This window comes from Eschscholzia californica, unplaced genomic scaffold (genome assembly GCF_041429995.1).
Source record: "Eschscholzia californica isolate CP2 unplaced genomic scaffold, dmEscCali1.0.p SCAF_5, whole genome shotgun sequence".
Classification (NCBI taxonomy): Eukaryota; Viridiplantae; Streptophyta; class Magnoliopsida; order Ranunculales; family Papaveraceae; genus Eschscholzia; species Eschscholzia californica.
The window spans coordinates 28,058,031-28,130,119 of NW_028238472.1; the positions used below are offsets into that span (position 1 = coordinate 28,058,031).

Below are 72,089 nucleotides of genomic sequence, written 5' to 3' on the forward strand. Positions count from 1 at the left end.
TTCTCTAAAACCCTCTCTCCCGACTCTCCCGACTTAGCTGTATATTGTGAGATAGAAATTGTTTTCTCTTGAAAAAAATCCAACCCTTTTTTGAACTCTAATGACCCTTATATAGAGAAACCTAAATAGGAGTCTTACTCAAATTAGGTTTCAATAGGAGTCTTAGAAAAGATAAACTCATCAGAACTCTTTCTGACTGGAAATTAGGGTTTCCCCTAGTTTAGTGTGGTCGGCCACTTAAGCCTATTAATGGGCTTGACCTGGCCGGCCCTCTCCCACAATATGGCCGATCTTGATCAATCCCTTACCGGTTTTGGTCAGAACACCCAAGCTCCCACTAGTCAACTCTCTCCGATTAAGTTACCACTCTTGTAGGATCCGGTCTATGTTAGCCGCGGATTATCGAAGTAACCCGACGATCGTAAGCGGCTTCTAGCTAAGCATTACGACCCTCATTATACCGGACTTGATGATCTTCCGGATAAAGTCATCGCTATCCTAACTGAAAGATTGAACGCATTGGCACCTTTGTCGAAGGACACTCCTTCGGAAGGACACCTCCTTCAGATCGAACGGATATATCCTTCAGATCCTTCATAGCAAACTCCACATGTAATTGGGTAATCAAAGAAGACAAAAGAGAAAAAGAAGAACTAGTCAATATAATATCATCCACATAGAGGAGCAAGACCATGGTATCTGTGGCAACAATATACACAAACATGGAATGATCAGTGGAACTCTATTGAAAACCAAAATTCAAGACACACCCAACAAATCTTCGAATCCAAGCTCTTGGAGCCTGCTTAAGCCCATATAAACTCTTGTGTAGCCAACACACATGATCCTTGAGCTGAGAATCAAGAAAACCTGGTGGTTGCTTCATGTAAACCACTTCATCAAGTTGTCCATGCAAGAAAGCATTGGACACATCCAACTGTTTAATTTCTCAAGAGTTAGAAACAGCCACAGTGAGGACTGCTATAATGATTGTGGGTTTAACCACAGAACTAAAGGTTTCATTATAATCCACACCATCAATTTCATTAAACCCCTTAGCCACTAGTCTTGCCTTGTATATCTCTCTATACTCCCATCAGAGTGTAATTTGGTCTTAAAAACTCACTTACACCCGAAAACATTCATAAAAGAGTGGAAAGGAACAAGAAACCAAGTCAAATTTTGATTCAAGGCATCAATTTATTCTTTTATAAGAAGTAGGATCAGGAGAGTGATCCAAAATGGCTACAAAGGCCTGAGGAAGAGGATGACAAACAGTATGATGGGTAACAAAATTAGGTAGCTGCTTTGGCATATGAACTCCTGTTCTAGCTCTAGTAAGCATAAGATGAATAGGTAACACAGTAGAGGATTTAGAACACTCATAAGAGGAACATCAGAGCTAGAAACCTCAAGTGAAGGCATTGAATTTAAAGGAGACATTGGGGGAGAATGCAGCTGAGGTTGCTAAGATGGCATAGGAAGTATAACTTGAGTAGAAGAAGACTCAAGAGAAGTCGAGATCGGTTGAGTATCCGAAAAAGGATAAGATTCCTCGTAAAAAACAAAATGTCTTGAAATATGAAGTTTACCAGAGTTCAAATCAAGACATTTGTAACCCTTATGAAGAGAACTTACACCCAAGAAAACACATCGAGTTGATTTGGGGCTCAACTTATCACATCCAATTCCATCGAATTGAGTATGATTGTATGTGTGATAGCATCTACTATACCAGGAATATCAATGAACCCAATTATTGCAATTGCTCAGGATACCCTTTTTTAGCTTCTAGGGTCTATTTCTTAGTTCAAGATCCCTCTTACTAACTGGAATCAAAGAATTAATAGATTTTTTCCGCCTAAAATGGGAATGGGCTGGGGTTATGAACTTATAATCTGATGATCGAGTCGATTATAAGTTCATTCCATACCGGACCAGACCAGAATAGGGTTATGTACATTCTCATTATGAGAAGGGGTCATTCGAGAGTATGTAAATAGATACTATGTTTACATATGGATCCCTACGTCGTTACATTCCATTTACATTTAGGGTTATATCATCCAAATATCTTCTGAAATCACCTTTAGTCAATTCAGGTGCACCATCACACTAAAAGAAATTCACCTTAGTAGATTAGAGGTTCTCACAGGCAGCTTTGAATCTCTTAAAGTAGCTAAGACTATCACTTCTAAACTTCATAGGATAGATACATAAAAATCTACTATAATTGTCCAAGAAGAGAATATAGTATCCAAAACCAGTAGAAGAAGCAATAGGAGCTGGACCCCAGATGTCACAGTGAACGAGATGAAGTGGTGATGGGGTCAAACTAGAGGATAATTCTAAAGGTTGACATTTGCTCTTACCAAGTAAGCATGGATCACAAACATGTGTTAAATCATCTATCATATGAATCAAATTGTTCTTATGAAGAGATTCAAGAACTCCTCTAGAAGTGTGACCTAGTCTTATATGGAATAAGGAAGAAGCAGTCAAATGTGCAGACAAAGCCTCTAATGGTGCACTAGAGAAATTATCAAACTCAATAGGGTACAAATTATCAATCATTGGTCATTGTGTAAGAATAGCTTGAGACAGTAAGTCTTTAACACTATAGCCCCAAGGATAGAGCTCCACTGAACAATCATTATCCATGGTAAATTTAGAATGCATAGCAAATTCTTACTAAGATTAGGCAAAAGTAAAATATTCTTCAAATCAAACAGATGTGATGAATTCACAACTTCAGAATGACCAGTTTTCTTGATAGGAATAGAATTACCACTTCCAACAATCACATATTTATCTCCAAAATAAGGTTTAGAGATAGAAAGTACCTTTTCATCATGAGTCATCTGACTCGAAGCTCCTGTGTCTGCTATCCAAGAAGATGAAACCTTATTTGTGGTAGCATTGAAGCAGCTTTCCACAATTGCAACGTGACATTCTTCATTAGAAGGTGAATCATCATCTGCAACTTGTTTTCCTTTATCTGAGCTATCAATATGAAGGCTAACGAAATTCTGAGGAGAATCTGTTTCTTTTCAATTCGCATAACGAGAAGGAGCCTGTCGAAATCGACATTTACTGGCTTTGTGACCCCATTATGGCATATACCACAATAAATAGTCGAAAAACGAAGTTGTCTGGCTTTTGATTGTATGTTTGTGGATTATTTTGTGAAGTTTGATTTGTACCTGATTTATAAGGTTCTGATGATGGATAATCTCTCTGTTTTCATTGATTTAAGTAGTATATTGTTGATCTCAACTATGTCTTTTGTTTTGGCTTGATTTTCATTGATTATTTTGCCTCATAATCTGATTGTACTTCTGATTTTTGTACTAATCTCGTTTAAGATAATAAGCTTGATCATCTTTTTTTTATGAGATGATAACCACTGTTCATGGTGAAGAAGACGAGATCTGAGCTTAGAAAGAATGAATCAAATTATCTTCCTACCAAGAATGATATGAATCATTTCCTTATCTGAGATCATATTATTCACAGCAGTTAGAGCGTTTGAAACTGATTTGATCTTCCTCAAATACTAATTAACTGTTGCTGATCCTTACTTCACATTTTGAATTTCTCGTCTGAGCAGATCTTGTTTTGCCTCAAATTCTTCAGCATAAATCATATCGAGATACTTCCAGATCTCGTGAAAAGTCTTTAATCCTACCACATCAGCATAGATTGATCTTGAGAACGTAGCCTTAGACAAGATTGATCATTGGTTGGAAGATACTTTGAACAACATTTGGAGGAATAACACATCCAGAATGAAGCGGAAATACTTTGATGCATACAACAATGGAACTGAGTGTTATGCTAACTGCACAAAAAACGTCATACCAGCTCAATAGCAGAATATGGTTCACCATTGGCAAACTGATGATTTCAAGGTTTGTTTATAAAATGCAAGTACATATGGTTAATGACAATCTAGAACTGTATAAGTATCTTATTTGATTTTCATTACATAGAGTGCAAGTGAAAGGAACAAGAGGAATAAGGCGAAGAGCAAAGACCCACATATTGGTGGTTCAAAATCGAACATAAATTATGGCAAGAAGGTAAACTAACAAAGTTAATTTCACTGAAAATCATTAGTTACAACTAAGCTAACAATAATTTTTTTATTCATTTATTTTTCATTTTTGGTGCTATAGATATAAGATGTAATGAATGTAAAGGTCACTGATGTGACCGAAAATGTCACATTTGGAGGGTCTAACTTGGACTAATTAGTTATTTTCGAGTATTATAAATAATATTTTATGTGTTTTTCATGTTAGGTACTTATTTTGGAGTTAAACATGTAAATCGGAATAAAGGGAACGAATTGTCACTATCATTTCATGTGCCGAAAACGAGAGAAAAAGACTTCAAGCAAATCAAATGACAAGAGGAGTTAATGACGAGTCCGACGGTGAAAACGGAATTCAATTCGGAGTTCGGACGGGGAAGATGCGAAAGATAAAAGCTAAGGTCTTTTCCTGAAGGCATCCCCCTTTGGTCCTTAATTCTAAGCCCAAGTTCAAGAACACCCAAAGAAGAAGGAAGGTGTAGAGATTTTATGAGCACCCACTTTTGGACCCAAGTCAAAGTAGTCTAAAGACTTAGTCAAGTTGACTAAGTCTAGGGTTTAGCTTTAAAAGAGGTTACTATTCATCTTCTTCTCATCAATCATTCAACAACCAAGAAGAGAGAGAGAGAGAAAGGAGGCTAGGAACTTGAGGGTTTTTGGTTTAAGAGCTTGAAGGGTTGAGAGTTAGAAAGAGAGAAGGAAGAAGGAGGAGGGTCGGCAAAGCATAGGCCGGCCAGCACACTAGGCCGGCCTAGCTTGGCCGGCCGAGCAGCAGCCTGAGCTGCAATACGAGCAGCGGCTCGGGACTGCTGCAATCACAAGGGAACGAGAGCTGCAGCACAGCAGCCCGGGAGAGAACGACATCAACAACAACAGCGTGAGTAGCGCACGGGATGGCTGGAAAACGACCGGAACAGCAGCTCCGAGTTTTCTTGCACGCGACCAACAGCTCGGATCTTCATGGAGGGCTCGGGTTTCACGTCATGGAGTACAGGACGGTTGTGGGACGTGCGCGGCAGCTCGGAACAAGCACGGGACGGCTCGGGATAGTGGCTTCTTGGCCGGAACTCGCCATTTTGGCCGGATTTTGACCATCCTTTGGCCGGAATTTTCTAAGGTTCGGGCAACCTTCTTGATCCGGAACCTTAGGGCTTTTATTCCCCATGTCTTGATCTAGCTTCTCATGTGGTTCGATTTCATTTTGGGCTAGAAATTGCTAGAGAGAGAAAGCTAGGGTTTAGCTTCAATGGAGTTTGTGATTAATGGAGAAGATGATGGTTGTCGTTATGGGGAACCCAGAAATTTGCTAAGGGGAGATCGGCTGCAACTAAAAACTCATATTTTCCGACGATCTTAGCCTCGAACCACATTGAAAAAGGGGGATTCTCTTATCATTTTCTTTCCATTTCTTATTCAATCACCATGTCTAGCTAACTTTAGTGTGTCGATTATATGAGATGAAATGTGATGAATTCGTGATTGTGTTTAATATGATTTGAGGTTTTGATTATAAATTGATGTTCATTTATTTCGATTATCATTTTGATCGTATTTTCATGTGTCTTGTCAAGCACTTCACATAGTTAATAGACGAAACGAAGTATTCGATATCGATCGTAGTCTAAGTCATAATTTCATGTGTCTTGTCATGCACTTCACATAGTCAGGCGAGTAGACAACACTTTCGTTAACTCGGGATTAACCGATTATGACGTTTGTTTGACTAAGTATGATCTCCGGATATACGTAGTGCTTATAGACATCACCTTAGGAGTCGAACATCGATTATACTTTGAATCATTAGATCGGACTACACATAGTCGTAGATTATCATTATGGATTCCCGGACTTCGACACCTCTCTCACTTATTTGTCTCCCGAATCTTGTTCCCCGACTCTTGTTCCTCCGAACACTTCTCTCGAATCTCTCTCGCCTATTTACATTAGATTATCTAGTCTTTACTTGTTTTCTTCTCTTATTCCTTATTCATATCAAAACCCCCATTTGTCTTATTTTCTTTCCTTTTTAGCCTAAGTTAGTATTTGAAATCTAAACCGAGGGATAAGACCCTTCGTTATCAAAACTACCAACTTATCCTTGGATCGACTCCGGTTTTACCGGTTACTACTTGATACCTCCGCTTGGGTGTGCAACCTTTTCGGGTGCATCAAGTTTTTGGCGCCGCTGCCGGGGATAGGTTTAGTAGTTTGGACATCGTTTGTTTGTTTTGTTCATTAGTTTAGTGTTGTTTGCTTACTTAGTTATTTTTGTTTTCTTTGTTTTTTTTGTAGTTTCTTAATTTCATTTCGTTTTTCGGTACCGTTTTATAGGAAAAGAGCCAAAAGTGACATATAGGCGAAGGAAGATGAAGAAATCAAGAAGCTAAAGAGGAAAAACGAACGAAATGAGAGGAGCATTTGATAGTATCGCATTCTAACTCTTCCTTTTTACTTGTGCGTGATTGTTTAGTTCCATTAGTGTTAGTCTCCATTTTGTGATTGTGTGTTAGCATCTTTGAAGATTGTGAAATCATGGCAAGTTTGTCGTTTGATGATGATGATGATGACATTATTCTAACTATTTCCAACACTAGTCGACCATCTACAAGTCATCAAGACTACTCAAATTTATATAGGAATGTTACGACCAGTGATAGGAATAGGCGAGTTGAGTCTGACCGACCTAGGATTACCATGGGTGAATATCGACGGATGTATGGAGTCGGTCAGACTCGTCATGAACATGGTTTTAGGAATTATGAGCATGAGGGTAATCAACCCCGTAAGAGTCTTCGAGACTATCGACAAGAATTTGGGATGACCACACCTTCATGTATGAATTTGTCATTTGATGAGTACTGTAATTCTATTAGTATTGATCGACCACGTCGAAGTCTTCGTGACTATCGACAAGCATATTTGAACGGTTCACTTAGTGATGACAATTCCCGACTCGATGATTCCAGTCAAAGAGTCGAGTCTAGGTATCTACATGAAGGTAGTGAAGAAAGGACCATGGAGACCATTAGCCCGGTTTGTGCTATTTGTGCGAGCTTAAACCATTTGACCGACTATTGTGCCATGATCCGTGTTCCGCGAGAGTCTTCGTCTAGTTATACTCATGTGCCTTATTACGAGGAGATGTCTGAAGACACTCTCCAAGCAATTTTAGAGTATCAAACTAGATTCAATCGAGATATAAAAGAGATCACGGAATGGATTCTCAATATTGTTGATAGAATTGAGTCAGAGCCTATCATCGACGAGGAAGAGGTTTGCGCACCCCAAACTCAAGAGGAGACTATGAATGATGGTGAGGGTAATACACCTAACTCTAGTCTTAAGTTAAATGTCGAAGAAGCTCCTGATAGACCCTTAGAGCATGAACTGACCGGTGGCCCTTATTGCTCATTCCCTCGACCATTGTTATCTCACCATGATTCGACTACATTTGATTTTGATGTTGAGGATGATAGCTTTACGAGCAAACTTGGGAATCACACAATGTTGAACTTTCCAATCCTTAGCACTTGTTATTATTTGGATGGGTTATGTAGAATGGAAGGTGTTATGCCTGACTTTGAGGCTCCAGATGCCTTTAAGGGTGTCGATAACATAGTAGTTGAAGAGATAGTGGATAGCTTGTTGGATTATTTACCTAAGGAATGTATGGACCTTGACTTGGTCCCTGAGCCTATTGCCCTACCCTTAGAGTCTAGTTCGACCTTCCACGTGATCTCAGACTCGGTTTTTGACCCCTTTTGGGACACTTCGGACGTCTTCCCTAGCATGTCTAGGGACTTAGTGGATGTTTTATCCACTAAGCTTGAGTTTGACTTTTTGCCTTCGAGTGACCTCTTAGACCTTCACTCATATGTCGATCCTTTTGACGACTTCTTAGTCGTCGCCCCTAGCATTCATGCTAACTTAGTGGATCGTGCATCCACTAAGTTTGGGGATGACCTCTTTTCGGTTTCTGTCTCACTTGCACTTCGTTGGTTTAATATCCTTGTGAGACTTTTACCATTTGTATATAGCTGTCTTTGAGTTGACCCCCAAATCTTCCGTCTTTTGCTATATGATCGTTAGCCGATTAAGATGGTCCTTGATGTTTGTGGGTAACATCTCTGGAAACCCTCCGTGAGACATAACTCGTGCTCTTGTGTGACAACAAGAGAATCAAAAGCTAATTGCATAGCTCAATGCAATCGTGTATACCCACGTTAGTGGTAGACTTTATATGGTCATGTCTTTTATGTGCTTCATTCTCATTATGTTTTGGATATTTTAGGAGCATTTCTTATATGTTTTACTTCTAAGGCGTGGTTTGTTCCAAGTTTGGGGATGGCGTGAGCTTGGCATCAACTTGGAACCTATTTATAGATGAGTCTTGGTAGTATCATCTTTTATCTCCTTCGATTATGGTAATATCTCTCCACTCTTCTCTTTAAATTGATGTGCCTCTTTATCTTTTAGTGAGTGTATGCTTAGAACATTGAGGACAATCTTAGTTTTAAGTTTAGGGATGCGGGATATGACCATAATCAATGCATGACCATGGGTTTCAAAGACAAAAGGGTTCAAATTAGCCAAAATTTGAAAAAATTTGAACATTTTGAGTAGAATTGCATGTGATTGTAGTGATAGTTTTAAGAATATTGATGCATATGTGTCGAGTTTATGAGTTTTGTGATTGCTAATGGTCTTTGCATGAAAGTCGAGTCTTTGAGTGTTTGTGTTATACTATGGGAGTAACATCTTAGTGAAGAAGAAACATCTCTAAGAGACCTAGAGTAGTCATTAGTGGAGACTTAACCCACGTGAGAGCTCAAAGCCTAAATTGTCCTTCGAGTGTACTCTTCCGCGCTAACTCCGAGTAGAATGAAGAGCTACTCAACCTTGTAACTATCAAAAGAGCTCATTTGATCTCGTGTGCTCAACTTTCTTAGCCACTAGGAGTGACATTAGGATAGCGAATTAACCTTGCCCTTGTAGTCCATGAAACCCAATAAGAGTGTCAACTAGAGGAAGGCGGATACTCCATCATCATCCACCATCTTATATCCCGAGAATGAAGACATGAGAAGAAAAGAATGAAGAACGTCAAAGCAAGTATGAAATGGAAAAAGTTGATTGCAAGAATAGAGTTGTGTGTGTTGTATTTTGTTTTGGTTGATTGTATTTGTGTTACGAAAAGAAAAATATGAAAAAAAATGAAAAAAATGAAAGAAAAATGAAAAAAAATGAAAAAAAAGAAAAGAAAGGAAAAAAGAAAACAAGAATGAAATAAAAGTAGTTTATGAGTATGTTTGAGCATGTGTTAGCTCCTTTGTGTGAGTAATGTGTTTGTAAATATGTGTTAGTGAATAAGTATTCGAAGCAAGAAACGAATGTCGAAATGCTTAAGAGGTTCTATCATGAAGAGTTCGACATTCTCGGGAATCTACTATCATCATCCATTTCTAGTATTCGTTAACCTTTAGAAGACATTCTTAGAGGGTAGAATGGGTGAGAAGGGCGAGTGAGCTTCCCCACTCTATTTAGTGGCTAATTCCTTTTCGAAGATCATTCGTTCCAAAATGTTGTCCTCACCCCTTTTTATGTGTTGAGTCCATGTTAGTGATCACACTCACAAATACGAGCGAACCATTCTTGAGTGATTTCATATTTGGAGTGTATGCCCGTGAGGCCGAAGTGGAGGCGAAATGTACTAAACTAGGAATCAAGGCGTTGTGACTTCGGAACATAGATGTTATTCATTATGGTATGACAATTGCATTTTAGGGTAAGATCATTAGTGAAGGGGCCTTTAGCTTTTACAAGAACTTATTTACTTGATTCATTATGTGTTGACATGCTTAAACCCTTTACTATATGAATCATGCTTATCTATGATTTCGATGTTGGACCCTTGTGTCTCATGAGACTCGATGTTTGTAGGTGTCATCTATGGAAACCCTCACGAGACGACACTCGTCCTTTAGGGGTAACCTAGAGGTTTAAAGGCTTGTTGCATACGCTAAATGCAACCGAGATGCCTCTGAAAGTGAGTTACGCTTTTATTTTATTTTGTTTGCTCGAGGACGATCAAAGTTTAAGTTTGGGGATCTTGATGTGACACGAAAATGTCACATTTGGAGGGTCTAACTTAGACTAATTAGTTCTTTTCGAGTATTATAAATAATATTTTATGTGTTTTTTATGTTAGATACCTATTTTGGAGTTAAACATGTAAATCGGAACAAAGGGAACGAATTGCCACTATCATTTCATGTGCCGAAAACAAGAGAAAAAGACTTCAAGCAAATCAAATGACAAGAGGAGTTAATGACGAGTCCGACGGTGAAAACGGAATTTAATTCGGAGTTCGGACGGGGAAGATGCGAAAGATAGAAGCTAAGGTCTTTTCTTGAAGGCACCCCCCCCTTTGGTCCTTAATTCTAAGCCCAAGTTCAAGAATACCCAAAGAAGAAGGAAGGTGTAGAGATTTTATGAGCACCCACTTTTGGACCCAAGTCAAAGTAGTCTAAAGACTTAGTCAAGTTGACTAAGTCTAGGGTTTAGCTTTAATGCAGGTTATTATTCATCTTCTTCTTCATCAATCATTCAACAACCAAGAAGAGAGAGAGAAAGGAGGCTAGGAACTTGAGGGTTTTTGGTTCAAGAGCTTGAAGGGTTGAGAGTTAGAAAGAGAGAAGGAAGAAGGAGGAGGACCGGCCAAGCATAGGCCGGCCAGCACACTAGGCCGGCCGAGCAGCAGCCCGAGCTGCAATACGAGCAGCATTAGACAAGCCGTAAAGAAAGATGAAGAAGTCAAGACCTTCAAGGGTCACGTAGAATCCCACCCAATACCACGTCTAGAAAGAGTTCCTCGAACCATTAGACAAGCCATAAAGAAAGATGGAATTATCCTATTTCATTCAGGTAGTATTTATATGGTTAGGCAGTAGGGAAGCCGGAGCGAATCGACATTGCCCCCGAATGGTCTTAATGAAGCAGTAAACCAAAGTTGAAACCAACGAACCTCTACATAAATAGAAGAAGGGGCCAGAATAGACAAAGCAATCAAGACAGTAATTAAGAACAACTACCACATCTCTTATTCGTTCTCAAGAAAGTCTATTATAGAAGAAATTACAATCAAGGACATCAAAGTATATAGATTGGAGAAGAAATTACAAAAGGGAAGGGATTCGACCATCCCCACATAGATCAACTAAACATAAGAAAAGAAAGAACGACAAGGAAGGGGAGAAAGAAGAACAAAAGAGAGGAAAGGAAGAACCCAAACTGTAGGGAAATGACTCTGAAGGACCGCCTACTTCATCTGGCCTTAAAAAGGCGATCTATCAACTGAACTCCATGAAGAGATCTGTTGATGTCAAAAAATGACTCTCCGTTAATCAGCAAGAAATCGAGACTTGCTGCATGGCAGCGTCTGTTATGAATGGATATTCGGTCAGGTTGATTGATTCCCCTTCTTCTTGCTCCCGCTCCTTGCTCCTAGGTCCTTGGAAACCTGGAAGGAATCCTGCAGAGGGTTCGGAAACCGCTTCGACGCTCAAGACAGTCAGATTACTCTTTTATAGGATGAAGTGGACTAACTGTGACTAAACGGTGTAGATGAGGCGGTTGTGATCCACCGTTAGGGAAGTGTCCTACTCCTCGTAGTTAGGATTTTCCTTTTGGTTTATCTCACATCTAGGATAAATAGAAGTTCCTATGTTCAAGGGCACTTCATAGATATTATGTCGATGTGATAGCCTATTTTGAGACTTTGAAGTCCAAGCATGCTTAAACACTTAGGATCTCCCAGAAGATCTACCACCTCGGAAGGATATCTACGAAGGATCCTTAAACTTAGGAACTTCTATTTATCCTGGATACGAAATAAACCCAAAAGGGAAACCCCTAATTCTGCCTATAAAAGGGCATCACATCACCTTCTTCAAGGTAAGCTGAGTAAGTCTAACACACTCAACCCCCCAAAAGTAGCGATCAATATTCATTCTTTTACTTCAAAGAGCAATCTGAGCGTCGGAGTGGTTTCCGAACTTTTTGCAGGTTTTGCTCCCAGGTTTCTAGGAGCAAGGAGCGGGAATCGAAGGAAAAAGCATCGATCATCTAGACTAAATATCCATCATAACGAAAGATGTCATGCATCAAGTCCTTGTTTCATGCTGATATGACGGAAGGCCATTTTTCGGCATCAACATTTGGCGCTAGAAGGAGGGCAACTCCAGCAATTCTTGAACGATTCGACATCTCGAATTCGATATTCATTGAGGAAAAACATGGTTCGGCTGATTGAAGGGTTTTCTTTTAATGGCTGCAATTATTCCTCCTTCGTTAATGGTAACTTTCATAAACAATCGCATCCATTTTCTATTTGCGGCGGTTCGGTTGATAACATTATCTGGCACTGATTCCAAGTTGGCGAAGCTTCTTGAAAGGAATTTGCCCAATACTCTTTGATGTGCGTCTCGGGAATGCTTTTGGCGTGAAGATGGTATTGATTGCTTGGGATTCACTGGTATAATGGTTGGATTTGATTTATCTTTTCGTTAGTGGTTTCATCTAGTAGTATTTAAACAAGCATGGACTTCAAGAGCCTCAAAGGAGGAAACATCTCCCAGAAGATCTACCACCTCGGAAGGATATCTACGAATGATCCTTAAACTTAGGAACTCCTATTTATCCTGGATACGAGATAAACCCTAAAGGGAAACCCCTAATTCTGCCTATAAAAGGGTATCACATCACCTTCTTCAAGGTAAGCTGTGTAAGTCTAACACACTCAACCCCCCAAGAGGATCGATCAATATTCTTTCTTTTACTTCAAAGAGCAATCTAAGCGTCGGAGCGGTTTCCGAACTTTTTGCAGGTTTTGCTCCCAGGTTTCTAGGAGCAAGGAACGGGAATCGAAGGAAAGAGTATCAATCATCTAGATAGAATATCCATCATATCGAACGATGTCATGCATCAAGTCCTTCTTTCATGCTGATGTGATGGAAGGCCATTTTTCGGCATCAACATTTGGCGTTAGAAGGAGGGCAACTCCAGCAATTCTAGAACGATTCGACATCTCGAATGCGATATTCATTGAGGAAAAACATGGTTCGGCTGATTGAAGGGTTTTCTTTTAATGGATGCAACTATTCCTCCTTCGTTAATGGTAACTTTCATAAACAAAGATTCATCGCATCCACTCCCTTAAACAGACGTTACTGTTTCTTAATCACTTTCTATTTACGGCAGTTCGGTTGATAACATTATCTGACACTGATTCCAAGTTGGCGAAGCTTCTTGAAAGGAATTTGCCCAATACTCTTTGATGTGCGTCTCGGGAATGCTTTTGGCGTGAAGATGGTATTGATTGCTTGGGATTCACTGGTATAATGGTTGGATTTGATTTATCTTTTGGTTAGTGGTTTCATCTAGTAGTATTTAAACAAGCATGGACTTCAAGAGCCTCAAAGGAGGAAACATCTCCCAGAAGATCTACCACTTCGGAAGGATATCTACGAATGATCCTTAAACTTAGGAACTCCTATTTATCCTCGATACGAGATAAACCCTAAAGGGAAACCCCTAATTCGGCCTATAAAAGGGCATCACATCACCTTCTTCAAGGTAAGCTGAGTAAGTCTAACACACTCAACCACCCAAACGGATTGATCAATATTCATTCTTTTACTTCAAAGAGCAATCTGAGCGTCATAGCGGTTTCTGAATTTATTGCAGGTTTTCCCCTAGGTTTCTAGGAGCAAGGAGCAAGACTCGAATGAAGGAGTATCGATCATCTAGACAAATTATCCATCATAACGGACGATGTCATGCATCAAGTCCTTGTTTAATGCTGATATGACGGAAGACCATTTTTCGACATCAACATTTGGCGCTAGAAGGAGGGTAACTCCAGCAATTCTCGAACGATTCGACATCTCGAATTCGAAATTCTTTGAGGAGAAACTTGGTTCGGCTGATTGAAGGGTTTTCTTTTAATGGCTGCAACTATTCCTCCTTCGTTGATGGTAACTTTCATAAACAAAGGTTTATGGCATCCACTCCCTTAAACAGGCGTAACTATTTCTTAATCACTTTCTATTTACGGCAGTTCGGTTGATAAGATTATCTGGCACTGATTCCCAGTTGGCGAAGCTTGAAAGGAATTGGCCCACTCCTCTTTGTTGTACATCTCAGGAGTGTTGTTGGCATGAAGATGGTATTGATTGCTTGGGATTCACTAGTATAATGGTTGGATTTGATTTGTCTTTTGGTTAGTGGTTTGATCTAGTAGTATTGCGAATGAAAGTGGTGTTGCATGTTGGATTTGGGCATTTTCTGGTGGTATTGGGAGGTGTAGGGCGATTAGGGTTCCGGTTTCCGGTTTAGCTGATTTGGGGAGGGAGAAGATCGCCACGTTGCGCAAGTGTTTCTCTCTCCTCCAAAACCCTTTTCATCTTCCCATTCATATGCTTTAGCTTTATCAATTGATGTCAACTTTATTTTTTTGCAACAATTAATGGTCTCAAATATAGAGCTATATTGTATATCTAGATGCATAATATATGCATTAGTGTACTGTTGTACTCTATTCACTATCAACTTTTTTTTGCAACAATTGATGGTCTCAAATATAGAGCGATATTGTATATCTAGATGCATAATATATGCATTGGTGTACTGTTGTACTCTATTCACTATACACCTAATCTCAAATACGTTATGATATTGTGTATCTACATCCTTCATATATATAGATTAGAATATTTTTTCTAACATGTGAAGAGACAAAATCTAGAATATGTGGTCATGATATTAGAAGCCAAATATCCTCTCAGTACTTTTTTGTAAGTACTTCTTTGTAATCACATGATAAATCATGCAATCCTATCTAATATCATCTTTGAGCACAAAGGAGCGATTTGGTGCATCAACTATAGTCACCATAAAATCGTATCGGATGTCGTTGTTAAAATTGTATGCAAGAATAATCTGACATCATTAAAAGATACTAAAAAAAAGTGTACACTAAAACATTCTAATGATGCATTCATTAGTCTCCAAATGTCATCACTACCGCTACCAACATGCGACTTTTCATTTTTCAGGTGGTGCTTCGGATTCAAGATATTTAGTTTCTTGTTTTGAATCATTTTCTTTCTCCGTATCATCTTAGCATGAAGGAGTGATCACATTCTTCTACTTCCTCTTACATTACACTTTGTTTAACAAGAATATTTTGAAATTATTTAAAGATACTAAACATAATAAAATGTACATAGTTACATTTTGATGATGCTCATATCTCTTCATATGTCATCGCGTCCATCATGTACACCCAAACTCACTTATTTCATCGTCCTGCAGATGAATATATACGGTTTTTCATTTCTCAGGTTGTGTTTCAACATAAAAATATTTAGTTTCATGATGTATTCATCTTGCTCCACATGTCGTTAAGGCCGTCATCATCCTGCAGATTAACACACAATATTTTTCATTTTCTGTTTTCAATCTTTTTTATTCAGCATATTTGTTGTCGAATATTATCGTCCATCATTTTCAAATTTCAGAATTATTCCTCATTTCTTTTCAGTGAAAATTACCATGACTGCATGACACAATTGGGAGCTTGCACCGTTCATGTGAAGGGAATTTTTTAAAGCATTTTATGTATTAGCAACCATGTAGGCCAGGGGTTGTTGGCCTCCTTAATAAGACCTCCTCCAAGTCATTAGAAGAATTCTTAAATGCTTTTAAAGGTATAGCCCCTTCACTACCATAAAAGCCTTGCATGTATGGTTCGACTAGTGGATCAGAATTAGAAAATGGAAGACCAAAATGAGTAATATCTCATCTTAGAGACCTCAAGATCATGTTGAAACTTTAAGTTATCTTTCACCTTCTTCATTTGAGTCTAATAACCTAATCTCTTCCCCCACATTATTCAACAAAAAAAAAAAAAGAATCTCTTCCCCCACATTATCTCAAAATTGGCGGCATGAAACATTAAAACTCAAAACAAAAACAAATAGGTTGTTAAGTGATGTGGCGTGGAAATGCCACATTTAGGTCACTTAACTTTGATGAGTTAGTTCTTTTCGAGTCTTATTTCTAATTATTTATGTGTTTTTATTGCTAGGTAGTTTATTTGTGGTTTGGCGTGTAATTCGGAATAAAGAGAGCGAATGATCACATTTTCATCTTATGCGGCAAAAGGAAAGAAAAGAGCACCAGGGGTATTTTGGTCATTTTGGTCAAAATCAGAAGTCAAACAACAAGTGAAGTCAATGACGAGTCCGACGGTGAAAACGGAAGTTGATTCGGAGTTCGGACGGGGAAGTTGTGGAAGAAAGAAGTCGAGGTTCGGTCTTAAAACAAAGATTCTATGAAGGCACCCCCCTTGATTTCCAAGTGAAGATTAAAGCCCAAGTCTAAAACCCAAGAGCCTAGATATGAAGGAACAAAACCCAAGCCCAAAGAAGATGAAAGAAGGAAGAGATTTTGGAGGCACCCTCTTTATGGACTCAAGTTTGAGTCAAAGTCAAGTCTTGACTAAGTCTAGGGTTTGAGTAAAAAGAGAGGGTCAAGACACTATTCATCTTCTTCATGAATTGAAGAACCAAGCTAACAAGGGGAGGGAGGAAGAGGAGGCTAGGTTTTGTTTGTTCTTGAGGGCTTTCTAGGGTTTGGATTTGAAGAGAGAGGAAGAGAAGAAGGAGAGGTTGGCCAAGCTAGGCCGGCCAACACATGAGGCCGGCCTAGTCTTGGCCGGAAGAGCAAGGTCGCGGCTGTTAGAGAACAGCCGCCCGAGCTCCATTGGAGCAGCTCGGGCAGGAGCACTCAAGCACAGACGAGCACGGGACAAGCACGGGACTAGCACGGCAACAGCACACACCAACAAGAACAGCACGGGCTGTTCTTCACGGGACAGTGAGCTGCTCCGAGCAACAACTTCTTCACGGGACGAGCTGTACTTCGCACGGGATGGCTGCTCCATAGCTCGGGACAGCACAGACCTTGCACGGGACGCGGCTACTAGCTGGAGGATGCTCGGGTTTGCTACATTTGGCCGGATTTTGAGTTGGCCGGATTTTGAGTTGGCCGGATTTCTCCTTTCTTTGGCCGGATTTTTCATGGTGTTCCGGCCACTTTTTTGGCCGGAAACCATAGGGCTTTTACTCCACATGTCATGGCCTTGCTACCCCTTGTGTTCGATTTGATTTTTGGTTGAAATTGCTTAGAGAGAGAAAGCTTGGTGAAGCTTTAATGGAGGTTGTGTTCTAAATGGAGAAGATGATGGTGGTCGCTATGGAGAACCCAAAATTTGCTAAGGGGAGATCGGCTGAACCTTATCTACTCATATTTTCCGACGAACCTAGCCTCGAACTACATCGAAAAAGGGGGATTTCTCATCATCTTCTTTTCATTTATTACTTATCACCATGTTTAGCTAAATCAAGTGTGTCGATTATATGGATGAAATGTGATGAATTTGTGATTATGTTTGATATGATTTAATGTTTTGATAATAAATTGATGTTCTCTTATTTTGATTACTTGTTTCAATCGTTTTTCATGTGTCCTATCAAGTACTTCGCATAGTTAATCGATTAGGCAAAGTGATCGATATCGATCGTAGTCTAGATTCAAATTTCATGTGTCTTGTCATGCACTTCACATAGTTAGGCGACTAGACGACACATTCGATGATTCGGTTTTAATCGTTTAGGAAGTTTGTTTGACTAAGTATTATCTCCGGACATACGTAGTGCTTATGAACGTCCACCTTAGGAATCGAGACTAGATTTACATCAATCCATTCGATTGGACCGTACATAGTTATAGGTTTATTATCATGGATTCCCGGACTTCGACACCTCGCTCACTTATTTGTCTTTCGACTTTTGTTGCTTCCCGACTCTTGTTTCTCCGAACTCTTCTCTCAAATCTCTCTCGCCCTCTTACATTGATATTTTAGTTTGTTTTACTTGCTTTCTTCTTTGTTGCTTATTCGATTATAAACCTCACATTACTTTCTTTTATTTCCGCTTTTGTTTAAGTAAGCCTTTAATATCTAGACCGAGGGATAAGACCCTTCGATATCCAAACTACCTTCCTATCCTTGGATCGATCCCGGCTTTGCCGGATTACTACTTGATACCTCCGCTTGGGTGTGTAACCTTTTCGGGTGCATCAAGTTTTTGGCGCCGCTGCCGGGGATAGGTTTAGTAGTTTAGATATCGTTTACGTGTTTTGTTCATTAGTTTAGTGTTGTTTGCTTACTTGGACGTTTATTTTCTTTGTTTCTTTTAGTTTCTTTTTAATTCTTGTTTTCTTTGAGGTACTTATCCAAGGAGCTTTAAAGGACGAAAGCAAACAAGTTTGGGGATAAAAAGGTAGAGATAAGAAAAGGGAAGAGGATCCAGTTGTGGTAACAAACGCCACCTCTAGTATCGTTCCCTAACCTTTACCTATTTGAGCGGCTTAAGTGCATTTGCATCTTGTCTATTATTGATAGTTGTAGTCGAATTGAACACTTGTGATTGCTTGCATTTTTTTTTAATTGTGCTTCAATGGATGTTAATGGGAATGATAGTTGGAATGATGGGTATGAGGTTCATCGACCGCTTAGAAGTCTTAGGGACTACCTTGAACCTAATATGGCTAGCATACCTTCATGCATCATATTTCCGAGTAATGTGTGTAATTTAGACATAGACCCTGAGATTATTCAATTACTTCCTATATTTCGAGGCTTAGAGAATGAAGATCCATATTTTCATTTGAGAGAGTTCGATGAGATTTGCTCGATACTCCCAATCAATGGAGAACTTGAGGGAATCGCTAAGCTCAAATTATTTCCGTTTTCATTAAAAGAAAAGTCGAAGATATGGTTTCATTCTTTAAGGCCTAGGACTATAAGAAGTTGGGATGAGATGACTAGGGCGTTTTTGAAAAAGTTTTTCCCAATCCATCGAACCAACACCTTAAGAAGAGAAATTATGAATTTTGAGCAACACAAAGAGGAGACCTTCTTTGGGTGTTGGGAGAGATTTAAAGACCTCCTTCTCGCATGTCCCCATCATAACTATGAAATATGGAGGGTCATCGGGTTCTTTTACGATGGCTTGACCTCCAAAATGAAACACTTCGTGGAAGTGATGTGCAACGGAGGGTTTATGAGTAAAAATCCTAATGAGGCTTGGGAGTATCTCGACCTCTTAGCGGAGAAAGTCCAAGATTGGGACACACCCGTTAAGAGTGACGGAGATATAGCCGAAGGAAACCATTACTCAAAAGGAGGCATATGCTTTTTAAAGAAGAACGGGGAAGTAGAAGATAAAATTGCCTACATGGCTCGGGAAGAATTTATAGATATGCATGATGGTGATTTGGTGATTGATAGTGTCTGTAGCATTTGTGCAAGTCGAGAACACTTATCGGGTGAATGCCCTACTAGTTCTCCTTGTCGAGATTTCTCACTAGGATGCACAAATGTCGTAGACACTCATATGAAGCACGTAGGTTCGAGGAGTGATGTCTTTACAAATGATTATGAGAATCTTCAAGAGCCCTTAGTCGGTTTCACTTATGTGTCTCATCATGAGAGGAATCTTGAAGATGTTTCAAAATCATTTTATGAGGCAGAAACTCAGATTAGCCAAAACACCTTGCACGCCCTTAAAGAGATGGAGGAAAAATTAAAAGACATCGAGAAAAGGGTTTCACAACTCCAAACTCCAACAGATCTCAAGGGTATAGGTGAGGGTAATACACCTAGTGCTAATGTTAAGTCCAACTTCATTCTTGGAAATGATGAAATGATTAGATTGGATACTCCTATGAAGGTAGACATACCCGAGGATCTTACAAATTCCGAGAGAGGAGATGGACATAACGAGGTTTTAAAGTCGAAATCTGAGTCTGAACTAGTTGATGAACCTCATTCCATTTTTCATAAACAATTGTTCCCTACTCGTGATATGAATATGCTTGCATTGATAGTTAAGAGGGACAATACTACTAGTGCTCAGAAGAACCATAACGACATGACTAGTTTGTTACCTGAGACCTGTGTAGCTAATAAAGATGGACTAAATGTGGATGCCCTCTTGAGCGGAGCTATAGATTTCTCTAAGGACACGTATGATATCGAGACGAGAATAATGTTTAAACGATTGGTTGAACCTTTACTTAAGGAAACTTCTGACTTAGTCCCGAGCCTTATGGACAAATCCTTAAGTTGTAGTTCGACATCTAAACCAATATCTCATACATACGTAGATCCTTTTAGTGAAATGCATGTCCTCCCTGTTATTATGTCAAACTTTGTTGCCTTGTCGTCATCCAAGTTTGGGGATTACCTCTTATGTTTTGCCGTCTCACGTATAAACCCATACCATTACATTGTTGTGAGACGGTTCTTACCAGTTAAAACTTTCGTATGGGTAGACCCCCAAATATTTCGTCTTTTGTTATATGATTGGTTGGTCTATTGAGATGGGTTTGATGTTTGTGGGTATCATCTCTGGAAACCCTCCACGAGGCCTAACTCGTGCTCTTGTGAAAGCAAGAGAATCAATGACTAATTGCATGGTTCGATGCAATCGAGTGATCCTGCGTGAGTGGTTATTTTTATATGGTCATGCTTATGCTTCATTCTTATTCTATTTATTGATGTTTTAGGAGTGTTTCTCACTTTATATACCTTTGGGACGTGGTTCGTTCCAAGTTTGGGGATGGCAATGGGCTTATCATCAACTTGGAACTCGAATACACAAGTCTTGGTAGTATAAATTTTTATCTCTACCGGCTATGGTAATATCCTTCCACTCTTCTCTTTAACTTATTGTACCTCTTATCTTTTGGTGAGTATATGCTTAGAACATTGAGGACAATGTAGTTTTAAGTTTGGGGATGGGGATACGACTTTTTGGTCGCATGACATCATGACCTTAGATTTCAAAAGACAAGAGAGTTCAACAAATTCGACCAAATTTGAAATTTTTTGGGTAGATTTGGTATGATTCTAGTGATTTTCTTAAGTATGTTGATGCATGTGTGTCTTTCTCGATAAATCTTATGCATGCTCTTAGTCTTTTCATGAATGTTGAGTCCTTTGGTGTTGGTGTTTTATCATGTGAGTATCATCTTAAGGAAGAAGGAACACTTCTAAGTGACCTAAAATAGTCATTAGTGGAGACTTAAACCCATGTGAGATATCTGAGCCTTTTTATTGCCTTTGAGTGTACTCTTCCGCGCTAACTCCGAGTAGAATGAAGAGCTACTCAACTTCGCAAGTTTCAATAGAGCTTAGACGATCTCATGAGCTCAACTTCCTTAGCCACTAGGAGTGACATCAGGATAGCGAATAAACCTTACTCTTGTAGTCCATGAAACCCGATAATGGTGTAAACTTTAGGGAAACGGATACTCCACCATCCATTCATCATACTACTCACGAGAATGAAGACATGAAAAGTAAAGAAGAAAGAATGCGAAAGCAAAATGTGAAAGTAAAGGTGATCTGTTGAGAATACTAGTTGTATTTTTACTTTGGTGTTTGGATATGTGTGAAAAAAAAAAAAAAAGTGAAAAAGTGAAAAAGAAAGAAAAAAAAAAAGAAAAAGGGAAAAGAAAGGAGAAAAAGAAAAAAGAAAAGAAAAGAAAAAAAGTTTGGTTATATGTGTTATTTTGTGTTTGTGTAAGTGTTATGAAAATAAAGTATTCAAGGCAAAAAGTCAAGTTTAAAGGTTGTTTGAGTATTCTTTTATCATTGAAGGCGTCGACATTCTCGGGATTCCATCATCTTCCATTCCATCACTTGTATCCGTTTACCTTTAGGAGACACTATTAGAGGGTAGAGTGGGTGAGAAGGGTGAGTGAGCTTCCCCATTCCGTTAGTGGTTGTTTCCATTCCTAAGAGATCATTTCGTTTTATAACCTGTTATCCTCATTTAATTTTGTATGTGTTGAGTTTACTTCATTCCATACTCACACATGAGAGTAAACCATCATGATTCGTTTTTGAGTGATTTCATGTTTAAGAGCGTATGACCGTGAGGCCAAAGTCGAGGCGAAATGTGCTATGATAGGAAACAAGGTTTTGTTACTTTAACCTTGGATGATACTCATGATGATGGGATACTTACATTGGAGTATAAAACTATTAGTGAGGAGATTCTTAGCATGCTTTTGTGTTTATTGGTTTGATTCATATGTTTGACATACTTTAGTCTCTCACTTGTTGATCATCACCTTATTTGCATCGATAGTTAAACTCTTTTGTCCCTTGGAATCTAGAACTTTGTGGGTGTATTCACTGGAAACCCTCACGAGACAAAACTCGTCCTTTAGGGGTAACCTAAGGGTTTAAAGGCTTGTTGCATACGCTAAATGCAACCGGGAGTCCTCCGAAAGTGAGCTAGGTTTACTTTATTGTCTTGTTTTGTTTGTTTGCTCGAGGACTAGCAAATTCTAAGTTTGGGGATGTTGATGTGGCGTGGAAATGCCACATTTAGGTCACTTAACTTTGATGAGTTAGTTCTTTTCGAGTCTTATTTCTAATTATTTATGTGTTTTTATTGCTAGGTAGTTTATTTGTGGTTTGGCGTGTAATTCGGAATAAAGAGAGTGAATGATCACATTTTCATCTTATGCGGCAAAAGGAAAGAAAAGAGCACCAGGGGTATTTTGGTCATTTTGGTCAAAATCAGAAGTCAAACAACAAGTGAAGTCAATGACGAGTCCGACGGTGAAAACGGAAGTTGATTCGGAGTTCGGACGGGGAAGTTGTGGAAGAAAGAAGTCGAGGTTCGGTCTTAAAACAAAGATTCTATGAAGGCACCCCCCTTGATTTCCAAGTGAAGATTAAAGCCCAAGTCTAAAACCCAAGAGCCTAGATATGAAGGAACAAAACCCAAGCCCAAAGAAGATGAAAGAAGGAAGAGATTTTGGAGGCACCCTCTTTATGGACTCAAGTTTGAGTCAAAGTCAAGTCTTGACTAAGTCTAGGGTTTGAGTAAAAAGAGAGGGTCAAGACACTATTCATCTTCTTCATGAATTGAAGAACCAAGCTAACAAGGGGAGGGAGGAAGAGGAGGCTAGGTTTTGTTTGTTCTTGAGGGCTTTCTAGGGTTTGGATTTGAAGAGAGAGGAAGAGAAGAAGGAGAGGTCGGCCAAGCTAGGCCGGCCAACACATGAGGCCGGCCTAGTCTTGGCCGGAAGAGCAAGGTCGCGGCTGTTAGAGAACAGCCGCCCGAGCTCCATTGGAGCAGCTCGGGCAGGAGCACTCAAGCACAGACGAGCACGGGACTAGCACGGCAACAGCACACACCAACAAGAACAGCACAGGCTGTTCTTCACGGGACAGTGAGCTGCTCCCAGCAACAACTTCTTCACGGGACGAGCTGTACTTCGCACGGGATGGCTGCTCCATAGCTCGGGACAGCACGGACCTTGCACGGGACGCGGCTACTAGCTGGAGGATGCTCGGGTTTGCTACATTTGGCCGGATTTTGAGTTGGCCGGAATTCTCCTTTCTTTGGCCGGATTTTTCATGGTGTTCCGGCCACTTTTTTGGCCGGAAACCATAGGGCTTTTACTCCACATGTCATGGCCTTGCTACCCCTTGTGTTCGATTTGATTTTTGGTTGAAATTGCTTAGAGAGAAAAAGCTTGGTGAAGCTTTAATGGAGGTTGTGTTCTAAATGGAGAAGATGATGGTGGTCGCTATGGGGAACCCAAAATTTGCTAAGGGGAGATCGGCTGAACCTTATCTACTCATATTTTCCGACGAACCTAGCCTCGAACTACATCGAAAAAGGGGGATTTCTCATCATCTTCTTTTCATTTATTACTTATCACCATGTTTAGCTAAATCAAGTGTGTCGATTATATGGATGAAATGTGATGAATTTGTGATTATGTTTGATATGATTTAATGTTTTGATAATAAATTGATGTTCTCTTATTTTGATTACTTGTTTCAATCGTTTTTCATGTGTCTTATCAAGTACTTCGCATAGTTAATCGATTAGGCAAAGTGATCGATATCGATCGTAGTCTAGATTCAAATTTCATGTGTCTTGTCATGCACTTCACATAGTTAGGCGACTAGACGACACATTCGATGATTCGGTTTTAATCGTTTAGGAAGTTTGTTTGACTAAGTATTATCTCCGGACATACGTAGTGCTTATGAACGTCCACCTTAGGAATCGAGACTAGATTTACATCAATCCATTCGATTGGACCGTACATAGTTATAGGTTTATTATCATGGATTCCCGGACTTCGACACCTCGCTCACTTATTTGTCTTTCGACTTTTGTTGCTTCCCGACTCTTGTTTCTCCGAACTCTTCTCTCAAATCTCTCTCGCCCTCTTACATTGATATTTTAGTTTGTTTTACTTGCTTTCTTCTTTGTTGCTTATTCGATTATAAACCTCACATTACTTTCTTTTATTTCCGCTTTTGTTTAAGTAAGCCTTTAATATCTAGACCGAGGGATAAGACCCTTCGATATCCAAACTACCTTCCTATCCTTGGATCGATCCCGGCTTTGCCGGATTACTACTTGATACCTCCGCTTGGGTGTGTAACCTTTTCGGGTGCATCATTAAGCACCATGACAACATACCTCAGATGTAGAATCTCATTGAGAGATCGAGAGGTTAAATCATTATGGTCGACATTTTACTGTATAAAAACAAAAAAGTATTTAATACATTTTAGATGTATAAAAACACTAGACAATTAGGTGTATGAGATACACTAGGTTATTCCCCTTCAGAAAGTACTCAGCAAAACTATCCGGGGAGGATCAAAGCAACCAACCGATTAACTTAGATTTGCTGTTCACTAAGGATTTCAACAAGGGAATCAGGAGCAAGACGATAGCAAAAATCCTTACAATCAAGTCCTCCTTATAGCTTTTCAGGGCAGTAAACCTCTCACTCTTCATGTTGGTTTTAGTGATATTAAAGATTATTATCTTATTTCAGTTCTAACATTTTGTTTTCACTTGTCTGTCGATCTCTAATCATATCACTCATCGACATAGACCATAACCACTTCATGTTTCTATTGGATCTAGGATTTATTCTATTCATGTATACTCTTCATGGATATGTTGTTTCTTTTTCGTTAAATTATCTATCTCACTATCGACGAACAGCCGAGTTGACCTGCAATATAACCTTCCTCCATCAAAATCAATTGTTGATCGACAGCAGGCCGGTGGCTGGCTGCTTTGGTCTATATGCAGACCAATCGTCTTCTAAAAACATTAATATGAATATTAACGTACCTTTCGGTCCTGGAGGATACTATATTTCGAATAGTAATTTCCACCTTTGTCTATTTGCTGGCCACTTTTGCCTCTCGATCAGACCAGTAATAAATAGCATCCATCTCAACTTTCCCTTCGACCCTGGACGACACTATAATTTGAATATTAATCTCCACCTTCGTCGTGCAATTTTTGTTGCTTATCTGCCAGCTCACCTATTGTTGATTACATTTGTCTTTGGTTTTCACATAGATTTAACTCATTATCCAAGTTTCGTAACATGTTCACTTCCACCTCTTTTCGCAATTTTATTGCGATCGTTTGTCGGATTAGCCGGGTATTTATACTCGGGCTATGACGGCGATCCCATTTACCAGGTGTCTGACCTGTTTCTACTTTGTAGAATTCAACCGGATATGGTCTCTTTATATGGAGAATACTGGCGGGATAACCCGGAATCATCATTTGATTCCATCCTGCAGACATCCTTGTTTCCTCTTGAAACTTTGTGTGTATGTTTAATCCATCTTATGTGTTACTTGAAGTTAGGTACAAGTTTCATCTTGAAATCAACCAGACGGACTCAAGATCAAATATCACATCATTTTCATGAAGAGCTGCCAGACTCGCGAGCTACAGAATGAAGACGGCTATGCAAATCGAAGATATATTATGCACTTCTTCAGTTCTGTTATTTTGTTTTGCTTCTTTGTTAATGTATTGCATTTCAACAAAAAAAAAACATATTATTATGTCTCTCATAGAACAATAAAACTCGCCATGACTATGAAATTTTACAAAGAATACACAAATTAATAAATTTCTTGATATTTCTTTCTGTCTCAACTAATGAATTACAACAAAACAATGAAACAAAGATATGGATGAAACAATCTCACATAGTGAATTACAATAAAACAATCTCACTTAAAATGGACAATAACAAATAAAATCATTACACATATTCCTCTTCATTTCCTCAATCTTTTGTCGTTTTTCATTCTCTATAAATGAAAAGAAATAAGAACATTACAAAGTTCATATAAACAAATCAAGAATAACAAATGATCCTCTGAGTTTTCTTTCTCCCTATTTTCTTTATCTACTATTTTGGTATCCAATTGATTGTGTCATTCTCCTGTGCATAAAGAAATTAAGCATTCTCCTGTAGATAAATTATAAATTTACTTCAAAGAAAATGGAGAAGGCTACCATCAAACTTAATACACATTTTATTTTGGAGAGTATTTCTGTAAGAGAGGTGAATTAGAGAAATACAAAAGAAAATTAGTGAACCAAAACAATTTTTTGACGATTAGAGTAAGTATATAAAGTGGGTAATTTTTTTTTGTTAATGAGAGAAAAGAAAATGACTTCAAATTTCACACAGTTAACGCTATATTAATGCAGTAATACTGAGAGAAAAATTGCCTTAAATACTTGACATGAAATGCAGTTATTTTTTTTCGAAGCAAGAAACGAATGTGAAAATGCTTAAGAGGTTCTATCATTAGGAGGTCGACAATCTCGGGGATCCACCATCATTAATCCATCACTCGGATAATGTCAAAGCAAAATATTTTTTGTTGTGGCAAAAACAAATAATGACCAAGCAAAATATGTTTTTTTATGGCAAAACAAATATTGTCCTTCAATTTGAGGACTTTTTGGGTCTCCTATATGTAAAAAAGTTCATATTTCTACTTGAACAAAATACGGAATGAGAAACGGAAAACCAAATTCAACTACAACAAATTACTTTTTACCCAAACCAAATATTATTTCGTACAAGTTGCAATTGTATGTGCTTACAAAATTAATTATATTCCAAATAAAACACATATTGCCACGAAAAGACCCAACTTATGACAACCCATAAAAATGAATGGTCGTTACAAAATCTATATTTTGCTCCAAATAAATAAATTATCAGTTGAAAGTAACTTATTTTATCACTATAGTTGTATGTTTTGACTTCTTTTTCGGAGTGAGTTTCTTCAAGGTGTTCTTCGTTTACCATGGGTTGAATCTAGTAGGAGTTGCGTCCATCTTCTTTCGTTTTATGTGTGAGGAACCAAATTCAACTACAAGAAAATCTATTATAATAAAACAGCTCAGTTAGTTATTTAGGGTATAAGTCTGGCCGTCAATTCTTTCTGCGGGTTTTGCATCTGATGGATGAAAATATCCTAAAATCTATACGTTTTAAATGTTTGAGTAATTAGGGACCCCTGCAAAGGTTATTTTAGTCATTTATCAAACAAATCATTTTTTATCTCCCACTTTTTCTCCTTCTAACCGTATAGGTTTCTCCAAATCTCCTCAAATATACGTGATATCTTGAGTTGCCTAATCTAATGGTTAAGATACGTTCCACTTTTTTAGATAAACTGTAAAAAACAACCCATTAAAATCTTTAACTTCCCACGTATTTGTTTTGTTTCAGTTTTCTTTTGTATTTCTCTCTCCTAGCTTCTAAGTGGGAGTAATCAAGTTTGATTTTTATCCACGTATGTGAGACATACTGAAATTCAAAAAACCATGTTAGGAATGTTGAAACATTTGAAACTGACTCAATAAGAGGACACAGACAAAGGTAAAATAATTTGGGCATCGAAGTCCTTATATAATAGATAAAGAAGATGATAGGAAATCACTCAAGAATGGTTCGCTCGTATGTGTGAGTGTGATCACTAACATGGACTCAACACATAAAAAGGGGTGAGGAAAACATTTTACAAACTAATCATATTTTGACATATTGTTCTCTGTATCAAGAAAGTCTGATAAGTATGAGGTATCAGATGAGATATGTAAAGACATGGGAATCGAGCATTGCACTTATTCTAAGTAAAATTGGGAGACTGAAGGATATGCCCTTTCTGTCTGAAGGAATTTCCTTCCGAAGGAGTGTCCTTCGACCAAGACTAAAACCCTGGAGTCCCTTGACTTAGTCAATTCATTTAGACTTTGTTGACTCTAATCCATAAAAAAAGGGTGCTCATATAATTCTTCATTGTCATTCTTCTTTGGCTTGTGTGGGCATTGTGACTTCGGAACATAGATGTTTCTCATTATGGTATGACACTTGCATTTTAGGGTAAGATCATTAGTGAAGGGGCCTTTAGCTTTTACAAGAACTTATTTACTTGATTCATTATGTGTTGACATGCTTAAACCCTTTACTGTAGGCCTCTTCTATAGGCCTACCCGCAATGTCCCAAGCTAGAGGAGGTACTCTGCGAAGGCCGACCCACCTTCCTCGAACAAGGGCACAAGGAGTGTCTTAATTTGGATAGGCACTATACTCAAAATTACTTTTAGGGACTTTTACGCTAGTCTGGCGTTCGTTTTAGTGAACTAATTAGCCTAACCAACATCCACGACAAAAAGCGTAAAAAAAAGTAAGTAAATGCGCGCGAGAAAGTAAATCAAGCACATATGGATCCTAGTATGGCCCCCAACCTAGAAGATCTAATCTCCTTTGGTTTGCTTCTTGTTTTAGTTCGTCTAGATCTCCATCTTCGAACCTCCACTGATTTCTCCCACTCGCCTTTGGATTTCCTCCTTGAGTTTCTTCAATGGACTCATAAACCCTAAACTCTAATTACAAGACTCAAACGATTCGCAGATCGTGTAAACTTGAAATTAAAATTATTACAAAACATGCACCCATCTGTGCTTAAAACAAGAATAAGAAATAAATTCTATGGCCATACTAGTTTCCGCATTCACATCACATGCAATCATATAATATATTTCAAGGCTATCAATTATATATGCATGTATGTCTGGGAGATACTTTTGTCGACATCCATATGTCATGTACAGACCTTAAGTCTACATCAAAGGATTAGACTAATGGTGTGTCTTGGTTTGATTTTAAAATCTGATTTTAAAGAGAAATTCCGTTTGGGCCTTGAATGGTCCGGGTTAATTTCGGAAATATTTAGATTGGAATCGGGAGAAAATTTGGATAAAACTCCCACTCGAATAATGGTCCCTTTTCGTGGTCCGAAAAGCCTTGAAAAAGCCCGGGACAAGTCCTAGACAAGTTCCGGCCCAAGCCCACAAAAGAGCTCGGACAAGGTCTGGACATGGCACGGCCCATAGGGCCGACATGTCCGGGCCGAGGCCAATAGGCCTGATCTCGTCCTGGCCGGAGCCAGGACGCTAGTCCAAGCACCAGACGCGTCCTAGACGCATCTGGTGCTGGACCGGACCAGCACTAGGTGTCTCGGACCTAGTCCGAGACACCCAGGACCCCAGACGCGTCTGGTGGTAGCTACTGGACGCGTCTGGTCACGTCTCATGGACGCGTCCCAGACGCGTCCACCAGCAGTCTGGGACGCGTCCTACTGGTCCGACCAGGAAGCTTCCTGGCCGGACCTATTGAGTTTCTAAAACTCAATAGTTTTCGTTTTTTTTTTGTTTTTTGTGTTGCAATTCTAAATTGCTATTTCCAAAATTTGAAACACTTCTAAAATATCTCAAATTCTTTTTAGAACAATTCTAAAATATCCAAATTTTGTCTTTCACAAGTTTCCAAAAACTTAAAAAACAACTCTTTTAATCAAACCAATTTGGATCAAAATTTTAGGTTTTGAAACTCTTTTCAAGAACAAATTTTGAAATCTTTTGACAAATACTTGAATCTTATTCAAAATTAATCAAAATTTTGTGTTCAAAACACTTTTAAACACAATAATCTATCTAGAAAAGCATGCAATTGGTCCAAAACTTAGAGAAGATAGGCTAATTGCAAGAGGCTCTGACGCCACTGTTGGGATTTACACCCTTCTACTAGTGTTTATAGCGGAAATAAGACATCTAATGTCTACACTAGTATTCCCAGAATCACATGCATAAGCCTATGATAATCATTAATTAATACTAGAAAGATAAATACCTTATTCGCTAGTTTTCCCTCGAGCAATCAATTTGATCTCCCACCTTGTTGTATAGCTAGCACACCAATGGTGGTTGGAAGAAGAACTCCTTTCTTATTGACTAGATAGATAGTTAATGGGAATTAGCTCACTTTCTCCTTTCTACTTGATGTGGTAGAGTAAGAAAACTTAGAGAGAAATTCCACACCTTATTCTCTGCCCTCAGAGTGTTTATATAGAACCCTAATAAGAATCCACCTCCTTTTAGGTTTCCTAAAACACCCTTTAGAATAAGATTTAGGGAAATTATCGAAAATAGCAACTAGTTGATATTTTCTCAATTCCCTAAGGAGATGACGTCCAAACCCAGCCAAAATTGTCAGATTTAATGTTCATAACATAACGAAACGTCCCTCCAAAAATCAGCCCAATCCGAGCCCTAAAAGTGCCCGAATCGGCCTAGGCCCAAAACCCCGCCGTTTTTGGGCCTTTTGTACTATCTTTGCCTAATTCCTTTTTAGGCCTATGAGATATGTTTATGGGACACTCCCATGATTATATCTCACTCCCACTAGTCATATCCTAGATCTATTTGTCACTCTTATGTGTAACCCGTTGTAGGATCCGATCGAAGTTAGTCGCGAATTACTTCGTAATTCGACGATTGTAGTTGGTCTCTAGCAACAACTCTACGATCCCTAAATCAATCGGACTTGATGATCTTCCACATCAATTGTCCTATCCGACAAATTGTTCGCATTGTCACCTTGGTCGAAGGACATCTCCTTCAACTCCTTCATAATTATCTAACTAATGTTGTAAGAGGAATCTCAATCATCATATGATTAACACTTGTTTACCAGGATCATGTGCATGAACTAATAATGAACTAGAAACTGAAAGAAGGATACCTGGACTCGCTTTCCCGAATAAGATTCCAATAACTTTATCCCGAAGAAGATGAGAGCTCCAATTGTCGCTCCTCTACTTGAGACACCCGAGTAGATAACTTGACCTCCCTTCTTTGTTGTCTGCTAGAACTAAATTGAAGGTTGAGAAGAAGAATCATTCTTCTTTTGACTAATTAGTTAGATTGGGAGCATTTTCTCTAAAACCCTCTCTCTCCACTTAGCTGTATATTGAGAGAAGCTATTTTTTCTTGAGAAAAATCCAACCCTTTTTCTGAATTCTAATGACCCTTATATTGATAACCCCTAATAGGAGTCTCACTCAAATTAGATTTCAATAAAAGTCCCAGAAAAGGTAAACTGTCAGAACCCTTCTGACCCGAATTAGGGTTTCAACCCTAATATGGTGTGGTCGGCCACTTAAGCCCATTATGGGCTTACCCTGGCCGACCCACCCACATTTATATGGCCGGTCCAGATCAATGTGCCTTTGGGCCTGATCAGGACACTCTATAAGTGGGTTTTACCACTTTCTGGGCTTCTCTTTCCAGCTTGATTCTTTCTATCTTTTTGGCACTTGATGGGCCTAAAAAGTTACCCTAAATAGGTCACCACCCGCAAGTATACGGGCATCAAGTGATAATCCGGTAAGACCGGGTCGATCCGCAGAGACTAAGTGAACCCTATTCTAAGACTTAGGTTGTGTTTGATAGAAATTTAGGGAAAGGAAAAAAATAGAGAAAAATTTACTCCGAGAATTTTTTTCACCAAGAAACATTTTCCATAGTTTGGTTCGTCAAAAGAAAAAAAAAATGTTCGTTTCTCCATTTTCTTGCTCGTGAATTCTTTTTTGTTTTATTCATGTTTCACTATTTGTCTCGCATAAACGTCGGGAAAAACAACTTGTTTAATTCGAAATTGTTTGTGACAGTAACGATCACAAATAAATTTGTTGATTATAAATTTGAGTAAACATATACCCTTCAACAAGATATCATGACTTCACAAATAAAACATATTCAGATTACGTGCTTTCTCCCCAAAAGTAAGACTAGCTTATGAAGTCACAAAAAGATTACAAGTTTTTAGGGTTCATGGTCGACATACTTACTCAGTATTATTTTAGAGAGAGTGAGAACATTAATCCCCCAACAGGGGTCTTTGATTAGGGGGTCATGAACCAAACAAATCAATGATTATCATTGATTGAACAATAACAATAACAATATCATTACGATTAGTTAATAAATCGATCAACCAAATGACTTCCAACCAATTCAACACCATCAGTAACAACAATTCTTAATCCTTTTATTTTAAAACCTACATGGAATTTTTCCACTTGAATATAAAACCACCATATCCAGTTATCCACCATTATAAGGTAATCCAGTTGATTCAGAATTAAACAGATAGTTATTAAGAATCCAATAGTAATTAACAAAACATGAAGAACTAAAGGAGGAAGAAGAAGGAGGTAAGAGATGGAAAAAGAAAGTAGCTATGGCGATTCCGACCATGATGAATAGAAATAGTTGTTCGCGAAGAAGGTAATGAATTGGGCGAGCTAAAGAGAGTCAAGGTTTGCTAGGTTTTGGTGAATAAGAATCTGAGATTGTTTGCAAGTCCTCTGTAAAACAATTTTGAAACCATTTCTAGTGAGAGAAAGTTTAGAGAGAGAGAGAGAGCGGATGTGAAAAGAATTTGGAGGATAGCCTGTATAACGGGGGAGAGAAACTTTTTCTCCCATAAAAGGTGGGTCCTGAGATTCTCTATTTTTGAGGAAAATACAGAAAAATGAGTCACGTGACTCTTAATTTTTCTTTCCCTCCAATGGCTACCAAACACTGGGAAAATTCTGTTGTAGAGAAAAATTTTTAAATCAAACGATTAGGCACCTCAAAGATAATCATGTGATAAAGAAGTCATTTTTCATGCATATCAAAGTATCATCCGAACCCTAGATTAAGGAAAATTAGCTACTTATACTGAAAGAGATAAACATTTAAACATATATAAGTAAGAGAGTGAAGAGAATTAACTTTCTTGCTGAGTTTCAACCAAACGGACCCTAAGGGAAGTGTCTTCCTTCTGTTTTTACGATTTCCCAGGAAAAAAACAGACCCTAAGGGAAGTCGATTTTCTCGTCTTCTTGGAATCGATTTCTCTGTTGGAAAATGAATTTCCCACTGAGTTTCTCGTCTTCTCCAACTTTTTTTCTCTCCTTCTAAACTGTTCCTTTCTCTCTCTATAACTCTCTCTTTCTTGATTTCTCTCACAAAAATCAGAAACACAGTAGAAGATGAAGAAGAAAAGATGATTAAAACTCTGAATTATAATTTTCTTTATCAATCTCTTTACAATTCTTCTCTCTCTCTCTCTAACTCTCTGTTTTTACTGAATATTTCCAATCATCTCTCTACAATCACTCTTTCTCTCTCTAGTTATCTCCCTTTTCTCTCACAAAAAAAAGGATAGAAAAGAAGTAGAAAGTGAAGAATAGATGATAATGGAGCTTCTCTGTATTTTTCTGTTCGAAGCCGAGAGATAATCCCTCCCCATCCTCTGTTTTCTGTTATATAGAAGAAGAGAAAAGAAATCAAATCAACAATCTTTCTCTCTCTAAAAATCTCCTATTTCCATTCCAGTCAAATCCCACTCCATTCTTACCTTCTCTGTTCAAATCCTTCTAAAAATTCCTTCTCAAATCTCTTCTTGCTATTTTTACTTTTAATCCAACCAAGTACCAGCTCCATTTTAACACAAATCTCGCCTAATCTCTTTCTATGATGATCCCCTTTCCTTCTTTGTTTAATTCCATCCTCTGTATCCCTTCATAAAAAAGAAAGAAATCTTTCTAAATAGATATGAGGTAGGGGATATAGACGGAGGCACCAATCAACAACTCCCCTCATAAGTGGTAACCAATCACGTGTTGGCATTGGTGATAAATATGGAGTGGTTGCTAGCTGTAGAGAGGGACTGATTTGTTGTGTCACGGACTAGGAAACATGATGAACAAAGCGTAGAAGATGACGACACGTGTCTCTTGACGAGAAAAAGGACCGCTAGATCCTTTAGGAAGCACCAAAGTCTCGTCATATGCAATTACCGGATCAGCCCCTTATCTCCCATTTCCTTTAAAAAAAATCCAGCAAATAAGAAAAGAAAATTACGTGAAGAGGTCAGAGCTGTCAAGAGAATCTGCTACGGTGTATCGTGGACAGGTGAAGAATGGTGTGACGCAGAGCCCAAGTACACGGGATCCAGGAGAGCTGTTTGAAGCCGTCGGATTCAGCTTGGGCGGTGAAGGGCTAACCAACATATCGTTCATACGAAGACACCTGATCTGAATCATCACCAATCCCGCAGCTCGTCCCGCCAAATCCCACATATAACCTAAAATTCAAGTGTCGTCGGATTACACCACATCCTCCTGCTAGATCAGTGCCACGTGTCCTCTGGAGATTTAGTCAACTATTTTGAACCCACTTCCGCTTTCACCGTCGTGTTCGTCTTCGACTCCTTTTCTCATCTGAGCACCAAAGTTGGTCAAAATTACCAGACTCAACAAATGACCAAAATGCCCCTAAGTGTGCCTTTCTCCTGTTTTAACCGTTTTTCGCGCCAACCTCCTAAGAAGACACCTGTGATCTTCCGGATAAAGTCATCGTTATCCTAACTGACATATTGTACGTAATGCCATCTTGGTCGAAGGTGAACGATATATCCGTTCGGTCTGAAGGAGTGTCCTTCGACCAAGGTAACAATGCAATCAATTTGCCAACTAGGATAACGATGAACTAATCATGAAAATCATCTAGTCCGGTCCAATTAGGGGTCGTAATGCTTTGCTAGAACCCGCTTACGATCGTCCGATTACTTCGGTAATTCGCAGCTAAAATAGACTGGATCGTACACCGGGTTACACATAAGAGGGGTAACTTGATCGGAGAGATTAGACTAGTGGGAGCTGAGCTAAAGATGGATTGGATCCAACTAAATAGTCCAAAAGGGTTCGAATGGAGATTCGGAACAAAGATAAATGAACCGGGCTTAAAGAGAAGCCCAGATGAAGGCTCATGTTAGCCGGCCATAGCATGCCGAGCAACATAAATGGGCCGGCCAGGACAAGCCCATAAGGGGTTGTTATGGCCATCCACACTAAGGGGAAACCCTAATTAGGGTTTAGTCCTAATTAGGGAATCCAAGATAGATTAAACTCTATCTAATGCTTATCTTTTCCGAGGGACTTTTAGAATCCCTTATTTGAGTAGAACTCTACTAAGGTATTGCCTATATTAGGACCAACTTAGAGTTAAGAAAAGGTGTGGAATTTTCTCAGAAGAAAATCACTCTCTTCAGACAACTAAAGGAGAGAGAGGGTTTTAGAGAAAAGACTCCCATTCTATCTATCTAGTCAAGAAGAAAGGTTCTTCTCAACCTTCCATTAAATTCTAGCAGAAATTAAGGAAGGGAGATCAAGTTAACCTAGTCGGTGTCTCAAGTAGAGGAGCAACAATTCGAGCTCTAGATCTTCACACGCGATTGGAAAGGTTCGAGGGAAAAATTGCGTTTAACGTTGGTTTTTCCCGATTCTAGTTCTTATTAGTTCTTGCATATGATCCTGGATAACTAGTGTTAAACATTAGATGTTTGAGATTCCGCTTACAGCATTAGTTAATATATTAGATACACACAAAACCCAACAGTGGCATCATGAGACGATTGCATGAACTAACTTTGACTAGACGAATTAGATTCGAACTTGACTGATTAGATGTTTATGATTAGTTTAAATTAGATTTGAACCTAATCGGATAGAAACTGAAAGGGTTTCAATGCGTAAAACTCCAAAATTTCGAGAATTTTGAAAATGTTTTCGAAAAGAAAGTTTAGAAGTTCTTGGTTTTTCAAAAAGAGTTTGAAAACCTGCCGGTTTTTATGGTTTTTCCATAAAAAACAGCAGCTAAAGTCAGAGAAGAAAGAAGAAGACAGGAGTTTAGAAGTTTCTAAACTCCTGACCCAGCCGAGTTGCTGGACGCGCCAAAGACGCACTCCAAACGCGTGCAGGACGCGCTCTAGGCGCGTCTAAAACGCGACTTTGTCGCGTCCTATCCTCTCGGACTTCCAGTTTGAGAGGGACTCGGACAAGAATCCCGAGGGAGACGCGACCGACGTTGGCCATCCAGACGCGTTTGGAGAGATCAGACTTCTCGAACTTCTTGTCCGAGAAGGTCTATGACTTGGACAGACGAGTCTTGGACGCGTCTGAAGCGCCAAGACGCGTCTAGACCAATGGGTCCGACACATTTGGAATGTGTCGGTCCGGTCCGGCTAGTGCTAAGGCTAGGTCCTAGACTTGTCATGGGGCAACCCGGGCAAGTCAAAGGGCATGATTAACCAAGTTTGACTTGGGTCTTCTGAGTATGACTAGGGCTTTAATCTGAGTTAGAGGTCTTGACTTTTCTTTTTCCGACTTTAGCAAAATTTTTTCGATCATGACCCGGCCATCCGAGGGCCCAAACTGAGTTTTTCCTTGAATCAATTTTAAAAATCATTAAGGAAGAAACGTAACGTGCCATTAGCTCATATTTTACGAAAATTGACTTACAAGCATGTTAGACATAGAGATGTCACAATTTCCCACAAATAACAATCCTAGAAACGAATCTAGGATACATACTTTATTTAATGAATATCATATTTTGTATGTATGTGTATGTGAATGCGTAGAATAATATTGCCTTTAGATAAGTAATCGACTCTAGTGTTCTAAGCACAAGTGAGTATGTGCCCGAATAATACTTAGAGTATAGGGTCATAGGATCCATTGATGAACCGAACGATGAGATCATGGTTCAAGTAGGAGTAATCAATGGAGGTTCATGGACGTAAATCCAAACGAACCATAGGCGAACAAGAAGTAACCTAAAAGATCTGTGAATACTAGGAACTAATTAATTCCTTACGCAAACTCACATAATCTTTACGTAATAACTCATTAAAGGTTATGATAGAGTTCATTGTAACAAAAACTTGATAAATTACGTAAAATTCCTTAAAAAGAATTTTGAGTAAAGCCTAACCAGATTAAGACACCTGTAGAGCCCTTGTTCATTGTTGCTGGGTCTGCCTCTGTAGGGTGCCATCTTTTACCTCGGGATAGTACGGGTAGATCTATGAAGAGGTCTACACTTCTAAATGGTTATTCTCAACGAGTTAGCAAAAGGGTTTTGGATTTCGAGGCAAAGGATGAGTTTGACACTCAAGTGTGAAAACTTATCAACCAAGAGCCATAAGCGTATGATCAGTAAGAGTTTACTCACCCAGGACGACGAAGTTGAGGGCAGTGCCCTAGTACGCTTAACTTCGAAGAAATGGGATCTTGGAATCATAGTATTCAAACGGGGACAGTTTTCATTGCATAATATGACAAAAATATTTTACAAATATTGAATGTAGTACTTAGAAAATCCTTTTTCTGTTTCATAAAGAGTAGAAATGGCGAAAAGTATTAGTTCAGATTTAGATTCATTCTTTCCAACGGAAAAATTGGATCTATACAACTTTTTAGATTGGGAGAAGGACTGGAGAAGTAGTCTCGAGACTTCAAACAAAAAAAACGTATGACATAAACCAGTAAGTAACCAGGAAATGAGTGCCTATGTTATAGAGGTAAATTTGGCAGATATGGTTGATTTCCCCTCATGGGTATTAGATACCGGATGTAGAGCCCATATAATATCTGATTTAGATGGGCTAAAGGGAATACGATATCTGACAAAGAGTGAGATGGTTCTACGAGTTGCAAACAAGGCAAGTGTTGATGTTGTAGCTATAGGAACCTATAATGTCATATTAGATACTGGATTGATATTAGTACTACATAATTGTTGTTATGTACCAACAATTTCAAGGAACATCATCTCTGTGTCCATACTGGAGAAAGAGGGATATCATCTAGTAAGAAAGAACAAACGTTGTTCTCTATACAAATGTGAAATGTTCTATACCAGTGCTAAAATCTGTAACGGTCTTTATGTTACGAACATAGAAGACGAAATCCTGAACATAGACACGAAACGGCTCTGTACTCATGATTCAAACCAAGGATATCTCTGGCATTGTCGTTTAGGCCACATTAACATGAAACGTATGCAAAAGCTTCATGCAAATGGACTTCTGGGTTCGTGTGATTTGGAATCATAAGATACATGCGAGTCATGTTTATGGGTAAAATGACACGTTCACCCTTTAAAGGGATAGGTGATCGAGTTAGTGAACCATTAGGACTGATACATACAGATGTATGCGGACCTATGAGTACACTAGCGAGAGGTAATTTTGGATACTTCATCACGTTCACTGACGACTTCAAGAGATATGGTTACATATATCTAATGAAGCATAAGTCAGAATCGTTTGAATTGTTCAAACAATTTCAAAATGAAGTAGAGAATCAACTTGGCAAGAAAATAAAAGCCATTCGATCAGATCGTGGTGGTGAATATTTGAGTCAAGAGTTTGAGGATTATCTTAGAAGTTGTGGAATAGTATGCCCACTCACTCCACCAGGAACACCTTAGATGAATGGTGTATCTGAAAGGAGAAATTGAACCCTGTTAGACATGGTCCGATCGATGATGAACTTAGCCGTCTTTCAACAACTTTCTAGGGATATGCTCTCGAAACGGCTGCTTTCACACTAAACCGAGCTCCGTCAAAAGCTGTGGAAAAGACTCAATATGAGTTATGATTTGGAAAGCCTCCAAAGTTGTCTTTTCTAAAAGTCTAGGGTTGCGATGTTTATGTAAAACGTTTACAAGGAGATAAAATAGCACCCAAATCAGACAAATGTCTCTTTGTGGGGTATCCAAAAGAGACAAGGGCATATTACTTTTACAGCCCATCAGAGAACAAATGTTTGTTGGTCGTGATGGTGTCTTCCTTGAAAAGGAGTTCCTTTCCAAGAAGACAAGTGGGAGAAATATATAAATCGAAGAAATTTGATATGAGCAACAAACTGACAACGGTGTACCACCAACGTCAATAGTCACGATTCCCAACTATTCTGGGCCAATAGAAAGGGAAGAAGAGGAAGAGATGATGGATCTCACAGAGCCTCCCGCGCAAAGCGAATTAGATTTACAAGAGAACCCTCAAGAAGCTGAGAGTTTCCCACCTGTTGTTCAAGCCCCGCGTAGGTCACCAAGGCTAACTGAATTATCTCAAAGAGTAGAACTGTTGTTAATTGAAGATAATGAACCTAGCACCTACAAAGAAGCTATGACGAGCCCAAACTTCGAAAAATGTCTAGGAGCCATGAAATCTGAAATGGAATCCAAGTCTAAGAATCAAGTTTGGAACTTGGTTGATTTGCCCGATGGAGTAATACCCATAGGATGAAAATGGATTTTCAAGATGAAGACAGACAAGGATTGAAACGTCAGCGTTTTCAAAGCAATTGCCGCTCATTACGATTATGATATTTGGCAAATGAATGTAAAAACCGCCTTCCTGAATGGAAATCCGGAACAGGATGTGTACATGACACAACCTGAAGGGTTTGAAGAGACCAAACATGGTGGAAAGGTTTGCAAGCTTCAAATATCCATTTATGAATTGAAGCAAGCAAGCAGGAGCTGGAATCTTCGAATCGACGAGAGAATCAAAGAGTTTGGTTTTCTGAAGAACGAAGAAAAATCTTGTGTATATAAGAAGGTTAGTGGGAGCGACCTAGTTTTCTTAGTCTTGTATGTAGATGACATACTGCTCATTTGAAACAACATTCTGACGTCAGAATCCGTTAAGGAATGGTTAAGGAAGTGTTTCTCAATGAAATACGTAGGAGATGGAGAGCATATATTGGGCATTAAGATCTATAGAGATGGATCAAAAAGGATGATTGGACTCAGTCAAGAAACTTATATAGATAAGATTCTTGGAAGATTCCAAATGAAAGACTCTAAAAGAGGATTTCTACCCATGACACATGGTACGGTGCTTAGCAAGACTCAAAGCCCCAAACACCTAGATGAGCAAGCACACATGAATAAGGTTCCTTGTGCCTCGTCTATAGGATATATTATGTACGTCATGATTTGCACTCGTCCAGACGTCTCATATGCTTTAAGCATGTGTAGTCGTTACCAATCTAATCCAGGTGAAGCACACTGGACCGCAACTAAGAATATCCTGAAGTACTTGAGAAGAACAAATGATCACTTCCTGGTGTATGGCAGAAAAGAAGAACTAATCGTGGAAGGCCATGTGGATGCGAGCTTCCAAACAGACAAAGATGATTTCTGACCACAGTCGGGTTATGTCTATTGTCTAAACGGAGGAGCACTGAGCTGGAAAGCTCAAAACAGAGCACTGTAGCAGACTCTACCACAGAAGCAGAATACTTAGTCGCTTCAGAAGCAGCCGAGGAAGGAATTTGGATAAAGAAGTTCATCACGAAACTTGGTGTCATTCCTAGCGTTCAAAACGGAATAACTTTATATTGTGACAACAATGGAGCTATTTCCCAAGCTAAGGAATCAAGATCACACAAAAACCAAACATATCCAAAGGAAGTACCACGTGCTAAGAAGATCACAGAGCGCAAAGATGTGGGCATTTGCAAAGTTCATACTGATCAAAATGTAGCAGATCCTTTAACTAAACCACTACCTCAACCCAAACATGAGAGTCATATGATGGGCATTGGTATAAAGCGCATCGGAGAATGGCTTTAGTCTGTAATTAGATAAATAAAAAAGTTTTATGTAACTTATTACCTACATTCAATAAGTGAAATAAATTAGTTATTTCGTCGATTAAATTACGGTTTAGTATTTAAACGACAGTCTAAATATGATGAACCATTCTAAGTAGGCTTATCAGATATGTGATCTGGTAAATGAAACCCTACTAAGTGAACTTAGAATAGATTCATCATAAAATGTCCCTAGTCCATGTCGTTGAAGTGGACAACTACGACTCGAGAAGACTAGAGTGTGAGATTGACCAATAGCGCAGTTTCATGGGCTATAAGAACTGGGAGTTCTAATCAATTACATGGGTGTAGGATTGGGAATATACACTGGATAACCCAACAAAAGAGTTATTCAATGAGTAATGAAATACGTCATGACCTCTCTTAGGCAAGATTGAAAAGATTCCTTGAAACATGAGTGCTCCACTCATCTTCTGTAAGGAATGTCAAAACTTTGGTACCGCCAAACGCCGCGCCGTAAAAGGAGGTTATAAAAGTGGGATTACCTGGAATGACATGATAGACATGAAGTTAAGTGGGAGTACAAGAATGGACTATGTCCTCCTAACTAGGTTAGGATTAGTATCTCCGGGTCACTTGAGGAGAACCAACTGAAAAAATGTGTGGCCATACTCAAATGGATTAGAGTTAATCATTCCTTAAGTCAATTATTTTCTAGATCAAGAAAGTCTGAATGGTATGACGTATCAGATGAGATGCGAAGAGACATGGGATCAAGCATTGCACTTAATCTAAGGACAAATGGGAGACTAGATGATATATCAGTTCGGTCTGAAGGAGATGTCTTTCTGAAGGAGAGTCAAAAAAATGGTTGAAGTCAAAAAACGGCTTTCCGTTAAATCAGCAAGAAATCGGGACTTGATGCATGACAGCGTCCGTTATGATCGAATTTTCTGTTTGGTCGATAGATGATTTCTTCTTGTTCCTCGCTCCTGCTCCTTGCTCCTTGAAACGAAGAGAAAAACCCTGCAAAGGATTCGGAAATCGCTCTGACGCTCAAGACAGTCAGATTGCTCTTCGCAGTAAAAGATTGAATATTGATTGAACCTTTTGGGGGCGAGTATGAGTTATTCAATGAAGTGATCGTGTCTTGTGGAAGATGATGGGGAGCCTTTTATAGGTTGAATTAGACCTACTGTGATAGGCGGCGTAGCTGAGGCGGTTGTCATCTACCATTAGGGAAGTTTCCTCCTGTTCATAGTTAGGGTTTCCCTTTAGAGTTTATCTCGTATCTAGGATAACTAGAATTTCCCATGTTGAAGGATACTTCATTGATATCCTGCCGAGGTGTAGATCGTCGGGGATATATTTCCTCCTTTGAGACTCTTGAAGTCCAAGCTTGCTTAAACACTAAGACCTTTAGCCGATTGAGATCTTTTAGGGAGATTCCGGGATTGGGTCGGTAGGGTTGCCGCGTTTCTGCCTCCCTAGTTTTGGGCGTGAGGCATCGACCTATCTTACTTGGATCCCCTCATTCCTTTAGAGATTTCAAGACTGATCTGATTAATGTGACACGAAAATGTCACATTTGGAGAGCCTAACTTAGACTAATTAGTCCTTTTTGAGTGTTATCAATAATATTTTATGTGTTTTTCATGTTAGGTACCTATTTTGGAGTTAAACATGTAAATCGGAATAAAGGGAACGAATTGTCACTATCATTTCATGTGTCAAAAACGAGAGAAAAGGACTTCAAGCAAATCAAACGACAAGAGGAGTTAATGACAAGTCCGACGGTGAAAACGGAATTCAATTCAGAGTTCGGACGGGGAAGATGTGAAAGATAGAAGCTAAGGTCTTTTCTTGAAGGCACCCCGTTTTGGTTTTAAATGTAGAGACAAGATGAAGGCACTCGCTTGGTTTCTAAACCAAGCCCAAAGCCCACACAAGCCCAAAGAAGATGACAAGGAAAAATCTTGGAGGCACCCTCTTTATGGTTCAAAGTAAAGTCTAAGTCAAAGTCAAACATTGACTAAGGTTTTGAGTCAAAAAGAAAGGATCACAAGTAGGAAATAAAACATTTTTCATCATCTTCAACCTTGGAAAAGAGGCAAGAGGGTTGGTGTTCTTGAGTTAGAGGATTCTTCATCACCAAAAGTTTTAGGGTTTAGAGTTTGAGCTAGAGAGAGTTGAAGAGGAGAAGGAGAGGTGCCGGCCAAGTTGGCCGGCACCATAGCAAAGTCGCGGAACATGGAAGCAAGGCAGCACGGCCATGGAGAACGCACACGGCAGCAGCTCCAGCACGCTCCACAGCAGCTCCAGCACGCTGGACAGCAGCAACACGACGACGAGCAGCAGCTGCTGCAAGCGTCGGATCTCTCACGGGAGCAGTAGCAGGGCACGCCGGCACAGCAACTGGGACGTACACGGGACGCGTGCTGCTGCTCGGACCTGTTCGGGCTGAGACGTGGAGCTCGGATGTATCTATGGTTGGTCGGATTCCATGCTCATTTGGCCGGATTTGATGTTCTAGGGTTTTGCCGGAATTTGACCGGATTTTTGGTGCTTTTCCGGCAACCTTCTTGGCCGGAAACCTTAGGGCTTTTACTCCCCATCATCTTGGCTAGCTTCCCATGTGGTTTGATTTGATTTTGGACAAGAAATTTCTAGAGAGAGAAAGCTAGGGTTAGCTTTAATGGAGGTTGTGTTCTAAATGGAGAAGATGATGGTGGTCGCTATGGGGAACCCATAAATTGCTAAGGGGAGATCGGCTGCAACTAAAAACTCTTATTTTCCGACGATCTTAGCCTCGAACCATCACCGAAAAAGGGGGATTCTCTCACCATTTTCTTTCCATTTCTTATTCAATCACCATGTTAGCTAACTTTAGTGTATCGATTATATGAGATGAAATGTGATGAATTCGTGATTATGTTTAATATGATTTGATGTTTTGATTACAAATTGATGCTCATTTATTTCGATTATCGTTTTGATCGTATTTTCATGTGTCTTGTCAAGCACTTCGCATAGTTAATAGACGAAACGAAGTATTCGATATCGATCGTAGTCTAAGTCATAATTTCATGTGTCTTGTCATGCACTTCACATAGTTAGGCGACTAGACGACACTTTCGGTGACTCGGGATTAACCGAATTAGAAGTTTGTTTGACTAAGTATGATCTCCGGATATACGTAGTACTTAGAAACATCTACTTTAGGAGTCGAACATCGGTTATACTTCGATACATTAGATTGGATCATACGTAGTCGTAGGTTTATCATTATGGATTCCCGAACTTCGACACCTTTCTCGCTTATTTGTTGCCCGAATCGAGTCTTGTTGCCTTCCGACTCTTCTTTCCTTCGACTCTTCTCTCGAATCTCTCTCGCCTATTTTACTTTGATTGTTTAGTGTAGTTTTGATTGTTTTCTTCTTTATTGCTTATTCATCAAAAACCTCCCACTTTTATCTTGTTTCTTTCCTTTTTAGTCTAAGTTAGCTAGTGATACCTAAGCCGGCGAACGAGACTCCTTCGTTATCCGAATCGCCTTCCTATCCTTGGATCGACTCCGGCTTTGCCGGATTACTACTTGATACCTCCGCTTGGGTGTGTAACCTTTTCGGGTGCATCACTGATCATGTTATAGACGAAAAAGGCCTGGAACCCCCTAGCTGATCCTGGCCGACCTCCCAGTTCTGGGCGTAGGTGGTGGAGCGTTCAAGGTCTAGCAGTCCTGCTGCCTTAAGCCGAATTGACCCGTTGGACTTCCAGTCTATTCTTGACTTCTTCACGTCAGTCAACGTCTGGATATTTTGTGCATCATCAGTCGATGCCTTACACCCTGAAATATGAAGGCAAAAGCGCGTTGCACGCTTACCGACTTAATCCTGATTCTTCCTAAAGCTCCCAGTCGGTTAAAGATCCCTAAGTGTTTAAGCAACTTGGGCCTCAACTGTCTCAAAGGAGGAAGCATCTCCTAAAAGATCTGTCAACTCGGCATGATATCTACGAAGTATCCTTAAACATAGGAACTTCTAATTATCCTAGATACGAGATAAACTAAAAGGGAAACCCTAACTACGAACAGTAGCTTAATTCCTATTTGGTGGATCACAACCGCCTCATCCACTGTCTATCACAGTCGGTCCAAATCGGCCAATAAAAGGGCATCACATCACCTTCTTCAAGGTAAGCTGAATAAGTCACATAAACTCAATTGTTCCCCAAGGATCACTTAATACTCAATCTTTTAACTGCAAAGAACAATCTGACTGTCTTGATCGTCAGAGCGGTTTTCAAATCCTTTGTAGGTTTCCCCACAGATTTCTAAGGAGTAAGGAGCAAGGACAGGAAGGAGTATCAATCATCCAGACGGAATATCCATTCATAAAAGAAGTTTGATGTGAAATCTAGTCAACCTAAATAATAGCCTAACTAGACCAAATTAAAGCTCGCAAGTGCACGAACCGTATGTGAATATGGAAAGTATTACGAAGTCGATCCCACGAGGATTTGTTTGGAATTAAACCTAAACCTAAAATTAACTAATAAACTAAGAAAAATAATAGTTGGTTTTTGAGAAATTATTTGAAGACTTAAAAAGTAAACTTCAAAAAACAAAATAAAGTTGTCATGAAAAACTATAAGTTGGTAAATCTAGGATATTGGAATTCACCACTATCAATCATATTCGAATCTAATATCTATTTGAAATTATTATCCCTCTTTGATAACTCAAAATTTGTTAGAAATCAATCTTCAATTTTCGGAAAATAAGACAATTAAACACTTTAACAATGATCAAAACCCATAACCCACTTCACTTAAAATATATTGTAATTCAAATCCAAGTTGTTAGTTTATTAGACTAACCGAAGTACGATTAATTATGAAACATTAAGGCACATTAACAAGAGATAATAAAATAAATATGATACTAGAATTCAAATACTCTTGTTAGGGTTTCAACCTCTATCCTAGTGGAAGAGTTAGAAACCCATGGATATTAAATACATGGTTCAATTAATGATAAACAAGTAAAGAAAAAGATAAGAGAGAAAGATAAAACCGAATTGATATTTGATGAAGCCCTCGTCTTTCTCCAAAACTTGTCTTCGATGAAGCTCTTGAATCTCCCAAATTCTTGCACCCAAAGAAGCTAATTTATCTCTTATGTTGCTCCTCTAAACTTGTTCTTTTCACTAGTGTATGGGGGTGTGTATTCATTGTATGGGTTAAACCCCTTTTTATAATGATGAAGTAACATAGGATTTGGAAACTATTAACAATTGGAACTAATTAAAAAATAGAAACCAATAGCTTTTGCAAATATAAGGGTCGGTTCAGCATCCTGTCTATCAACTTTCTCACGTCCAATTGCTAAAGGCGGTGTAAAACTACTACTATGGGCACCTCGCCAGCTCCTTTGAAAATTGAAAATTGTAATAGCCGTGACCAATCACAAATTTGGTCAATTGCATGCTGTAGATGTTTAAATTGCCACAGAGTAATCTGAGCTTCGGGGCGGTTTACGAACTGTTTGCAGGTTTTGCCCCCAGGTTTCTAGGAGCAAGGACCAGGAATCGAAGGAAGGAGTATCGATCATCTAGACAGAATATCCATCATAACGGACGATGTCATGCATCAAGTCCTTGTTTCATGCTGATATGACGGAATGCCATTTTTCGACATCAACATTTGGCGCTAGAAGGAACGCAACTCTAGCAATTCTTGAACGATTCGACATCTCGAATTCGAAATTCTTTGAGGAGAAACATGGTTCGGCTGATTAAAGGGTTTTCTTTTAATGGCTGCAACTATTCATCCTTCGTTAATGGTAACTTTCATAAACAAAGGTTCATGGCATCCACTCCCTTAAACAGACGTAACTATTTCTTAATCACTTTCTATTTACGACGGTTCGGTTGATAAGATTATCTGGCATTGATTCCCGGTTGGCGAAGCTTCTTGAAAGGAATTTGCCCACTCCTCTTTGTTGTGTGTCTCGGGAATGCTTTTGGCGTGAAGATGGTATTGATTGCTTGGGATTCACTGGTATAATGGTTGGATTTGATTCATCTTTTGGTTAGTGGTTTCATCTAGTAGTATTGCGACTGGAAGTGGTGTTGCATGTTGGATTTGAGCATTTTCTGGTGGTATTGGGAGGTGCAGGGCGATTACGGTTTAGCTGATTTGGGGAGTTAGAAAGGAGGGATGTTCAATCGCCACGTTGGGCCAGTGTTTCTCTCTCCTCCAAAACCCTTTTCATCGTCCCATTCATATGCTTTATCAATTGATGTCAACTCTTTTTTTTTTGCAACAATTGATGGTCCCAAATATAGAGTGATATTGTATATCTAGACGCATAATATATGCATTGGTGTCCTGTTGTACTCTATTCACTATACACCTTATGTCAAATACCTGTATGATATTGTATATCTACGTCCTTAATATATATAGATGGAGTTCTTTTTTTTTAATATGCCAAGAGACAAAATCTAGAATATGTGGTCATGATATTAGAAGCCAAATATCCTCTCAGTACTTCTTTGTAAGTACTTCTTTGGAATCACATGATAAATCATGCAATCCTATCTAATATCATCTTCGAGCACAGAGGAGCTATTTCGTGCATCAACTATAGTCACCATAAAATCGTATCGGATGTCGTTGTTAAAATTGTATGCAAGAATAATCTAACATCATTAAAACATACTAAAAAAAAGTGTACACTAAAACATTGCATTCATTAGTCTCCAAATGTCTTCGTATGCAAGAATAATCTGACATCATTAAAAGATACTAAAAAAAAGTGTATACTAAAACATTCTAATGATGCATTCATTAGTCTCCAAATGCCATCAGTACAACTACCATCTTAAACTCGCCCATTTCATCATCCAACTAACATGTGACTTTTCATTTTCTAGGTGGTGCTTCTGATTCAAAATATTTAGTTTCTTGTTTTGAATCATTTTCTTTCTCGGTATCATCTTAGCTTGAAGGAGTGATCACATTCTTCTACTTCCAGTTATATTACACTTTGTTTAGCAAGAATAATTTGAAATTATTTAAAGATACTAAACATAATAAAATGTGGTTACATTTTTTTGATGATGTACTCATATCTCTTCATATGCCATCGAGACCATCAAGTACACCACAACTCACTTATTTCATCATCCTGCAGATACGGTTTTTCATTTTTCAGGTGGTGTTTCAACATAAAGATATTTAGTATGATGTACTCATATCTCTCCAAATGTCGTCATGATGTACTCATATCTCTCCAAATGTCGTCAAGACCGTCGTCGACACCACTACTTTAACCCACAAATTTCTGTTGAAATATCTTTCTATATATTAATATATCCCATATAATAGATATTAGGAAATATCAAATATTAGAAACTACTAAGAATTAGGAACTAGTAAATATATTAGTATAAACTATTAAGAAACTAGTAAAATATTAGAAATTAGTAAAGTTAGAAACTAGTAGTATTGTAACTCTATAAATAGAGTCTTATATTTCTTTTGTAATCCATCAAGGAATAAAACAATTTCTTTGATCAATTTCAACTTGGTACCAGAGCCAAAAGTCTTAAATTTTTTGTTTGGGAATTTATATTGATTGAAAGAGAAGAGCCTTTCATCTTCGTCTTGTTTTTCCGGTTTAGCTAAAGTGAAGGGCAACTGATGCTTCCGCAATAATGACTCTCAATAAGGCAAATTCAAATTTTGCTAAAGTTGTTGGTCAATCTGACAAAATTACTTATAAGTGTACTCACTGCAACAAAATTGGTCATACCAAAAGTCATTGTTATGAACTATTAGGCTATCCAGAATGGTGGGATCATAATCGAAAGAAAAACTCTAAGAAGACCCTTGTAGATCCAATTGTTAAGCAAGCTTCATCGACGGTAGCCACTACAGGTAATGTAGGCAAGACATTAAATATGTCTACACAATTTTCGAATAGTACTTGGATAATTGATTCTGGTGCTACAGATCATATGACTTTTGATTCTAGACAGGTCTCAACCATATACCAATCTTCACATAAATATGTCTCTACTGCCAATGGCACCTCAGCCACTGTTGTAGGGGAAGGACCCATAACTCTAATGAACACATTGAACTTAGACTCTGTTTTGGTTGTCCCATCTTTAGATCATAATTTATTATCAGTGTCTCAAATAACCACCACTCTATTTTGTGTTGTCATCTTTTGGCCTGAATTTTTGTGTCTTTAAGGACATCCGGACGAGGCAAACAATTGGTTATGGTGTTAGGCGAGGAAAGTTGTATTACTTGGATTTAGTATCTGAAAGCTCTAATAAATTGCGTCAGGCATTAGTAGTGAACAATTCTGAAATAAAAAATAAAGATGAAATATGGTTATGGCATCGCCGTCTGGGGCACGCCTCCTTTGGTTACCTTAAGAAATTATTTCCATCGCTATTTATTAAATGCGATGTTTCAAATTTTCAATGTGATGTTTGTGCACTTGCAAAAAGTCATCGTGCATCGTTTCCGTTAAATTTAAATAAAAGTCCAACTCCTTTTATGATCTTACATTCCAATGTCTGGGGTCCATCTAAGGTTTCTTCTTTGGGTGGGGACGGTGGTGTGTTACCTTTATTGATGATTGTACTAGGATGACTTGGGTGTGTTTGATGAAATCTAAAAGTGAGGTAAAGTTATTGTTTCAGAAGGTTCATAAACTGTTTAGTACTCAGTACAACGCAAATGTTCAGATACTCCGTAGTGACAACGGAGGAGAGTATATGGATCATGAACTTCAAACTTATTTGGTTTCTCATGGTATTGTTCATCAAACTACTTGTCCAAATACCCCTCAACAAAATGGGGCCGCTGAAAGAAAGAATCGTCACTTGTTAGAAGTTATCAGGGCTATGTGGATCGAAGCACATATGCCATTATCTTATTGGGGAGAAGCACTTCTTGCTGCAACCTATTTAATTAATAGAGTACCATCTTGGCAGTGGTATAAGCATTTTGACACGTTTATGGTTAAAAACGGCTATGACAGAAGCAGGTATGATAGTTGTGTGTACCATAGCAAACTGTCGGATGGTTCTTATGTGTATCTACTCTTGTATGTGGATGACATGCTGATAGCTTGCAAGGATATGTCGGAAATCCACATGTTAAAGGGTCAGTTAAAGGGTGAGTTTGAGAGGAAAGACTTGGGTGCCTCAAGGAAGATATTGGGTATGGAGATACGGAGAGACAGATCTGCTGGGAAACTGTTCCTGTCTCAGAAAATGTACATCGAGAAGGTGTTGGAACATTTTGATATGACTGAGGCAAAACCTGTCAGTACTCCATTGGCAGCACACTTCAAGCTTTCGGGTGAACTGTCACCAACAACTGATGACGAGACAGAGTACATGTCTCGGGTGCCTTATGCAAATGCAGTAGGTAGCATTATGTATGCTATGGTATGCACAAGGCCTGATATTTCACATGTTGTTAGTGTAGTAAGCAGATACATGGGCAGCCCTAGGAAAGGTCATTGGCAGGTTGTGAAATGGATACTGCGGTATCTGGGAGGAACTGCGGAGCTTGGTTTGGTTTACGACAGAAGGGCTGACACTTCTGGTTCGGTAGTTGGATTTGTAGATTCGGATTTTTCGGGGGATGTTGATAGGAAGAGCTCTCTGACAGGCTATACGTTCACACTCTGTGGGAGTGTCATCTACAACGAAAACAGAGTACATGGCAGCAACAGAGGCGGTGAAGGAGGCAATATGGCTGAGTGGCTTAGTTCGAGATTTGGGCCTAAAGCAGGAAGTGACAGAGGTCTACTGCGACAACCAGAGCGCTATTCATTTAACCAAGAATCAAATGTATCACGAGAGAACTAAACACATTGACATATCACTTTATCAAGGACGTGATTGAACAAGGGAAGATCACGATGAAGAAGGTTTCTACGGCAAAGAATCCAGCGGATATGCTGACCAAGGCAGTTACAACTTTCAAGTTTAAGCTTTGCTTAGACTTGATTGGGTTTTCCAGATGTTAGCCCTAGCAGGGTTGGAGCGACGATGGCTCAGAGGCGCTGAGCTATGATGGTGGCAGATCTAAGTCAAGAGGGGCATATTCAAGTCAAGGTGGAGAATTGTTAGAAGTGATTCGAATATGGATTGGTATGGAACCCGGTTTACGACCCGCCAACCCGCTTACAAGGCAATGGTAATTACTGAGACATAGATGGTATGTGAAGCAGGGCTGTGAGGCAGAGCTGGACTCCGAGACAGAGCTGGAATGCGGAAGCTAGCTTATGTCGGTGATTAGTGTTATCTGTGTATAATGTCGGTTGTAGAGAGAGTCGGTTGTAGAGAGTCGGTGAGGCGGTGGGATTAGGGTTTAGTGGCTATATAAACTAAACCCTAAGGAGATATCAGTGAGACACAATCTCACGAATCTCTTGTGCAAACTTGTTTGCTTATCATAGTAGAAGTCATCGCGCCGTTGTCGCCGTGGAGTAGGTCTCACCAACCGAACCACGTAAATCTCTGTGTTCTGTTCTTGATTGTTCTTTACTATTCCTATTGCTTGTGTTGGATTACTCGTATTGTTCACAATAACCCCGACTGCTATAACACTAGGTCTTATTGATGCACCCGAAAAGGTTGCACACCCAAGCGGAGGTATCAAGTAGTAATCCGGCAAAGCCGGGATCGATCCAAGGATAGGAAGGTAGTTTGGATATCGAAGGGTTTTATCCCTCGGTCTAGATATTAAAGGCTTACTTAGACAAAAGCAAAAATAAACGAAGATAATGTGAGGTTTATAATCGAAAAAGAAATAAGAAAATAAAGTAACTAAAAGAAACTAAAATATCAATGTAAGAGGGCGAGAGAGATTTGAGAGAAGAGTTTGGAGGAACAAGAGTCGGGGAACAACAAGTAAGAGAGGTGTCGAAGTCCGAGAATCCGATGTGGTGGACTAACAACTATGTACGGTCCAATCGAATGGATTGATGTAAATCTAGTCTCGATTCCTAAGGTGGACGTTCATAAGCACTGCGTATGTCCGGAGATAATACTAGTCAAACAAACTTCCTAAACGATTAAAACCGAATGATCGAAAATGTCGTCTAGCCGCCTAACTATGTGAAGTGCATGACAAGACACATGAAATTTGGATCTAGACTACAATCGATATCGATCACTTTGCTTAATCGATTAACTATGCGAAGTACTTGATAAGACACATGAAAAACGATTGAAACAAGTAATCAAAATAAGAAAACATCAATTTATTGTCAAAACATTAAATCATCACATAGATAATCACAAATTCATCATATTTCATCTCATTAACGACACACTTGATTTAGCTAACATGGTGAATAAGTAATAAATGAAAAGAAGATGAAGAGAAAATCCCCCTTTTTCAATGTGGTTCGAGGCTAGGTTCGTCGGAAAATTTGAGTAGTTGAGGTTCAGCCGATTTCCCCATAGCAAATTTGTGGATTTCCCCTTAACAGTGCATAATGGGTGTCCCCGAGCAAAAATCAGATCTCCCCTTAACAACCAGACTCATCATCTTCATTTAGAACCCACTACCATTAAAGCTCAACTCAAGGTTTCTCTCTCTAAGATTTCACCACCAAAACCAAATCAAACACAAGGGATAGCTAGCAACTAGTGAGTGGAGTAAAAGCCCTAAGTTTTTCGTGCCAAGAAGGTAGCCGGAAAACCCTTGAAAATCCGGCAAAAGATAAGAACAAATCCGGCCAAAAAGCATGAAATCCGGCCAAGAGAGCATGGAGATTCCGACCGGAGCTGCTGCTGTGCACGTCCCTGGCCGCTCCCGCTCTAGTAGTAGCTTTCCCGAGTGGCTGTTGGTTCTTGCAGCAGTTGGTTCCGCGATTTTTTCGGCCAAGCTATGGCCGGCCTTAGTGTTGGCCGGCCTAGCCTGGCCGGCTCCTATTCTCTCTTTTCCCTTCTCTTCAAACCCTTTCAACCTCTTGAACAAAAACTCAAACCCTAGAAACCCTCTGGCCTCTTTTCTCTCTCTTGCTTGGTAGCTTGGTGAAGAAGATGAATAGTAGAATAGGATCCCTTTAGACTACTTCAAACCCTTGACTTTGTCCATCATTAAAGACTCTTGACTTTGACAAAAAAGGGTGCCTATAAAATATCTATTATTCTCTTCTTCTTTGGGCTCTTGGGTTGGGCTTCTTTCTAAAGAAAGGGAGTGCCTTCATCTTGTCTCTACATATAGAACCAAGGGGGGTGCCTTCATAGAATCCTTGTTTCAAGACCGAACCTCTGCTTCTTTCATTCACAACTTCTCCATCCGAACTCCGAATCGACTTTCGTTTTCACTGTCAGACTTGTCATTGACTTCACTTGTTGTTTGACTTCTGACTTTGACCAAAATGACCAAAATACCCCTGGTACTCTTTTCTTCCCTTTTGCAGCATAAGATGAAAATGTGATAATTCGCTCTCTTTATTCCGAATTACACGCCAAACCCCAAATAAATTACCTAGCAATAAAAACACATAAATAATTAGAAATAAAACTCGAAAAGAACTAACTCATCAAAGTTAAGTGACCTAAATGTGTCATTTTCACGCCACATCACCTATCCTCTCGGACTCCCAGTCTGAGAGGGACTCGGACAACAATCCCTAAGGAGACGCGATTGATCGTGGCCATCCAGACGCGTCTAGAGAGACCGGACTTCTCGAACTTCTTGTCCGCGAAGGTCCATGACTCAGACAGACGCGTCTTGGACGCGTCTGAAACACCAAGAGGCGTCCAAGGCCTAAGGACGCGTCTGGCCTAGGGCCAAGACGCGTCCAGACCAATGGGTCCGACACGTTTGGAACGTGCCAGTCAGGTCCGACCAGTGCTAGGGCTAGGTCCTAGACTTGTCACGGGCAACCCGGGCAAGTCAAAGGGCATGATTGACCAAGTTTGACTTGGGTCTTCTGATGTGGCGTGAAATTGCCACATTTAGGTCACTTAACTTCGATGAGTTAGTTCCTTTCGGGTCTTATTTCTAATTATTTTTGTGCTTTTATTGCTAGGTAGTTTATTTGGGATTTGGCGTGTGATTCGGAATAAAAATAGCGAACTATCACATTTTCATCTCATGCGACCAAAGGAAAGAAAAGAACACCAGGGGTATCTTGGTCATTTTGGTGAAAATCAATGGTTAAATAACAAGAGGAGTCAATGGCAAGTTCGATGGAGAAAACGAGAATCAATTCGGAGTTTGGACGAAGAAATTATGAAAGATAGAGGCCCAAGTCAAAGAAATCCATAGAAGAAGAGATAAAAGAATTTAGGAGCACCCTCTTAATTCTAATAAAGCAAGCCCAAAGCCCTCTTAAAGAAAGAAATATTGAAGGCACCTCCTTATGTTGTTGTTGGGCTTGTCTTATTAAAAGATGAAAAGAACAACTAAAGAAGAGGGTCTGATATTGATTTTTAGGAGGAGAAGGGTCATCTTCTCCAGGTGAGAAAATTTTCTAGGGTTTGAGGGTTTCATCTAGGGTTTCCTTCAAGTTTGTAGAAGTTGGAAAGAGAGAGTAAGAGAGAGAAGGGGTCGGCCATAGCTTGGCCGGCCAGCACATCTGGCCGGCCATAGCTTGGCTGGCACGGGAGAGCAAGAGGACGCCGGTAGCAGCTCGGTTCTAAGAGGGAAGCATCACCATTGAAGCTCGGGACTTGGAGCAAACACGAGCCAGCCGGAAAACCAAACAGCAAGGCTTCACGGCCAGCAGCAAGAATGGGACTCCATCTTCTAGGTAGCAGCTCCGGCATCAGTCGGGACTATCATATTCAGCTTGGGCTGCACATTCCGGCCACGGGACAGCAGCTCGACTTCCAAAGAAGCTGCTGAAATCAAGCACGACATAGCTCGGTTTTGAGCATCAGCTGCAAGGGAAAACCAGGGAGCTCGAGTTTGGGATTTGGCGCCAAGAACAGCAGCTCGGGCTGCATTCCATGGCTTAAACTTGGCCGGAATTTCCATCTCTTGGCTGGACATTTTGTGGTTGTTGCTTGGGATTCTCTTGCCTTTGTTTCTTGGTGATTTCCTTGGGTTTGTCTTGCTATTTGGTGTTGGTTTCCTAGAGAGAGAAAACTTGAAAGTAAGCTTTAATGGTGGATGGAGTTTGAGAGGAAGAAGATGATTAAGGCTATGGGGCACTCTGATTTTGCTTGGGGACACCCAATTTGCAATTCTAATGGGAACCTATATTCTGCTAAGGGGAGATCGGATGCACCTTGATACCTACATTTCTCGATGATCCTAGCCTCGTGCCACATCGAAAAAGGGGGATTCTCGCTTTAACTCATGTCTTTCTTTATCTTCTTTCCATTCATTACTTGTTTCACCATGTTTTGCTAAATCTCGTGAGTCGAAGATGGGATGAAATGCGATGAATTTGTGATTGTGTGTGTGATAATTAAATGTGTTTGATAATAAATTGATGTTTTCTTATTTCGATTACTTGTTTCAATCGTTTTTCATGTGTCTTATCAAGTACTTCGCATAGTTAAATCGATTAGGCAATGTGATTGATGATTCGGTTTTATTCGTTTAGGAAGTTTATTTGACTAAGTATTATCTCCAGACATACGTAGTGCTTATGAACATCCACCTTAGGAATCGAGACTAGGTTTGTATCAACCCATTCAATTAGACCGTACATAGTTGTAGGTTCACCACATCGGATTCCCGGACCTCGACACGTCTCTTACTTGTTGTCCCCGACTCTTGCTCCCCCGACTTCTCTCAAATCTCTCTCGCCCGTTTACTTTGGTAGTTAGTTAGTTTTTCTTGTCTTCTTCGTTTATTGCTTATTCATCAAAAACCTCCCTTTATCTTTGTTTATTTTCGTTTTAGTCTAAGTTAGTTTGTGATACTTAAACCTTTGAACGAGACCCACTCGATATCCGAGTTACCTTCCTATCCTTGGATCGAACCCGGCTTTGCCGGATTACTACTTGATACCTCTGCTTGGGTTCGCAACCTTTTCGGGTGCATCAAGTTTTTGGCGCCGCTGCCGGGGATAGGTTTAGTAGTTTAGATATCGTTTACGTGTTTTGTTCATTAGTTTAGTGTTATTTGCTTACTTGGTCGTTTATTTTCTTTGCTTTTTTTAGCTTATTTTTAATTCTTGTTTTCTTTGAGGTAATCATCCAAGGAGGTTTAAAGGACGAAAGGAAACAAGTTTGGGGATAAAAAGGTAGAGACAAGAAAAGGGAAGAGGATCCAATTGTGGTAATAAACGCCACCTCTAGTATCATTCCCTAACCTTTACCTATTTGAGCGGCTTAAGTGCATTTGTATCTTGTCTATTATTGATAGTAGTAGTTGAATTGAACACTTGTGATTGCTTGCATTTTGCTTTAATTGTGCTTCAATGGATGTTTATGGGAATGATAGTTGGAATGATGGGTATAAGGTTCATCGACCACTTAGAAGTCTTAGAGACTACTTTGAACCTAATATGACTAGCATACCTTCATGCATCATATTTCCGAGTTATGAGTGTAATTTAGACATAAACCCTGAGATTATTCCATTACTTCCTATATTTCGAGGCCTAGAGGATGAAGATCCATATTTTCATTTGAGAGAGTTCGATGAGATTTGCTCGATACTCCCAATCAATGGAGTACTTGAGGAAGTCGCTAAACTCAAACTATTTCCATTATCATTGAAAGAAAAGTCGAAGATATGGTTTCATTCTCTAAGGCCTAGGACTATAAGAAGTTGGGATGAGATGACTAGGGCGTTTTTGAAAAAGCATTTTCCAATCCATCGAACCAACACCTTAAGAAGAGAAATTATGAATTTTGAGCAACACAAAGAGGAAACCTTCTTTGGGTGTTGGGAGAGATTTAAAGACCTCCTTCTCGCATGTCCACATCATAACTATGAAATATGGAAGGTCATCGGATTCTTTTACGATGGCTTGACCTCCAAAATGAAACACTTCGTGGAAGTGATGTGCAACGGAGAGTTTATGAGTAAAAGTCCTAATGAGGCTTGGGAGTATCTCGACCTCTTAGCGGAGAAGGCCCAAGATTGGGACACACCCGTTAAGAGTGACGGAGATATAGCCGAAGGGCACCATTACTTAAAAGGAGGCATATGTTTTTTAAAGGAGAACGGGGAAGTAGGAGATAAAATTGCCTACACGGCTCAGAAAGAATTTATAGATATGCATGATGGTGATTTAGCGATTGATAGTGTTTGTAGCATTTGTTCAAGCCGAGAACACCTAGCGAGTAAATGCCCTACTATTTCTCTTTGTCGAGATGTCTCGCTAGGATGCACAAATGTCGTAAACACTCATATGAAGCCCGTAGGTTCGAGGAGTGATGTCTTTACCAATAATTATGAGAATCTTCAAGAGCCCTTAATTGGTTCTTATGCGTCTCATCGTGAGAGGACTCTTGAAGATGTTTCGAAATCATTTTATGAGGCAGAAACTCAGATTAGCCAAAATACCTTGCACGCCCTTAAAGAGATGGAGGAAAGATTGAAAGACATCGAGAAAAGGGTTTCCCAACCCCAAACTCGAACAAATTCCGAGGGTATAGGTGAGGGTAATACACCTAGTGCTAGTGTTAAATGTGTTACGTTTAGTTCCACTCTCGAAATAGATGAAGTATCTAACTTGGAGACCCCTATGAGGGTAGATATACCCGAGGATCTTACAAATTCTGAGAGAGGAGATGAACATAACGAGGCTTTAAAGTCGAAATCTGAACCAAAACCAGTTGATAGACCTAAACTCTCATTCTCTCAACAATTATTCCCTACCTGTGATATATATATGCTTGCACCGGTAGTTCAAAGGGACAATACTATTAATGCTCAGGAGGACCATAACAACATGACTAGTTTGATTCCTGAGACCTTTGTAGATCATTTTGGTGAAATGCATGTCCCCTCTATTAGTATGCCAAATTTTGTTGTCTTTTCGTCATTCAAGTTTGGGGATTACCTCTTCCTTGTGGCCGCCTCACTAATGTACCAACGCCATTACATTGTTGTGAGACGGTTCTTCTCGGTTACATCTTTTCTTTGGGTAGACCTCCAAATCTTTCGTCTTTTACTCTATGATCGTTGAACCGATTAAGATGGGCTTTGATGTTTGTGGGTATCATCTCTGGAAACCCTCCACGAGACAAAACTCGTGCTCTCGTGCATACGAGAGACTCAAAGGCTAGTTGCATAGCTTGATGCAATCGAGTGATCCCGCGTGAGAGGTCATTTTTATATGGTCATGCTGATGCTTCATTCTTATGTTTTATATTGATGTGTTAGGAGTGTTTCTCACTTGTATACTTTTGGGACGTGGTTCGTTCCAAGTTTGGGGATGGCGTTGGGCTCATCATCAACTTAGAACTCGAATACACAAGTCTCGGTAGTATTATCTTTTATCTGCTTCGGCTATGGTAATATCCTTCCACTCTTCTCTTTAACTTATTGTACCTCTTATATTTTTGTGAACATATGCTTAGAACATTGAGGACAACGTTAGTTTTAAGTTTGGGGATGGGGATACGACCTTTTGGTCGCATGACATCATGACCTTAGATTTCAAAAGGCAAGAGGGTTCAACAAATTGACAAAATTTGAAAATTTTTGGGTAGATTTGGTATGACTCTAGTGGTATTTTTAAGTATGTTGATACATGTGGTTCTTTCTTGATAAATCTTATGCATGCTCTTAGTCTTTTCATGAATGTTTAGCCCTTTGGTGTTGGTGTGTTATCATGTGAGTAGCATCTTAAGGAAGAAGGAACACTTCTAAGTGACCTAAAATAGTCATTAGTGGAGACTTAAACCCATGTGAGATATCTGAGCCTTTTTATTGCTTTTGAGTGTACTCTTCCGCGCTAACTCCGAGTAGAATGAAGAGCTACTCAACTTCGCAACTTTCAATGGAGCTTAGAAGATCTCATGAGCTCAACTTCCGTAGCCACTAGGAGTGACATCAGGATAGCGAATAAACCTTACTCTTGTAGTCCATGAAACCCGATAATGGTGTCAACTTTAGGGAAACGGATACTCCACCATCCATTCATCATACTACTCCCGAGAATGAAGGCATGAAAGGTAAAGAAGAAAGAATGTGAAAGCAAAATGTGAAAGTAAAGGTGAATTGTTGAGAATACTAGTTGTATTTTTGTTTTGGTGTTTGGATATGTGTGCAAAAAAAAAAAAAAAAAAAAAAAAAAGTGAAGAAGTGAGAAAGAAAGGAAAAAGAAAAAGAGAAAAGAAAGGAAAAAAGAAAAAAAAAGAAAGAAAGTTTGCTTATATGTGTTATTTTGTGTTTGTGTAAGTGTTATGAAAATAAAGTATTCAATGCAAGAAGTTAAGTTTAAAGGTTGTTTGAGTGTTCTGTTATCGTTGAAGGCGTCGACATTCTCGGGATTTCATCATCTTCCATTCCATCACTTGTATCCGTTGACCTTTAGGAGACATTATTAGAGGGTAGAGTGGGTGAGAAGAGTGAGTGAGCTTCCCCATTCCGTTAGTGGTTATTTCCATTCCTAAGAGATCATTTCGTTTTATAACTTGTTATCCTCATTTAATTTTGTATGTGTTGAGTTTACTTCATTCCATACTCACACATGAGAGTAAACCATCATGATTCGTTTTTGAGTGATTTCATGTTTAAGAGCGTATGACCGTGAGACCAAAGTCGAGGCGAAATGTGCTATGATAGGAAACAAGGTCTTGTTACTTTCAACTTGAATGATACTCAGGATGATGGGACACTTGCATTTAAGTACAAAACTATTAGTGAGGAGACTCTTAGCATGCTTTTGTGTTTATTGGTTTGATTCATATGTTTGACATACTTAAGTCTCTCACTTGTTGATCATTACCTTATTTGTACTGATAGTTCAACTCTTTTGTCTCTTGGAATCTTGAACTTTGTGGGTGTATTCGCTGAAAACCCTCACGAGACAAAACTCGTCCTTTAGGGGTAACCTAAGGGTTTAAAGGCTTGTTGCATACGCTAAATGCAACCGGGATGCCTCCGAAAGTGAGTTAGGTTTACTTTATTGTCTTGTTTGTTTGTTTGCTCGAGGACTAGCAAATTCTAAGTTTGGGGATGTTGATGTGGCGTGAAATTGCCACATTTAAGTCACTTAACTTCGATGAGTTAGTTCCTTTCGGGTCTTATTTCTAATTATTTTTGTGCTTTTATTGCTAGGTAGTTTATTTGGGATTTGGCGTGTGATTCGGAATAAAAATAGCGAACTATCACATTTTCATCTCATGACCAAAGGAAAGAAAATAACACCAGGGGTATCTTGGTCAGTTTGGTGAAAATCAATGGTTAAATAACAAGAGGAGTCAATGGCAAGTTCGATGGAGAAAACGAGAATAAATTCGGAGTTTGGACGAAGAAATTATGAAAGATAGAGGCCCCAGTCAAAGAAATCCATAGAAGAAGAGATAAAAAGAATTTAGAAGCACCCTCTTAATTCTAATAAAGCAAGCCCAAAGCCCTATTAAAGAAAGAAATATTGAAGGCACCTCCTTATGTTGTTGTTGGGCTTGTCTTATTAAAAGATGAAAAGAACAACTAAAGAAGAGGGTCTGATATTGATTTTTAGGAGGAGAAGGGTCATCTTCTCCAGGTGAGAAAATTTTCTAGGGTTTGAGGGTTTCATCTAGGGTTTCCTTCAAGTTTGTAGAAGTTGGAAAGAGAGAGTAAGAGAGAGAAGGGGTCGGCCATAGCTTGGCCGGCCAGCACATCTGGCCGGCCATAGCTTGGCTGGCACGGGAGAGCAGCTCGACTTCCAAAGAAGCTGCTGAAATCAAGCACGACATAGCTCGGTTTTGAGCATCAGCTGCACGGGAAAACCAGGGAGCTCGAGCTTGGGATTTGGCGCCAAGAACAGCAGCTCGGGCTGCATTCCATGGCTTAAACTTGGCCGGAATTACCATCTCTTGGCTGGACATTTTGTGGTTGTTGCTTGGGATTCTCTTGCCTTTGTTTCTTGGTGATTTCCTTGTGTTTGTCTTACTATTTGGTGTTGGTTTCCTAGAGAGAGAAAACTTGAAAGTAAGCTTTAATGGTGGATGAAGTTTGAGAGGAAGAAGATGATTAAGGCTATAGGGCACTCTGATTTTGCTTGGGGACACCCAATTTGCAATTCTAATGGGAACCTATATTCTGCTAAGGGGAGATCGGCTGTACCTTGATACCTACATTTCTCGATGATCCTAGCCTCGTGCCACATCGAAAAAGGGGGATTCTCGCTTTAACTCATGTCTTTCTTTATCTTCTTTCCATTCATTACTTGTTTCACCATGTTTTGCTAAATCTCGTGAGTCGAAGATGGGATGAAATGCGATGAATTTGTGATTGTGTGTGTGATAATTAAATGTGTTTGATAATAAATTGATGTTTTCTTATTTCGATTACTTGTTTCAATCGTTTTTCATGTGTCTTATCAAGTACTTCGCATAGTTAAATCGATTAGGCAATGTGATTGACGATTCGGTTTTATTCGTTTAGGAAGTTTATTTGACTAAGTATTATCTCCAGACATACGTAGTGCTTATGAACATCCACCTTAGGAATCGAGACTAGGTTTGTATCAACCCATTCAATTAGACCGTACATAGTTGTAGGTTCACCACATCGGATTCCCGGACCTCGATACGTCTCTTACTTGTTGTCCCCGACTCTTGCTCCCCCGACTTCTCTCAAATCTCTCTCGCCCGTTTACTTTGGTAGTTAGTTAGTTTTTCTTGTCTTCTTCGTTTATTGCTTATTCATCAAAAACCTCCCTTTATCTTTGTTTATTTTCGTTTTAGTCTAAGTTAGTTTGTGATACTTAAACCTTTGAACGAGACCCACTCGATATCCGAGTTACCTTCCTATCCTTGGATCGAACCCGGCTTTGCCGGATTACTACTTGATACCTCCGCTTGGGTTTGCAACCTTTTCGGCTGCGTCATCTTCCGAGTATGACTCAGGCTTTAATCTGAGTGGGAGGTCTTGACTTTTCTTCTTCCGACTTTAGTAAATTTTTTCGATTATCACCAGGCCATCCGAGAGCCCAAACGGAGTTTTTCCTTTAATCAATTGTACAAATCATTAAGGAAGAAACGTAACGTGCCATTAACTCATATTTTACGAAAATTGACATAGAAGCATGTTAGACATAGAGATGTCACAATTTCCCACTAATAGCAATCCTAGAAACGAATCTAGGATACATACTTGATTTAATGAATACCACAGTTTGTATGTATGTGTATGTGAATGCGTAGAATAATATTGCCTTTAGATAAGTAACTGACTCTTGTGTTCTAAGCACATATGAGTATGTGCCCGAATAATACTTAGAGTATAGGGTCATAGGATCCATTGATGAATAGAACGATGAGACCATGTTCAAGTGGGAGTAATCAATGGAGGTTCATGGACGTAAATCCAAACGAACCATAAGCGAACAAGAGGTAACCTAAAAGATCAGATCTTTTAGGTGTTATAATAAGAACTAATTAATTCCTTACGCAAACTCACATAAACTTTACGTAATAACTCATGAATGGTTATGATAGAGTTCACAGTAACACAAACTTCATAAATTACGTAAAAGTCCTCAAAAATAATTTTGAGTAAAGCCTACCCAGATTAAGATTCCTGCAGAGCCCTTGTTCATCGATGGTGGGTTTGCCTCCGCAGGGTGCCATCTTTTACCTCGGGATAGTACGGGTAGATCTATGACGAGGTCTACACGTCTAAATGGTTATTCTCAACGAGTCAGCAAAAGGGTTTTGGATTTCGAGGCAAAGGATGAGTTTAAAACTCAAGTGTGAAACTTATCAACCAAGATGCTGATGTTAAAAAATGACTTTTCGTTATATCAGCATGAAAAGGGAGTTGATGCATGACAGCCTCCGTTATGATCGAATATTCCGTCTCGATGATCAACATTCTTTCAATTCCCGCTCATTCTCTTAGAAATCTGGGGGGAAACCTGCAAATAGAAAGAAAACCGCTCCGACGCTCAAGCTAGTCAGATTGCTCTTTACAGTCAAATAATGAGTATTGAATGATCCTTCCCGGTATGGAGTCTGTTGGACTTGTTTTTCTTACCTTGAAGAAAGTGATATGAGGCCCTTTTATAGGCCGAATTAGGGTTTCCCTTCGTCGTTATCCTGTATCCAGGATAAATAGAAATATCCTAGGTTCAAGGATATTTTGTAGATATCCTGCCGAAGTGATAGATCTTCAAGGAGATATTTCCTCCCTTATGACTCTTGAAGCCCAAACTTGCTTAAACACTTAAGGCCTTTAACCGTCTAGAATCTTTTCGGGAGATTTCAAGATTGAGCCTGTAAACCTACAGCGCTGTCATGTCTCCCCAGTTTAGGGCGTGAGACAGAGGCTTTAGCTTATGCGGACCCCCTCATTCCTTAAAGATTCCAGGGCTGACCTGTCTGTGCCGGGGGTAAAACAGGGTTGGTTTCCTCTAGCCGACCTCCCAGTTAGGGAAATATGTGGATAGTCAAGGATTCAACTATCCTACTGCCTTAAGCCGGGTTTAGTGTTTAGGGTTTAGGGTTTAGGATCTAATGGACTTCAGGTCTAATCTTGACTCTTCAGACGTTAGTTAATGTCTGGACATTTTATGCATCATCATGAGTCCCGTCACTCCTTAGTCGAAAGTAATGAGACTGAGGAGTATAAGTTACTCGTGTGTTTTAAACATTGAAGACCCTGAAGACAAAAGGGTTTACCTACACCAGAGTTGTTCCGTAAAGCTCGGTCTTTTTTCTGATTTCCAAGAGCTCCGATTTCAGTGTTAATCTGGGCTGAGCTGTATAGAGTATCTTCTGAAATTTCCTCCACTACCAATTTTCTCTTTACCTGGTTGTTTGAGAAGTCTTCTTTCTCACCTGTGCTGATGAGGTTTTAATTACCGTAGTTGTTTTTGCCAGGGCTAGTTGACGTTGGGAATTTTCCTGCAAACACGCAACACTCTGAATTAATGCTGAAAAAACTAATATTAAACTCTTCCAAAATAGCAAATTATAAATAGGCTAGCAAAGACGATATATAATAGTTATTAAAAACCGTTAAGAAACAGTGTGGGAGCAAAGTGGTAATATTCAAATGTGGTTTGGCTTGCATAGAGGAGAGGCTATGGCCCATATGACTAACTATATAAGAGTAAAATTAATGTCAAGGAGAATTGTTAACGGGGCAAGTCCTTAAGTTATCGTGTCCGAGAGAAAAATAAATAATCATCAGAAAATTAGGTAATAATCTAAACAAGAAAGAAACACTTCCTGATTGACGTGCTTTCGTGATGAACCAGATACCGTTTTCTTTGAATCTTGTTTCCTGCATAATAATTCTAGCTTCAAACAAAAGGTGTTAGCGAGTTAGTGTAATCCTAAGCTTACTAATGCAAGTTCCCTAACTTACTACGCATGCTCCGAATGATCGCTCCTACAAAACAAGAAAAAGTTAGACCTGTTCTACCATGCCCTATTTTACTAATTCCCTCTGCAAAATAGAACCCAAATTAGCCCTTTACAAAAAGTTTTGAATACTTCCTGAGTTTGGATTCTGCCCCTAGTTGTGGCTTTGGCTCCCAGGGTTGTTTCCGTTGGTTTTGCTCAACCTAGCTTAGCTTGGACTCCTCCTTAGGCCCCCGGTTATTTCTGCCAGGGCTGGTTTCGTTGGCTTGAGAACGACTAGTTTAGCTAGGACTTCTCCTTGGACCTCTGGTCGTGGCTTGGGATACAAGAGTTGGATTCGTTGGCTTGAGCACAACTAGTTTCGCTAGGACTTTTCCTTATACCTCTAGTCGTAGCTTGGGCTACCAGAGCTGGTTTCGTCGGCTAGAGCCCGACTAGTTTAGCTAGAACTTCTCCTTGGACCCCTGGTTGTCGCTACTGATGATGCATAAAATGTCCAGACGTTGACCAACGACTGAAGAGTCAAAGATCATACCAGAAGTCTCTCGGAACAGCTCGACTTAAGGCAGCAGAACAACTAAAACCCCTGATGGTCCAACACACATTCCCATAACCGGGAGGTCGGCCTGTAGAAACCAGCTCTGCACAAAATGCCCTTGGCACGGATAGATCAGCCCCTGTGATCTCTAAAAGAATAAGGGGGGTCTCCACGAGTTCGGCCCATATCTTACGCCCAGAACTGGGGAGATATCAGCGGTGCGCAACCTAATGACTTAATCCCGGACTTTCCAGAAAGATCACAGTCGGTTATACATCTTGAAGTGTTTAAGCCGGTTGGACTCCACGTATCTAAGGGATGAAACTTTTCCTTTATAGTCTATCACTCTGGCAAGATATCAACAAAGTATCCTTGGACTTAGGAACTTTCACTAATTAAAGATCCGGGATAGACTCGAAGATAAACCCTAGATACGCAAAAGAGGTAACTTCTATTACGGTTTGCCGGCCACCGCCTCACCACCGCCACTAAGGACAGTCGGCCTACCTTCGCCTATAAAAGGCCCCCAACATCGTCCTTCAAAGGACACGATCTCTGGAGAACAAACACACCATCTCTCCTAAACATAAGATCTCTTCATACTAGAAGGATCACCCCCAAAACAGAGTTCTCATAACTCGCCCCCAAAAAGGATCAACCAATATTCATTCTTTTACTGCAAAGAGCACCTTGACTTTCTTGAGCGTCAGAGCGGTTTTCAAACCCTTTGCAGGTTTTCCCCCCTCGGGAACAGACGAACAGGAACAAGGAACCAGGAGCTGGAGCAAGGAGCAGAGAAGCAGAGCAAAGGAGCGGAGTAGAGCACAGAAGCAGAGCTGAACAGAGGAATCTCACCTCTCTAAACAGAATATACCATCATAACGGAGGCTGTCATGCATCAACTTCCTTTTTCATGCTGATTTAACTGAGAGCCAATTTAGACATCAGCATTTGGCGTTAGAAGGAGGGGATCTCTCCAGCAAATCACCACATTCGGTAACCCGAATCCTACTTGATACTTTTTCAGAACTAACTACTTCCCTGAGCTCTTCAGGCAAACATGTCTTCAGACGAGCACACTCCACGTGGGACATCCCATATATCCCGAAGCGCAGATGAGCTCGCGGGTGAACTTGTACAACTCAACACTGTATACCTCCGAATGTACGAGGACGCAAAACGATTGAAGGAAAGCCTCCGCAAGGCTGAGATAGCCAGGAGGGCCGCAGTACCTAATGAAAGGAAAGAAGTGCTCAAGACGTTCGCGAGAAGGCTATTCTCGCCTGGCGACACCTACACACCCGAAACCCTAACTCTGCAACCAGGCGACCAGATGCGTTTGGAGAGTATCTTGAGGGAACAAGGCGTGCAAAACCCAGACGAACCTTATACCCCCAAGAACGCTGGGATAGGCGAGGGTGTGTGGACGACCCCACCCTCTGTGAGTTGCTCATACACCAAGTCGGGGAATTAACAAGAGAAAAAAAGAAGGACAAACTCTGGGGAAGGACGGTAATTCGGCAGCCACCCCTCTGCCGGGAAATACTGGAATCCGAGAAACCGGCAAACTCCAAGTGCCCCACGCTGGAACACTATCACGGCGTGGAAGACCCGGGAGTATTCATCAACAATTATGTTGCGAGGATGAATTTATGTACGACCAATCGAAACATATGGTGTGTGGTATTCGTCGCCATCCTAAAAGGGTCAGCTCAAGCATGGTATCAAGCGCTAGCCCCGGGGTCAATAAAGTCTTTTGACCAGCTAGCCCAAGCTTTCTTCGAAGCTTTCCAAGGAAGCACAAGTATCAAGAGAGGGACCGAAGAGATGTTCAACGTGGTACAAGGAAAAAGTGAAACGCTAGCGAGCTACTGGCAGAGATTTCGCAACCTTATGGTTCAGGTTCCCGACTTGGAACCAAATGTCGCTTTTGTCGCCTTGCAAAGAGGTCTCAGACAGGATGACGTAATCAAGGATATCTCGGGGAGAAAGCCGGGTAGCCTCGCAGATCTGATAGAAAGGTTGCAACAGTTTATCAGAGCAGAGAAGAATTATTCGCGGATGAAGGAGGTGGCCAATATTCCTTACGAAAGTGAACGCCCCTGAAAAAGAGAAAGGGACGAAGTTAGGCTACCTAGGGAACGAGAACGAGGCAAGAGGGCCAAGGCTGACTTCGCGACGTACACCCCCTAATGAAAGGAAGGGAGGAGACCTTGCAGGTACTGATAGCGAAAGGAAAGGCTGAACTGCCCAAACCCAATGACGACCGAGGAGAGTTCGAATCCAAAGATATGACTGCGTGGTGTGCCTTTCACAGAGGCTACGGCCACAAGATCGACGACTGTCGGCACCTCAAGAATCTGATTGAGGAGATGGTAAGAAAAGGAGAATTGGATAAGTACATCCATAAAGAACAACGACCCTACGAATACCGAAATAAAAGCCTGTAAACAGGGCAAGAATCGGATCGTGATCTGAAATCAACGGGCAGGGCTCCATTTCTAGAAAAACAAACAAAAGCCCAGAGGGGCCCGTCGGAGTAATGGGGAATATCAATACCATAGCCGGAGGGCCTACCCTCAGAGGAGCAACTAAAGGCGAGCAATGCAGATACGCCAACGAAGCAAAAAACCAGCCGGTCTTCCTAATCGAGCTTGCCGTGGAAACTCCACCCATTGTCTTTACAGATGACGATCTGGTCGGGGTAATAACTCCACACGCAGATCCACTGGTGATAACGATTGTAGTTGCCAACTGGAGTATAGGACGCATCCTAGTCGATACAGGGAGCTCCACGGAGGTCATAAGTCGAACGTGCTTCCAGAAACTCGGGGTAAGCGAACGCCATCTCAAATCTTACAAATCTTGTTTGACAGGATTCGGAGACAATCAGGTCGAAACAGACGGAATAGCAACCCTCCCAGTGCTGATCGGCGAATGAGAGTCAACAAAGGCGATAATGCTAAACTACGCAATCGTCGATAAGATGTACGCCTATAACATTATACTGGGCAGAAACTTCCTGAGGGAGTTAGGAGCAATAGTTTCCATGAACCATCTTATGATGAAGTTCCCAATCCCGGGAACGAATCTCATCGGAACGGTCAGGGGAGACCAGAAAATGGCCCGGGAATGTTATCTCATCTCCGCCCAGGGCTGCGAGCAAGAAAAAGTGAATCCAGTCACCGTCGGAGGAGACAATGTTTTCTACGATGACCTGACGGCAGATATGCAGAGCTGAAAAACTAAGGTCATCACTACCCCTATTATCTTTCCCTTTTGAATAAAGCCATTACGCCAAAGAAGTAGCATTCCTAGCTACATATTTTACCTTATAAAATAAAAATATTTTTTAGTATAAAACGCTATAAAAGGAGGAGTCCTAGATAAAACTCATCTCGCTCTGAATCGAGCAGGTAGCCCTGACAGCGAAAGCCACGACTAGGGGACCTATAGGAAGCCTTGATAGGTGAAAGCAGTGACCAAGGGCCCTAATTTAAACAACCCTGCTAAGCAAAGCCACGATTAGGGACAGGATAGCCTCCGTAGCTACGGCAACAACCGAGGGCCCTAAGGAGCAGCCTTAGTTAAACTGAACTTTGTTCGAGTAAAAACCGACCCCTCACCAAGGTCCCAAAGAGAAGTCCTAGTTACACTGATCGGCTCAAGCAGGCAAAGGAGGTAGCTCTGGTAGCTACGGCTACGACCCGAGGCCTCACAAGGAGGAGTCCTAGCTAAACTCAACCCTTTACTCGAGTGAAACGTGGTCCCTGTGGATCCACAAGGAGAAGTCCTAGTTAAACTACCGCCCCGATGAAGGTGACCGGGGGTATAAGGAGAAGTCCTTGCGAAACTATTCATGCTTAAATGAGGAAGACGTCCCTGGTAGCTAAGCCCACGACCAGGAGCACGGGAGGAGTCCCGGCGAAAACTAGTTGTGCTCGCACCGACGTAACCAACTCTGGTAGCCCAAGCTACGATCAGAGATTTAAGGAGAAGCCTAGTTAAACTAGCCAAGCTCAAGCTGGCGAAACCAGCTCTGATAGCGAAAGCCACGACCAGAGGTTTAAGGAGAAGTCCTAGCGAAACTAGCCAAGCTTAAGCTGGCGAAACCAGCTCTGGTAGCGAAAGCCACGACCAGAGGTATAAGGAGAAGTCCTAGTGAATCTAGTCGAGCTCAAGCTGACGAAACCAACTCTGATAGCGAAAGGCACCACCAGAGGCCTAAGGAGAAGTCCTAGCGAAACTAGCCAAGCCCAAGCTGGCGAAACCAGCTCTAGTAGCGGAAGCCACGATTAGAGGCCCAAGGAGAAGTCCTAGCTAAACTAGCTGAGCTCAAGCCAGCGATGTAGGCTCTAGTAGCGAAAGCCACGACCAGAGGTCTGAGGAGGAGTCCTTGTGAAACTAGTTATGCAAAGACAACTCTAGAATAAACAACCGGTGACAGAGCTAAGAACTCTAACGCTATTCGAAACTTTTTACGCAGGGATAATTCGGGTTTTATTTTGCAGAAGGAAATAGTAAGCTTAAGGCATACTAGATTAGGTCTGAAATTATTTCTTTTGCACGAGCAATCATTCGGAGCATGCGTAGTAAGCTTAAGAAAAATTGCATTAATAAGTATAGGGCTAATTACATTAACTTTTTATTACATGTCTAAGAAAACAGGAAAATATAGTTCGCCGGCAAGCTCCTATTCGCCTGAAGAAGAATAAGAGGGCGAAGGACCGCCAATATCCACCGAAGCTCTGATCATGACCGCCAGAAGGCAACCACCCCCATGGCAAAGAACCAGAAAACCCACAGCAGAAAAAAGAGCAGGTTAAGAAGCGCTGGTAGTACCAGTCAAAGAATAAACCAGAGGATAAAGTGGCCTGGAGGAACTCAGAGTAGAAAGATGATCATCATTCATAAGATCGCGCGGACGAAGGACGTCAACAAAGCCTTCACCTTAACGTCACTACCAGGGAGAGTTCCGCTAACCATTAAAAGAGACATGATGAGATTTGGAAAAAGTATTCTTGCCTTAAAACGTCTATTTATAGGGCAAAAAGGGCCATGATGATATGGCATGATCAACAAAGTGTCGCGGCGAGCAGTCCTGGGAAACTAGCAGACCCAAGTGTCGGAAATAAAGCACACAAGCAAGGAAGAAAAGGTAATTCTTTATTAATTCATAAGAGGAAGCTATTAATGAAGAAATTACAGAAAAGGACACTCGAAACCACCACTGGCATTTGAGTCTATTACAGAAGAAATTACCGAAAAATTCAATAGTTGAAGGGCAAATAAAAAACCAAGAAACGAGAGCCACAAAAAACAGTCACATGTCTCGGCTGGAGAGGAAGTAAAAATCTACCAGGTACCCCTTCCCAGAAGTTTAGGCAAGACCAGAAGACAACCAAGGATAAAAGAACCCTCTTGGCATCATCATCTTTTCCTGAACACCTAAGCAGGAGGAACTACTGGTGATCCTTACCCTCCTCCGAGCTCAAACATAATAGCACGTGAAGTTATCACGGCCATTATGAAGAAACTCATCCTTTATCACGGTCATTATGAAAAAATATCCACCAAGGCGAACACTTGGCATGAACTCAAATAGAGGCTTCATCCCGAACCTTTGGAAAATAAGCAGGAAGAAACAACAGAAGGAAAGAGATCTAAAAATACCCTTCAAACTTTTCGATGAAAAAGAATTAGGAGGCCAAAGCAAGCTATTTATAGTAGGAAAGTATAACGAGGAGACCTCTCGAAACAGGTCAGCAGCATTAAAAACAATAGACCAGACGCACCTCGGAAATACTTAACGGAATAAAGACTAGGAAGAATGAACGACTCAAGAACTGCGGTTACCAAAAAGGCTTCCGCGGGTTTCAAGGAGACGTGCTTCGCTAACCAGTCACGACGCTCCACGCTTCCAGAAATGGCAGAACAGGTTACCGTGTGAAAAGATCTAAAAGATCAACGCCGAAAATAGGCAATCAGAGAATCAAATCTGTGACGTCACAAAGGCGCTCATGGAAAAGAAATCAATTACTTGCACAGAAAACGAAACGTGTCTTGGGATAATGAACCACGTGCCAGAACACAGCCAGATCAGCACTAGCGAAGATGACACTTAGTCAAAGAAAATCTCCAAGTCAGGAACATCAATCAGCTCTGGAATACTAACAGTAAGAAAGAACTTCACTAAATAGCTACAGTCCAGGTAAGGCCCGAAGAGCTTCACGATACAGCTCTGGGACAGGTAGTACTTTCGACTTCTGGCCTTCAAAGAAAAACAAACGAGTTACTTCTACTCCGTAGTCTCTCTACTTTCAACTAAGGAGTGGCGGGACTCATGATGATGCATAAAATGTTCAGACGTTGACCAACGACTGAAGAGTCAAAGATCAGACCAGAAGTCTCTCGGAACAGCTCGGCTTAAGGCAGCAGGACAGCTAAAACCCCTGATGGTCCATTGCGCATTCCCATAACCGGGAGGTCGGCCAGAAGAAACCAGCTATGCAGAAAATGCTTTTGGCACAGATAGATCAGCCCTGTGATCTCTAAAAGAATAAGGGGGTCTCCACGAGTTCGGCCCATATTTTACGGCCAGAACTGGGGACATATCAGCGCTGCGCAACCTAATGACTTAATCCCGGACTTTCCAGAAAGATCTCAGTCGCTTATATATCTTGAAGTGCTTAAGCCCGGTTGAACTCCACGTATCTAAAGGAGGAAACTTCTCCTTTAGAGTCTATCACTCTGGCAAGATATCAACGAAGTATCCTTGGACTTAATAACTTTCACTTATCAAAGATCCGGGATAGACTCGAAGAGAAACCCTAGATACGCAAAAGAGGTAACTTCTATTACGGTTTGGCGGCCACCGACTCACCACCGCTACTAAGGACAGTCGGCCTACCTTCGCCTATAAAAGGCCCCCCACATCGTCCTTCAAAGGACACGATCTCTGGAGAACAAACACACCATTTCTCCTAAACATAAGATCTCTTCATACCAGAAGGATCACCCCCAAAACAGAGTTCTCATAACTCGCCCCCCAAAAGGATCAATCAATATTCATTCTTTTACTACACAGAGCATCCTGACTGTCTTGAGCGTCAGAGCGGTTTTCGAACCCTTTGCAGGTTTCCC

At 40.1% G+C, this 72,089-nt stretch overlaps 1 protein-coding gene and 1 non-coding gene across 2 annotated transcripts; one reads left to right on the plus strand and one right to left on the minus strand.

Annotated features, from left to right (window-relative positions):
- Positions 1 to 18,169: 18,169 nt before the first annotated feature.
- On the plus strand, positions 18,170 to 59,229 carry LOC147538090 (uncharacterized). The gene is made up of 2 exons (XM_086639339.1): positions 18,170 to 18,501; positions 56,176 to 59,229. Exon 2 carries the CDS (start codon positions 56,353 to 56,355, stop codon positions 58,069 to 58,071), a length of 1,719 nt encoding a protein of 572 aa, XP_086495465.1. The 5' UTR covers positions 18,170 to 18,501; positions 56,176 to 56,352; the 3' UTR covers positions 58,072 to 59,229.
- On the minus strand, positions 56,764 to 56,870 carry LOC147538091 (small nucleolar RNA R71). Its single transcript, XR_015226819.1, has one exon. It is a non-coding gene; the product is annotated as a small nucleolar RNA R71 (small nucleolar RNA).
- Positions 59,230 to 72,089: the final 12,860 nt, after the last annotated feature.

Coding starts and splice junctions, on each gene's coding strand:
- LOC147538090 (XM_086639339.1), top strand. CDS start 56,353: ATGGATGTTTATGGGAATGATAGTTGGAATGATGGGTATAAGGTTCAT.